Source organism: Biomphalaria glabrata, chromosome 8 (genome assembly GCF_947242115.1).
Source record: "Biomphalaria glabrata chromosome 8, xgBioGlab47.1, whole genome shotgun sequence".
NCBI classification, from domain to species: domain Eukaryota; kingdom Metazoa; phylum Mollusca; class Gastropoda; family Planorbidae; genus Biomphalaria; species Biomphalaria glabrata.
This window is the reverse complement of record NC_074718.1, coordinates 46274011-46334958: the sequence shown is the minus strand read 5'-3', so window position 1 is coordinate 46334958 and position 60948 is coordinate 46274011. Positions and strand designations below refer to the sequence as shown.

At 36.2% G+C, this 60948-nt stretch overlaps 2 protein-coding genes across 2 annotated transcripts; one reads left to right on the top strand and one right to left on the bottom strand.

Annotated features, from left to right (window-relative positions):
* Positions 1-359: 359 nt before the first annotated feature.
* Positions 360-13288, top strand: LOC129927855 (uncharacterized). The gene is made up of 7 exons (XM_056039400.1): positions 360-450; positions 1435-1463; positions 2653-2704; positions 4709-4891; positions 5906-6073; positions 11138-11284; positions 12719-13288. Exons 1-7 carry the CDS (start codon positions 360-362, stop codon positions 12910-12912), a joined length of 864 nt encoding a protein of 287 aa, XP_055895375.1. The 3' UTR covers positions 12913-13288.
* Positions 13289-16048: 2760 nt separating this feature from the next.
* Positions 16049-37290, bottom strand: LOC106065082 (uncharacterized). The gene is made up of 17 exons (XM_056037822.1): positions 37197-37290; positions 35578-35616; positions 34088-34230; positions 32973-33949; positions 32105-32235; positions 30157-30309; positions 27898-27957; positions 27681-27740; positions 25748-25871; positions 24187-24211; positions 20956-21010; positions 20381-20440; positions 19572-19676; positions 19336-19407; positions 18997-19068; positions 18708-18770; positions 16049-17226 (listed from the first exon to the last, which is right to left on the bottom strand). The coding sequence occupies exons 6-17, from the start codon at positions 30169-30171 to the stop codon at positions 17203-17205; spliced, it is 735 nt and encodes a 244-aa protein (XP_055893797.1). The 5' UTR covers positions 30172-30309; positions 32105-32235; positions 32973-33949; positions 34088-34230; positions 35578-35616; positions 37197-37290; the 3' UTR covers positions 16049-17202.
* Between the last annotated feature and the right edge of the window lie 23658 nt (positions 37291-60948).

Genomic DNA, 60948 nt, shown 5'->3' with positions numbered 1-60948 from the left:
GAAGATCATATCATGGTGTTGCATGTCGGATTTAAAAATTAAGGCCTATCTGAATAAACAAAATTAATTAGCCTGGAGATTAAAATCCAGCTTCTCAATACAATCATTGTCCCAGCGGCCCCCACGCTTCGAGGCGTGGAAGGCTGAAACGAGGCTGAGTAGATGGCTGAGAAAGATACTAGGAATAACATACTGAGATAATGTACCCAATAGAGAAATATTTTCCCCTACAGGCCGTCTAAGGAAAGTGGCGACTGAATGTCGATTGACATTTGTGAGACATATCACATTAGACAAGACGAAACACGTTTACCAAAGTCAGACTTAAAGATGAAAGCCGAAAAGAGGAACGCAAAAACATGTCTAGCATGGCCTCACACTTTTTTAGAAATCCTGAATTCCGTGGAGCCAGCTGGGAAAGGGCTGTGGATAGAGCTTGCAGCCCTATACGTCGAATGAGGCGTTTCAGTCTATGTGTTTCTGAACAGTTTAAAATAAACAATGCTAGGTTTGCCACTCAACTGGTTAGATTAGATGATTAGAGTGCCTTAATCTCACTCGTAGTGTTCCGGGACGAGCGTTTTTCTACATTTCTGAGCTTCAGAAACTCTTTTCCTGGTGTCTACAAGAAATTATTTTTCTCAAATTCAAGGTATTAATGTTTTAGTTTTAAAAGTTGCATTTTACTCACTTGGGTGTCACCCCCTGGTGGGTGTCACCAGGTGCGGACCGCACACCCCTAGTGACGCCACTGCGCTTAACCACTCACCCACCGCGTCTACTTAATTAGACTTATAAACAAATGGGCTAATAGCAAAACTAAAGGAGATGTGTTACATAGATTAGCTGATACGCCTAGCGATAGTGTTCAAAGTTTTGTTTCGTTGTGGGGAGAGGGGTGTTATGCTCTTCCGCATTGTATAGTACTTGAAAATGTAACTAAGTCCAACTGGAGGTAACACTGAACTCAATACTGGAACAGATAACACCAACGAAAGGCCAACAATCGATACATTGAGTCGACGCTGGTGTTAAAAAAGCAAACACTTTTAATACTTAAGGTGGATCTAAGGTTAGAGAATAGTAAGAAATGACCAAAATATCACTTTTTCATTCTCATCATATTTATATTGTACAACCATTTCTCTATCAAATTCAGTTTATTTGAGGCAAGTATTCCTTCTAGAAGTATTTTAAAATAATTTTTGTATTAGGTGGGGTAGTGTTTGTTTACCTTAGCAACGACCATAAGCAGGTAAATATTTTTGTTTTTGTTTTTTTGTAAATAATACTTTTTAATTATTTTCTAATGAAGTTAAAATGCGATATGCTTATAGATATAAAGGAAATAGCTAAGGGAATGTACTCTATTACTTCACTGTCCCAGTCAACAAAAGCATGTTTATTTTCTGTTGGATTTTGTGTAATTTCTAGCAACATTTTTTCGTTTTGGATTGCTGCTGGTGAAAGACTCTTTTGTGTATTTTGATATTTAGATCTATATTCATATTGCATTTTTATTTGTGTAACAATAATGGCCAATAAGCATAGCCATAATAAAAGGCAAAGTTGTGGTAGAAAAAGAAAATTTCGTGGGAATAATAAATACACCAAGGGTGACCAAGTCTGCAAAGTCTACAAGTAGTACAAGTGATGATCATGGACAAGTTGGTGAACAACAAGAGACACATCAAGCTGCTTCACCTAATGTAGATATTTCATCTGAATCAAGTTTATCAGATAATCCACTGGATTGTAATATCTTTTTAAACCTAGCATGTTTTAATAATTTCTTGGCAAGTTACTTGATATGTCCTAAATGCTTCAACTATTCTCTAAATTTGTTTTTGAATGAAAGCGCAAGAATTGGATTTTGTCAGGAAATAATTGTGAAATGCACTTCAGCTGACTGCTCATTTGAAGAAAGCTTTAGATCTTCTAAAGAAAATAGAGATGGTCAAAAAAGAGGATTTAGGGAAATAAATCTCAGAATGGTATCATTTGTAAGGCCCATAGGTCCAGGTCACAGTGCGCTCTTGAATTTTTGTCAACACACAAACAGTCCACCTCCTATTTCTGAAACATCTTATCAATCTGTAATGCATACCATAGGCCTTGTATCTAAGAAAGTTGCAGAAGAAAGTATGGAAAAGGCTGCAAGGAAAGTGAAACAAAAGGTTGGAATCAGCAACGAAGAAGGCATCACTGACTGCGGTGTGAGCTTTGATGGGACATGGCAGCGTTGAGGGCACTCGAGCCATCATGGCGTTGTTACAGCCATATCAATAGAAACAGGTAAATGTTTAGACGCAGAAATTCTTACAAATAGCTGTAGACTGTAGACTTTGCACAAAATGGTCTAGTAAGAAAGGAACAGCTACCTTTCAGACCATACGGTCTATATCTCAGATGTTGTTAAGGTAACCTGTTTCTGTGGCCTATGGTTAAGGAAGGTGTTATGTGGCCAGTACAACGACCAACTGCCTTTAATTTTATTCAACTAATGTCAGGTACTCATTAAAACTGGGTGGACTCAGAGATGCTCTTAAGCTCCCGTTCTTCTTGGTAAAATCTTGAAACAAAATAAGTAATTTATCACACAGTTTATAAAATTTTAATCATTGAATTTTTAAATACCTGTCTTTGTTTCAGGTCTGCATAAATGGACAATGTGTCAGCGACCCATACGCTCCTCAAATTGATGGTGTGTAACTATTATCTTAAATATTCTTTTTCTTATTCACCTAATCAGAACTGAATATTGATTTTTTAAAATAAACTAATTTATATTTGTACTATGTGAGGGTTGTATAGTACATTTATACGATAATAGGCCAAATGTTTTTGAAATTATGGTCGCTTTAGTTGTGTCCATTGTAAAACACATTTTTTAAAACTGCCATCAATGTACCTTTATGTACATTATAAAGCTAACTTAATTTTCCCAGCAATACTTTTCTCTTTAGAAGTAGTAAATCTTAATACTGTGCTATTGCTGCTACTCTGTGGTTAATGCAGCTCTGTTAATTAACTATTGATAATGAATTATTTTTTTAAATAAGGGAAAGAAATCATACTTAAAAGATGTGGTGGCATTAAGTTGAATTAGTCAGCTTGAGGAATCTTTTGAGCAGCTCTGTTACATTTTACTCTCTCTAGAAAACTGTGCATTTGGAGACAGACCGAGCTATTCTTGCAGTGTGTATATCAATGACTTTATGGGCAACTGTTACTCTACTCTTGGCTATCGAGCATGTTGTGACACGTGTAACACTATGTCTAGGCCCGTGAAAGGTAAACCTCAATACACACATTCAATGATCTATTACGTCATACATAATGCCATACATGTCAATCCATGTCTAGTAACGCTTAGAGTATCTTAGAGGAATGTAATCCTTCAGAATTAAGATATATGGCTAAATATGTAGGCTTTGGTCTCCTTAGATAAATGTAGATGTTATTTCTCCAACACCTATTCTTGTATCAAGTGGAAACTTGAATAATTATTCATTGTAGCTAAGAAAACATGAATCAATTAAAAATAAACCCATTAGTCAATTCATTATTGGCAATTAATTATTGTGTTTGATATCGAATAAAGGAAACTACTTCTACATTATTCAGAACTAAAACTGTAAATGCGAGGTTTTTTTCCTTCCTATTGCTAACTGAAGAAGGTGAAGATCCGGACACCTACCTGTTCGAGTTAGAGCCCGATGTAGTAGAGCTGTTGATTACTTCTAAAGAACAAATGTTGGCTGACTTTTAGAATGTGTTCAAGTGTGACTTACAGAACGAGACCTGTGCCAGGGTAGAACAGATGTACACCTCAGTGGAAGAGATGACGAGCCCTGAGCTGAAAACAATGGCCATTCTAGTGAAGATGGTGCCTTCTGTAACATCAATAGCAAGCCGTATGAAAGTAACTCCTATGACAAAAAAGTGGTGATTGCTACGATTTCCTCAATGAGTACAGAATCACTTCACTTTACCTCGCAATGTGACCAGTACGAGGCGAAGTCAGAACCAGCAAGGTGTGTGAAGTCCGGAGTAAGACTAGGTTTTTGGACATTCAGTTATTGCCAATTGTGATGTATTTGAAATTAAAATGTTACTGTTATTTTGGAGCCCTGAGGTGAGGTTCTTTAAGTTCGTCGTGTCGTGTGGTGTGGTTTGCAGAGAGCCTGGATATGGGAGATTCGTTACAATACCTATGATATGGCACTCAAAATGTTGGCCAATAGTAAGTAATGCCTGGCTGATTTTGACACTCAGTCCGCCTTTGTACCAAACGGTGATAATTATCTATACGAATCCATAATTATTAAATGGAGTTGACAATTTTCATAGTGCAATGCCAAAAAAAAAACAAACACATACATATTTTATAGTTCGTCCATTGTGGTTTTGCACTGGGGTTTTGTGCTTCCTCATCTGGTTGGTCAGACCTATGTGAGCCCGGAATGTTTGGCTGCACGCTGGGCAGGTTATTCCAGCTGGAGCTAGTGTAATTGGCCTTGCTTTTCTTCTCTGGCGTTTTTCTTCTGCCAGCGCTGTTCTATTTTTCTCAGCAATTTGTGCGCCACATATGCTCTATTAAAACACACAGCGAATCGATAGTTCATAACTTTACACACCAGAAAGACTTTTTTTAAAAGAATTCTCCATATAGGCCTAATTTAAATTTGAGATTGTACCACTTTAGGCTGTGAATACGGAGATAGAATCATCGATTGTACAAAAGATCACTGCTTGAATTCACAAGTGGATTGCTGCGGCACGTGTAACTATGGCACCCCCTTTACCCCAACGTACAGCACCAGAAGAAGCACACCTGAAAGATTAGCCACGACAGTAAATCCCCTTGTGCTATTCACTTCAATTAAAGGTAGGAAACTTTGTTGACATTTAATGGGATGTATGAACTACTAGTTTTTAACAATAAGTACTATCAGGCGTTCATATGCAATTCTTGCGAAAAGTTTATATCAGATTGTTTCTATTTAATAATTTGATTGCCAGGGGAACAAAGGATTTTTTGTGTCTGTTTGTCTTTGCTATCGGTGTTTTGTATCTCTTTAGTGATGGTAAAATCACAAAATCCTGACCCAAAGGATGACCTTTTATTTCTAGAATCTTTTTAGCTTGTAGCTGCCCGAATGGGGTTTGTTTTTTTTACCAATGATTTTACCAGCAGCATTTAGGATTCTATGCAATTCTTGATAGAAATGAGAAAGCTGGGTGAGCTTTGATGTTCTCGATTAGTGACATCCTGATATATATGCGTTTTCGTAATAGCTACTCGGATTTGCAGGCGCTCTCAATTACTCATAAGACTTCGAAGCACTTTAAAATATGTATTCACAAGGGGCAAGTGTCGATAAGTAGCCTTACATAGGCGTCCTTATCGGTACAAATTGAATTGTCTCTTCTTCTAGCTACACTTTTTAGTTTCGGGATTTGTAGTTAAATATTTCTTAATTCTACTTGATATCCTAATATTTTCTTTTTTTTAAAATCTCACTCGATGTGAGGACGTAGCTGGAGCGGTGGTTCTCACACTGTATTGTTGTGGTTACAGTACAAGAACATGAAGACATTTCCGGGCGGGGTACGGGAACAACAGGCGCCACGTATATGGGACGATTCAATCGTAGTTATGATCGCTGCCATTGTGGAACCTTCAGACAAGACTTTGGTCCATGCCTGGTCGTTGAATAAATTCGTTCCCAATGAATTGTCTGGATAATGGCGCTTACGGCGTCGATTATCTACTGGACATTTTACAAGGTGATATTGTAGGTTTGCAGCTGTATTGCCCACTAACAGGTAGCGACGCTCTTTTTTTTTTTTGGAGCATTCAAGATATAGCCTTGTAATGTATTTTTTAAATACTGTACAGATTGTGAACAAGGAGATCAAGACTTGAGACCAGAACTGTGCACTAACTTTAGCGTATGCCTAATACAGCCAACACAGTGCTGTCACTACTGCTCGTCATATTACACGTCTGCAACTACAAGTACCACGACAACGAGACCATTGATACCATCCACTTCACCCAAAACTAGTAGGCAATGTATTGGTAGTAAATGTGACGTTAAAAAATACTTTAAAAAAAAACAAAGCTTATATTAATTTCTATCAATTAGTTTGGATCAGTCATGTAATTAAATTTGTAATAGAGCTAGACTAACATTAATACATCTGCGATTAAATATATTTTATACCAAATGTTTTTGTTTAGCGCTATCTCATCCTTTTAGCGTTCTCAATACACTATGATCCTATCACTTTTATCAACCGGTTGGAAAGAAGGAGAAAGAACAGGGTATCTGGGTGATCGCTTTTAAAGTGTATTTAAAAAAAAAAAAGGTAACGACCGAACTTTGGGGCTAAAGCCTTCTCAGGCTTCTCAAGCCAACGCGGTAACCATACTAAGCCTCAGACGGCAGCCTAATATAAAGGCGCTTATACCACGACTCCAGTCACGTACTATTTATTTTCATTGTTTCAGATACCAAACAAAGTAATTAATTACCAATAGTTAATTAACAAATTTGGTTAATTAGTTTTTCGTTTTCTTTTGCACCGACGTATGTAAAACAAATTAGGCCATTTACTGCTTCGTACTGCTTCGTGCGAATGCGTGTTGAAAGGGTTAGAGAGAAGAATCCAAGATGGAATAACGTAAACCATGTTATTATTGAAATGTTATTAATGGTTTCTCAACATTAAAGTATTCATCGTCTACTATATATATGAGTTAGTTTGTACATAATTAAGAGTCTCGTCAGTTCGTAACATTTTCCTTAAATTCATGGTTGTTCATATTTGATACTGTTCCATATCTCAAGCTTAAACTCTACAGAATGTGAACCGGGAGATTTAGATTTGAGACCAGAACAATGTCTTAGCCCTAGTGTCTGCAAGACACAGCCATTACAGTGCTGTAACTATTGCTCGTTTTATTTCAAAACTGAATCAATTACCACACCAACAATACCATTTATTACACCCATTTCACCAAAACGTAAGATATTTAGAATATATTTGTAATCAATTCGACACCTAAACACTTAGACGACTTAGATCTATATTTAGGCCTAGTTGAAGTAGTCCTGAACATGACATCTGTACTCGGCATTTGTATACGTGTTTGTATTCATGTCGATACAGCGCTGGTGGCGACTTGGGTAGAGTTAACCGTGTGTGTACAACTAGCACAAGTAACAGAGGCCATCGCTAGGTGAATCAGGGCCGACCTTATGTGATTGGAAGTCATAGGCGAAGTGAATTTTGGTGAAATATAAATTTATGCCAAGTGAAAATAAAAATATATATAAGACTGAAACAAAGAAATTACGCATTTTAAATTATTAAAAAACTTACCTGTATGATGTAGAGCTTAGAGCTAGACCAGTAGACATTGAGATATAGACTTTTGTTTGAGATTTGATCTGGATGATTTAGAGCTAGACCAGTAGACATTGAGCTATAGACTTCTGTTAGTTTGAGATTTGATCTGGATGATGTAGAGCTTAGAGCTAGACCTGTAGACATTGAGATATAGACTTTTGTTTGAGATTTGATCTGGATGATGTAGAGCTAGACCAGTAGACATTGAGCTATAGACTTCTGTTTGAGATTTGATCTGGATGATGTAGAGCTTAGAGCTAGACCTGTAGACATTGAGCTATAGACTTTTGTTTGAGATTTGATCTGCATGATTTAGAGCTAGACCAGTAGACATTGAGCTATAGACTTCTGTTAGTTTGAGATTTGATCTGGATGATCTAGAGCTTAGAGCTAGACCAGTAGACATTGAGCTATAGACTTCTGTTTGAGATTTGATCTGTATGATCTAGAGCTTAGAGCTAGACCAGTAGACATTGAGCTATAGACTTCTGTTAGTTTGAGATGTGATCAGGATGATGTAGAGCTTAGAGCTAGACCAGTAGACATGGAGCTATAGACTTCTGATAGTTTGAGATTTGATCTGGATGATGTAGAGCTTAGAGCTAGACCAGTAGACATTGAGCTATAGACTTCTGTTTGAGATTTGATCTGGATGATGTAGAGCTTAGAGCTAGACCTGTAGACATTGAGCTATAGACTTTTGTTTGAGATTTGATCTGCATGATTTAGAGCTAGACCAGTAGACATTGAGCTATAGACTTCTGTTAGTTTGAGATTTGATCTGGATGATGTAGAGCTTAGAGCTAGACCAGTAGACATTGAGCTATAGACTTCTGTTTGAGATTTGATCTGTATGATCTAGAGCTTAGAGCTAGACCAGTAGACATTGAGCTATAGACTTCTGTTAGTTTGAGATGTGATCAGGATGATGTAGAGCTTAGAGCTAGACCAGTAGACATGGAGCTATAGACTTCTGATAGTTTGAGATTTGATCTGGATGATGTAGAGCTTAGAGCTAGACCAGTAGACATTGAGCTATAGACTTCTGTTTGAGATTTGATCTGGATGATGTAGAGCTTAGAGCTAGACCAGTAGACATGGAGCTTTAGACTTCTGTTTGAGATTTGATCTGTATGATCTAGAGCTTAGAGCTAGACCAGTAGACATTGAGCTATAGACTTCTTTTTGAGATTTGATCTGGATGATGTAGAGCTAGACCAGTAGACATTGAGCTATAGACTTCTGATAGTTTGAGATTTGATCAGGATGATGTAGAGCTTAGAGCTAGACCAGTAGACATTGAGCTATAGACTTCTGTTAGTTTGAGGTTTGATCTGGATGATGTAGAGCTTAGAGCTAGACCAGTAGACATTAAACTATAGACTTCTGTTAGTCTGAGATTTGATCTGGATGATTCAGAGCTAGACCAGTAGACATTGTGCTATAGACTTCTGCTAGTTTGAGATTTGATCAGGATGATGTAGAGCTTAGAGCTAGACCAGTAGACATTGAGCTATAGACTTCTGATAGTTTGAGATTTGATCTGGATGATGTAGAGCTTAGAGCTAGACCAGTAGACATTGAGCTATAGACTTCTGCTAGTTTGAGATTTGATCCAAGTTTTGCTATTTTTTCCTCCAAACATTTTTGTTGAGTCCTGTGCGAAGCTACCTTTAATCTAAGGCCGGCCCTGGACGAACTTTCAACCGTGGCGAGGGGCGATTCCTCAGTTCATATGATCATCCAGAAGGAATGGCAATGTTCTATCGCTTTCGAGAAGGCCTTCGACCACCCTATAAAAAGAGAGAAGGTCATGACAGTTCAGATTCACGAGTTACATTTAGTCCAGTACAGTCAAGTCCAGTGGGAAGTCGCCCAGTTGAATCCATTACAGTCAAGTCCAGTGGGAAGTCGCCCAGTTGAATCCATTACAGTCAAGTCCAGTGTGAAGTCGCCCAGTTGAATCCATTACAGCCAAGTCCAGTGTGAAGTCGCCCAGTTGAATCCATTACAGTCAAGTCCAGTGTGAAGTCGCCCAGTTGAATCCATTACAGTCAAGTCCAGTGTGAAGTCGCCCAGTTGAATCCATTACAGCCAAGTCCAGTGTGAAGTCGCCCAGTTGAATCCATTACAGCCAAGTCCAGTGTGAAGTCACCCAGTTGAATCCATTACAGTCAAGTCCAGTGGGAGGTCACCCAGTTGAATCCATTACAGTCAAGTCCAGTGGGAGGTCACCCAGTTGAATCCATTACAGTCAAGTCCAGTGGGAGGTCACCCAGTTGAATCCATTACAGTCAAGTCCAGTGGGAGGTCACCCAGTTGAATCCATTACAGTCAAGTCCAGTGGGAGGTCACCCAGTTGAATCTAGTACGAGTCAATCCAGAGTTTGATACAACAGTCCAGAGTTTATACATCAGTACAGAGTTTATACATCAGTACAGAGTTTATACATCAGTACAGAGTTTATACATCAGTACAGAGTTTATACATCAGTACAGTACGGTTAAGCATTTTTACAGACACTGTTTCGTGTTACCAATTGTACAGTGTTGACTAATTGACTCCTTTTTTGAAGTGACTTTATATGTTTCATAAAGATATTAGACATTAATTAAGTTTTATGGCGCCCGAATTGTCAAGTTGAGTAGGTTGTGAAGTGTTTGCATAAAGCCTGGACAGAAAGAGTGACGTTACAATATTGTAGTCTTTTGATCGTGACTGTGTCATAGTGTTATTGTGTGTGTATACGTATTCATAGCTCCTCCGTTGTGGTTGAATATGAACACGTTTCTCGTCTTCTATGAACTCGACGATGACTATAAGTCCAATCCTCGCTTTAAAAAGACAGTAGGCCTATATATTTCTGCTTCAAAGAATGTAAAATTGTAAATTATTATCAAATAGTATATCAATCTATACCAAATCTATACCAAATCTATACCATTGTGTACATTACAGACAGTGTATCATCGTGATGTGTGCATTTAAGTTTTAAGATTGTGTTAAAGAATGTGACGTGTATAATTGTAATCAAAGAATGCAAATTATTGTTTCAATTGTCTATAACAGTATAATCACAGATTGTGTAGCCTACAATTGTGTATCACAATATAGGCCTAATCACAGATTGTGTAGCCTACAATTGTGTATCACAGTATAGGCCTAATCACAGATTGTGTAGCCTACAATTGTGTATCACAGTATAGGCCTAATCACAGATTGTGTAGCCTACAATTGTATATAAAAAAAATGGGCTTTATTATTTATGAACGAGAGGGCATCAAAGGATGTCTATTATTGTATTTCAAAGTTATCAAATAATTTTCTTAAGTTGGGTTGACTAGATGACTACTTACTTTTAGAGTGACAGTTCTGGATTTTTGAATGACCACAGTCATTTATAAAGAAAAGTTGTTTTTGCTTAAAAATATTTCTGAAGCTATAATGCACGAGATTCAAGGCATTGATTCCTGTTTTAATTGCCCCCTGTCCCCACTAATCACTTCATCTAATCTTTTTCTTTAGTTGCTAAACATTGTTTTGTATGCTCCATTTAGAATTTAGATACTACAAGGCTATGCTTTATAAAATAATATATGCTCCATTAGATACAAATTTAGCTTTAAAAAAAATAATGTATGCTGCAAGCCACAAATAGAAGAGCAATGGAGGCATTCTTGGTGATATAGTATGTATTTTTTACATTGTCTACAGAATGTGAACCAGGAGATCTAGACTTGAGGCCAGAACTGTGCACTAACACTAGTGTCTGCCAGACAAAGGCATCACTGTGCTGTCACTATTGCTCGTTACATTACAAGTCTGCAACCACAAGTACCACACAAGTAACGTCCCCCAACAGTAGGAAAATTTGTAACAAAATGTGTGTAAATACATTTAACATTTTTCGAATGCTTATTCAGTTTTGAAGATGAACTACATCCTGGCCCAAACCTCCCGCAGGACGAAGGGGGAAGGCAGCGGGCAGGGTTTGCACTCATGAACATCGAGACCACCGAACGACAGCCCAGAACGCATAACAAACGATTAAGCAGCCATTCATGTTTTATTACATGTGTTTTATCTGACGTTTGAGCTTTTGGTAGTGTAAGTGATTTGCAATTTGTATCTAGGTTCTAAGCTTTAAACTATTCCTTAGTCTAATAAACGTGTTTTAGAAAAGATACATAGTCAATAAACGATCTTCTATATACGTAAAAATATTTTGAGTCAAGAGAAGTTAATTAAAAGATTGTACCTGTACTTTCATTCAATATAGACTCATATGTATCACTGGAAATAAAATAGTGTGTATCTTTATGTCTCAAAGATTGTGTATCATTATGCATTTTTATGAAAAACCGGCTTGCATAATTATTATAACAATAAAAACCGTTAACTTTCAGAAATCATAAAGTAGCCTAAGCAAATGAGATTTTCCAAGCTGTAAAATCAGATTTTCACAAGATTTTCTATAAGTGTCACAGGTTGAGGAAAGGACAGTCTGACAGACCACACAAAGCTATGGCGGCTTTCCTGCCTTTCGGTGGCCAGTAATATTGTCGAGAGAATAATAATAATCTTTTTTATCCATTAGGAAATGTGTCTTACATTTTGTGCGTTACACCAATTAAAACATTAGAACTATAAAAAACCAAAATATACAGTAGGCCTAGATATTTCGATCTTCTTAATTTGCCTAATTAGCTCTTGTAAGTGGAAACAATTATCATGATGTCAGTTATGGTAGAAACTTTGTTTACAATAAGAAATTTTAATGAGGTTTCTAATAATAATACTAAAGCTTGTCTTCGAGTCTGAAGATTAATGAGGAGTGCAGTATTTCACGTGGCTATGTAGCCCTGACTGTGACCTACATATTTTGCCACAATCAGCCATTCAGCGCAGACATAACCATTGAGTGAGGTTTCTACAAAACACGAAATGCCTCGTTTCCTGTTTTATTGAAGTAATTTTTTTCTTTATAATAACAAAAAAATATTCAACCATGTATTGGAAATGTTTATTTGTCGGTATTCTGTTCAGTCCATAGGTTTGTTGTTTCCTTATTTAAACTAATCCACTTTATCGGTTGCTTAAATTTTGTTTTGTGAGCTAGAGGTATTTGTATTTTTTGACACATCGCACAATTTAGGCCATGTCCTGCCCATAATCCATCAAAGGAACTAGAGGTCAACATATCTAACTTTGATTAAGTCGTGCAAGAAGCAGTACTGTTTACAGTAGTCGAGACATGATGAAAGTAATGTATAATTATCTGTTTACTTTCAACAGAGTGTGTACTAGGAGAACCAGATTTAAGTCCACAGCTGTGTACTAGCCGTAGTATCTGCCAGACACAGCCATTGATGTGCTGTAAATATTGTTCTTCCCGAGACAATTCTGCAAGCCATCTCTCTTTATACACTATTTGGATATATTGTTTTTGTATTGCTTTCTTTCTTTATATTAAAACAAATGTCTATTAAGTAGATAAAGTACAAATGTCTATTAGGTAGCTAAAGTACAAGACTCTTAGGTAGATCAAGTACTTACCCTTGTTCGGAATTTTTTTAAAGTTTTTGTCTATTTCTTATCTTTATACCATTTTAAGCATTGTTTACACAAGGAAATCAATTATAATGAAGCAATCTATCAATCATAATGAAGCAATCGTTGGTGTACTGTGCATGAAATAATAGACCTCTAAAACATGTGGCCAGGGCCGGCCTTAGATAATGAGCCTCCTTGTCCTTATCATTATGAGGAACATTTTGTACATCCTCTTATAATTCTGGATCTAGAGATAAATTATGTTGCTTGTTTTTATTTCTTTTATTAAACAGTTTCAAGTTCTTTATATAATGTGTTGCCTTTTCCATTTATAGTTAGTCTATAGTTTGCTGCACTAATTTGTTTTGTGTCTTTTAAAGTAAATGAGCTTTCCAATTTTATTTTTAAAATCATTGACCAGAAGTATCTAATACCTTATCACCTGATTCTGATTTGCTTTTTAATTTATTTATAATTCTATAAAGAAAACTTAACTAGACCCCACACCAGATGGCTCTGTCTGCACCAGATGTGGAAAAATATACAGGTCATGACTGGGTTCGCATTCATCTTTAATCTTGGAAATTGAAGGCATTGCCATTCATTGTATATCATTTGTTTGTCTTCAGTGAAATTATTACAGGATTGTTTCCACAGTATTTTAAAATTTGCTATGTTGTCTTCTTCATCAGTTATTTTATTTAATGTACCGTACACCTTAATAATGTTGATTCATCTATATTATATTATTTCTGTAAGCAAGTACTCTATAATTAATGTAATTACAAAACAGTGTTATGATGCTGGCGAAAACTTGTTACTGCAGATTACTAAACAGCTGTATGCTGGTATTTGAGTTTGGTGTAAACAAATACAGACAAAACTCCACAAATAAATGACAGAAGAGGGAACTGTTTCAAAATTTTAATCACAACAAATAGTTCATAACAAATAGTTCATAACAATTACATGCAGGTAATAACCTTAGTACTCAAACAGTATCCCTACAAAATAACTGTCCAGATATCATGGCTACATTAATTTTTAAAAAGTAAATGTTCGAAGTTAATATGCGAAAAAAAAAAGTTGAATACGAAGAAAACAGGCACCTTCCAAAGCTTATAAAATAATTTTATCTAGTGCAATGCAATGTTGGTAAACAAATTAACAATCAGGCCTTCAAGGGCCATAATTCTGAAATTCATCAGCAGAAGTAGAAAGACAATAGTATAAAGCCTGTGAGGCCACTGATCTTGTATCGACACTTGCTGTTCCTTTGGATCTAGATCAGTTGCTTGGAGAGATGGAAACTGCTGAGGTTTCGACCATTGCCATTGCCCAGGGATTCATTTCCATATAGTAGTTTCACAACTGAAGGATCACAATTAAATCAAGCTGGAACTTTTCTCATCTGGAGTCTTTGATCTCCCATCAAACTTTTACTCAGGTGGCAAATAGGGGAATGCTCTTCAGATATGGCAAATATCGAAGAAATAAAATACTTATGGTATACCAAAATCGAACTTGCTGCCTGTATGAAAAGGAAGGATCCACAAAGATTATGGCACCTTAACTGAAAGTTAAGGCAGCTATCCAGAGAGCTTAATAGGCCACCCCCAGCTGGTTGTGCGCAGGGTTAACAACAGTCATATAAAAAAAAATATTGTTGGGAAAGCTAAAACAAATATGAATAAAATAAAGTTAATTTTGAAAAAATGTTTAGGCTATAATAAAACGCCCTAAACGTTGAAGGAAAAAGCATTGATCACACAATAAGCCTTATATGATGGACTAGAAGAATTTATGACAAGGCAACACTGCAGGACATCAAAATAGTTCTAGGAGAATTCAATGCCAAAATTGGAAAAGAATTCACCTTCAGACCAATAATCGGCAAAGAAAACTTAAATGAAGAGGCAAATAATAATGATCTAACATTACTGGGTTTGGCCTGAGGAAAAGGAATGTCTATCTGTAGCACTAAATGCCAGCATAAGAAAATGTACAAAGCAACATGGATCTCACCTGATGGAAAAAACAAAATCCAATAGATCATAAATGGATAATCATAAGTAAAAGATGTAGATTTGATATATTTCATGTAAGAAGTTTCAGAGAAACAGATGCAGACCATCTAGTAGCCAAAGCTAAATTTAGACAAAGAGTAACAGTAAAATATACAATAACCAAAGTAGCACAGCAATATGATACTCAAAAACTCATGATAGACCCACTTGATGCAGAAACTTAAGAATTCCTAACACATCTAACAGCATTGGAAAAGGACAATTACAATCTAGACTATAATTCTAAGGGCACTTACTGATTCCCTCACCATTCACTAGTTACGGTACCCCTAGTTACGGTACCCCGATTGTGGTGAACTAAAAAAAATACAAATGTAACTTGTTATTACTTAACTTGTCTCTAGAACAGCGGTTCTCAACCTTTTAAGCTTGGTGACCCCTTTTTAGAATCCCCCACTCTGCCGCGACCCCTCCCACAGACACACACACACAGCAAAAGAATAGACAAAAACAATCCATATTTTCGATGGTCTTAGGGGACACCCAAGGGGGTCGCGACCCACAGGTTGAGAACCCCTGCTCTAGGACAACTAAGCCAGTTCACAAATGGAAACTACAGCAATTAAAACTTCCCAAAATGATGTTTCATTCCCAATTTTATCTTCAAGTTGCTATAACAAAAAGACAATTTTATACTTCTTTCTGTTTTAATCACCATTTAAAAAAAAAAACTCCTTTTGAAAGTAAATTTCAATGGCAGTATGTGGCCCCTAACTTGTTTTTGTAGACATTATATGAAAACAATATTTTTTTTTCTATCAAAGCTAGGACACAAATTTTGTTTTATGTGTGTAAAATGTTTTAAAAAGAAAAAGCAGATATAGATATTTTATTTTGTGTGTTGGGGTGGTGGTTAAAAAAAAAAAAAACGGCCAGAAGGATGTGTTTGTGTGTGGGAGATCAATATAAGTGAGCCGCTCTAATTCAAAGTAATATCTTAGAAGAGTATTGAAATTGGATGGGGGATATTGGGTCAAAATGTTACGTGAGAACAGTTCACAGGCCAGAAGTGTGTATGGGAAGGAATTTAAAGCTGGCCACTCCAATTAAATGAAGCATATACTAGAATTCACAGACCAAAAGATAAATTGTTGAAGCACAACAACAGACATAGCCTGTGGGTAATCCTAATTATAACAAATGAGCAATAAAAAAACAATAACATGCTATTAAAAGTAAAGCAGATGACATGGTTGGATTTGAGCAAAAGAAAAGGAGAGTCTGACATATAGAATGCAGGCATATTGAACAGACAAATAATGCTAAAGAAAGAAACCAGAAAGCAGTACAAAGAAGCAAGGCCAAGGGTTACAAAATCTGTCAAAAAGCATAAAAATGAGGCAATAAAAAAAAAACAAAGAGCACTCATTGAGAACCTTGATGCGAGAGGAATGGGCATGAAAATAAGGGATGACAAGAATGGATTTCAAGCAAGATCACACATGTATGAGAACAATAATGGTGTCCTCGTCACAAAAAAAACAGAAGGGTCATTGACAAATGGGCTGAATACTTTGAGGAGTTCCTAAATAAAACAAGATGGAGACAAAGGAAAATATGAACAGCCATCAACACTATAAACCTACCAACACTATAAACTCACCAACTCTAATTTAAACATCAGAAATAAAAAAATTAGAAGCACCAGGAGAGGACCAAAATTACAACAGAGCTAATAAAAATGGAGGAAAAAACCTGAATTCACAATAAGACTAACCAATATCAAGAATTTTGGAAGAAGTAATACTAACAGATTGAAAGCAGCACTCATAACATAAATACAAACTAAAAAAAATGTCAAGAAAACAATGTACTAGTACAACTTAAATCGCTTATGATGGTATCAAAAGGAAATATCTTTATGAAATACTGAACAACTTAACAAGACTTATGCATATGAAATTAAACAACTCAATTTTACAGTGATAACATATAGATCTAAAACACAAAAAAAAATTATTTTAATATTAAAAAAACACAACAATCATTCAAAAAGACCTGAATCAGACATTTTTCAAATTGTCCCAAACTTGTTTTTTTTTCCATATAATTGCCCAAAACTTGTTTTTTTTTCATTCTGAAGGAAGTTACATTTTTGTAGAATAAAATTTCAGTATATTTGAGGCTGCTCAAATTTTTTCATTTATTCCTTTCATTGACAGTCTGTGGATAGGTTGAAAACAAAATTTAGTGATATCAAAGACTCTAATAAAAGCAAGTCATTTTAATTAAAAAAAAACAAACAAACAAAAAAAACATAAAATATACTTTAAAAAAAAACAAGCTTATATTAAGTGTGATTGTATCAATTAGTTTGGATCAGTCATGTAATTATATGAAATGCCAAGACATAGTAAATCTGTGCAATTAGAAATATTTTTACCAATTGTTTTTGTTTAGCTTTCTCAATGTGCTATGATCCTATCACTTGTTTGGACCAGTTGTGAAAGGGGGAGGGACTATCTAGGTGAATGATTCCATGATTGTTATTTAATTGCATACAAATAATGTTCACTGATGTCTCAGGAGTTCTCAGGGGGACTAATTCAACTTATACCACCACATCTGTCAAGTAGGATTTCTTTTTTTTTGCTCAAGATACCCAACAAAATCATTAATTACAGTAGCAACTAATTGGTTAATTTTTTAAATTGATTCTTGCATTGTCATGTAAAAGAAATAGTTTAGCAAAATTTCAGCTTGACCAGAGATTAGGTGTACCAGAAAAAATGTGTACAAACTTTTTACCATACAGATAAAAAAAAACAACATATAAGTGACATAACGTTTAATTTTCTATAGAGTAGCAGTTAATTGGATGGGTACTTGGTCATGTGGTACACACTCTGAACAGATGTCATGATGGTCCTATGCACAAACCTGGTCCATCCCCATGTCATCCTGTAAGATTGGACTAGGATGTCGAAATAATGTTTTGATGTAGAATGCAATGTTTCTGTTTGTTTGCACTAAATTTTTTTTGTCAATGTATATTTTTTTCCACCTCATCTTGAGGAATAAATGTTTTGAGATGACAGGGCATTTTGTAAAGAACTCTTTCTATACTATAAAATCGTAGAATTGAATAGCTCTTTTTTATATATACACACACACACAATAATATGTAGTGGAACATGTAGCCGTCTAGTAACCATCATAAAAAGGGCATCAAAAATTACACTCACAACATTGCCACATTTAAAGGAACTTTTTGAACAAAAGTGTCTAAGGAAAATTGAAAAAATCTTGGAAGACAACAGCCACCCGCTCCATCAGAACTATGTCAGGTCGTCGTGAAGTGGGCGACTACTGTCAATCAAAACAAGAACAGAGGGGTACAAAAACTCGTGCGTACCTCACTCGGTCAGACTATATCAACGCCACTCTTAGATCAGGACACATGAATAGGACCAAGATGCCTGTGTGTAGTCGCTGAATGAACTTTCTATGTTGTGTCTGTTGTATTTATGTGTATGTTTCTGTTGTGTTGTCTTTATATGAGAAAAAGAGTCCTTGTAATCATAACAAATTTCCATTAGGATCAATAAAGCAGTCTTAGTATTTCTTAAGATTGTGGCATATAAAAATAGTAGCATGTTTATATAAAACTTGAAAGACTTTACAAATATTGTTAAATCACTCACAGTTTGGCAAGCCATATTAATATAAACTGGATCAGTTTCAGTTGGGCATTTGCAATCATTAAGCTGTGGAATGTTCAAACAAGAAAATCAAAGAATGGAGATTAATTCACTAAACAAACTTTAGAGAACTCTATCCTATAAAATCATAAAAAATGATAACTTCACTTTGTGCACAAACACAGTATTATGTAGGATTTTTTTTTATATTAGCCTGAGGCAAATACAATTATAAAAACAGCATGTTGATAAACTTGAAATAAGACTTTACAAAAATTGTTAAATCACTTACAGTTTGGTCAGCAACACAGGTAGAGGTTTGACTAACAGTTGCAGTTTGACTATCTGAAGTCTTGGGCTGGAACTGGAATGGTCAAATAAAAAATTTGAGATCACAAACACTCTAATAAAAAAGACAGTCATTTTAACAATAAAATAACATAAAAACTGGACAGCCATTAAGAACACTATCTATCCTATAAGATTATTAAAAAAAAAAAATAAACAACTACTTTACACAAACACACATATTACCCTATAGGAACTTTTTTTATAATAGTTTGTAGCATATAGAAATAATAAATATAGCATGTTGATAAATTTAAAATTAGGATTTTTAAACATGACTCACAATTCGGACAGCATTGTTTGTAGGTATTTTATAGATGCTTTCAATAAGGCACTCTGAAGATTTGGGCTGGATCTGGTGTTGTCAAACAAAAAAAAAAAATAGAGAGCTCAAACATTCTAATAAAAAAAAAACCAGTCATTTTAATAATAAAAAAAAAACTTGAAATATAGAAATAATAAAATAGCATGTTGATAATAAGCTTAAAATAAGACTAGAAATATTGTTAAATCACTCACAGTTTGGCAAGCCATATTAATATAAACTGGATCTGTTTCAGTTTGGTCAGCAATACGGGTGGAGGTTCTATTAATAGTTACAGTTAGGCCCTCTGAAGTCTTGGGCTGGAACAGGAATGGTCAAATAAAAAATTTGAAATCACAAACACTCTAATAAAAAAAAGACATCATTTTAACAATAAAAATACATTAAAACTGGAGCTCAAACATTCTAATAAAAAAAAACAGTCATTTTAATAATAAAAAAACAACTTTAAAACTCATTTAAGAACTCTATCCTATAAAATCATAGAAAATTATAAATCTACTTTATGCACATATTTACAGTATCAATTTTATTATACAAGTTTGTAATATATATATATATAGAAATAACAAGATTACAAAGAGAGTTTGTGTGATCCCCCATTGAAGTCACCAATGGACCAGGAATATTTAAGCCATAGTCTTGTTTTGATCGTTAAAATTAATAAAATTGTAAAAAAATAATTTGGCTTTTTTTCCACAAACAGGACAACACAGGATAAAACTCTTCTGGAATAAGTAGAGTAGAGATCCAAGTGATCACCTAAAAACAGAATGGAAACCTCCCAGACAGTGTCTGTGGCACCTGGTACGGTAGCTCAGGGTGCCATCCCTTCCCATCAACTTTCTTCAAATATGTTCCAATAAACACTATTGCTGGTTAGTTCTTTTTGTGGAACAAATACAGTGAGATGATTACCAGTATACATTTCTTTGCACCATAGAGAGATAATGAAAGCAATAAACTTGAAATAAGACTGTTCAAATACTATTTAATGACTTACGGTCTGATATCCTGTATATATTACTGAGTCATAAACATGGTTTTCTTCTGTACTGTTTGCCTATGGAATGAAAAAAAATCTAATAAAATTTTATTAAGTTAAATATAAAAACATTTTTCTTAAAAAGCCATGCATCTCAAATAGCCTCTGAAAACCAGACCTTGGACCTGGTCTAACTATTTATCACTAACAGGAGAAGGGGAAAAGGCGAGTACTGACACTTAAGCAAGTAAGATTTGGGTAGGGAGGGGCTAATTAGCCTGGCTGGCTACCCACACGGAGAGGGTGGCATCATTCCATCCAGGATTAAGGCATAAGCTTCATCTCACTTCCATAAGATGATCCATAGTCATTTCTCGATTTAAAGAGGCCACATATATGGTTGACAGAATCAATGTAGGCAATGACTAGTTGAAAATTCTTTTAATAAGAACTCTTTTTTCATCTCTAAACTTTTCACATGATGAATCTTCCCCCCCCCCCCCCTCATTGCAATTCTTATATGTTTGTGGAATACAGAAATTAAATAGTAAATAATGTGGATACACAATTTTAAATGGTATTTAAATACTTACAATCTCTATTTCTTCAGCAGCATTGGAGGTGCAGACCACAGCATTGCTTTGAATACTGAAAGAATAGAACATTTTAAAATTGTTAAAAAAAAAAAACAATAAGAAAAATGTTTAGTGTTAGTGTTGTGCTGGCCACATGACACCCTATTTGTTAAGTGTTGGCCAAAGAAACAGATGACCTTAACATCATCTGCACTATAGATTGCTAGGACTGAAAGGGAAACTTTACCTTACTCTTATTTTAAATTGCCATACAGGGTTTTCATTATACTTGTTTTCTTCAAGGGGAGATAATATGGGACATTTCAAGAAAGATGTTTGACATCCGATAAGGATGCAAACTGTGAGCAAGTAGAATTCCATTTATTGAGTATGAGTACTTATTGAGTACTTATCTTCTCTCTAAAGTAACATCTGTCTCTGGACACAAAAAAATGATCCTTATTAAATTATTTCATCTAATAAGAGAAGAGACAATTCTCCACACTTTATAATGTCTTATATTTTGATGTTATTGTTCTCACATCATTATCTATATGTAACTATAGCGGCAACTCTTGCTAAATCTAGTAAATCTAAAATAACCAAGTAAGTTAAAGCTAAAATAGCTACACATCTTAAGACTACAGAAATAAACTTTCTAAGTATTCAAAATAAATCACCAGCTTTAGGAATTTTATTATAAAACGAATGGCAGGAAACAGAAACTTTGACAAAATCAGACAATTTAAGTTAGAAAATTCTAATTGGTACTATGAAATTTTTTGTACAAAATTTGACATAATCGTAGATGAGTTCTTTTAAGCCATATAAAATATAAAAAGCACAGTAATAGCAGAAGAAATTACTTCATAATATTGAGTACACAGATCATCACACTCTAGCTTAAGAGTACATGCAAGAACTATGTAACCAATTATCAGAACTGAAATTAAACATAAAACGTTTTTTTTTTTTTAATTATGGGTGGATGCAGTCATTATGACATCAATGGGAAAATATTGACCATAGACCAACATAAAACCTTAGGATATGAATGAACTATTTTATAGAGACATTACAACATTTCAGTTCGTACCAAATTAAAAAAAAAAAACAACAGCTAGACTAAACAACATCAGAGAAAATGAAGCACTGGTTAAGTGTGTGTGTGTGTATTTCATGTTTGATATTGCTAGGTTTTTTTTAAATCTATTTTGTTATTGTAATAATACTGAGGTAGGCTATTGTAGTCAAATTGAATTTCCTTTCTCTCAGACTAACACAATTATTCTATAGAATCTTACAGACATGAACTAGTGGTAGATTATGACATTATAGAAATTAACATTAATTAGTACATGGATACACATACAATGATGTACTTATCTTCTCTATAAAGTAACACAATCTGTAATTTATAAGATAATCTCTCTGGACTATCTGACCATGATGTCAATAATACAGGGTGCGTCAAAAAAATGTATACACACTTTGAACTGTCATAGACAATTTATTTCCCCTTCTACAATCCTAAATTTCTTGACATGGAAAGCTTAATGTCTGATTGGAAAAATAAATGTGATTAATGTGAGTAATGTTCAAACTGGTGGCCTTCAGCATTGCTGAGTATGAGTCAACACTGATTGCGTACATCGTACCAAGTGTCCAACGAGATTTCTGCGCACACCGCCTGAATCTCATTCCTCAGTGTGTTCAGGTGACGTGGTTTACGTTTGTATGCCTCATCTTTAACTGTGCCTGATAAGAAGAAATCCAGAGGAGTGAGGTCTGGAGAGCATGCAGGAAACTTGATTGGTCCCCTGCATCCTATCCACTAGCCTGGCACATTGTGATCCAGGTATGCTCGTACTTCCATATGATAGTGCAGAGGGACGCCATCTTGTTGGAAACAAAACTCATCACCGTATAATGCACGAATGGAAGGGAATATGGAGTCAGCAAGCTCACGTCTCCAGTGTCTTTGAACCGCGGCTACATTCTCAAACTTTGAGTACCACATCATTATCTGCTTCCGCTCTTCAAAACTCAAACGCACGTCCGCCATGTTGCAGTTACTTCCTTGCCACTGCTGCAACTTGTTGAAGAAACATAACATTACTTTCTCACAGAAATTTAACCTTGTAGAACGGGAAATCAATTGTCTAAGACAGTTCAAAGTCTGCATACATTTTTTGACGCACCCTGTATATATTTTCAAATAAAAGCAGTTATGACTTTAAGAAATTTAAGTCATGTGAAACTCAACTAATAGGTCTTATTGATGGAGTCAGGATTTCCTGCTAGGCAGAGAACTAACTGTACTAATGGCAATGTCTTCGATTCCCAAGATTAAGGATGAGTGCCGTGTAATAATATGAAGGCTCCAAATCTACATCAATTACATTTAACTCAAGATTAGTATAAGAAACAGTCTTAGGCACACAACTGTTTCAAATGTTCTTAAATGATTTCCTTAATTATAGAACAATATAAACAACACGATATGACATGCTGAATTTTTACATTATGGAACTAGATACCTGAATCAACCAAGAAAACCAAAGTCTTATCTAGTTTAGATTAACCAAGAAAACTGAAGCCATAGCTGAGTTTAAATTAACCATACATACACATAAGATATAACTATCTTCTTTTTTGAAAAAATGTCTGTAATATATATGATGTCAAATGAAGCTCAGAAGATTATAATAATATGTGAGATGATTATTTTTTTTTACAAGGAAAAATTTATTAGATTATGCAATATTTAATTTTTGTAAACCAAATATTCTTTGAATTTACAGATGACAAAAAAAATGTTAAAAAGAAGATAATCTCGCTCAACATATCCGTCTATCTACCCACCCATTTTTATATTTGCTAATTGCATTTGACAAACAACATGAAAATAGTGCAAATAAATGTGAACATCATATAGGCCATCTGTTTCTGTGGCCTATGGTTATTGAAGGTGTCTTGTGGCCAGCACAACGACCAACCATCTCTACTTTTCCCCAACTAATGTCAGGCACCCATTATAGCTGGGTGGACTCAGAGGTGCTCGAAGATCCAGAAATTAAAAATCCCAGTCTTCACCAGGATTTGAACCCCAGACCCTGGTTCAGAAGCCAAGAGCTTTACCGCTCAGCCACGATGCCTCCAAATATGTCATTGTACATTGTTCAAATTATCCATGCATAAGTTAGGTTTGCAAAAAAGAAACATTAAAAAAATAAAGTAAATTCTTACCTAAATTGAACAGCTGTTGAGGAGCCTGAGAAATGAAAAAAAAATGAAACAATATTGAAAGAATCTGTTTTGTTGTTACAAAATTGGTTTTCAACCACAATAAAAGTGAAAATATATTGTGAATTTGATTACTTAAAGGGGGTTCCAAAGGACTGTCAATGCCGGGGGAGAAAGTGGAGATAAGCACCCACTTTCCAAGAAATGCTCCCATGGCTTGCGTCTCTAAATTTGTTGAATTTGTGAATTTGTTTACTTAAAGTTTATTTATAACAATTAATTTTTTTAACGAACAGTAACTAATAAAAATCAAACAAATCTTACATTACTAAAACAGTTAGAGACAAAAGGGCTGCCACAAAGTTTTAAAAGTTATGTAAAAATATAGGTAATGCATATATATATATATATGTAAGTGCATCTCCTGGGGAGATAGCGTCTCCAATCAGGAGTTTTGAATTTGGCCTAAATATATAGCGTTTTTGCTTTATAGACACTTGAAACAGAACATTATGCTAGTTTAGACAATGTCACATTTCACCTAGATGCATGTTTAATATTTAAAGAAAAGGAACAGACTAAAAGCAGCTGTCACATCTTTTTTTTAAGCACATTTAAGGCCATGGTGAAATAAGTTTTTCTATAGTATTTCTAGTTTTTGAGACATAAGCATGACAATAAGCACAAAAGGCAGCTTTTCAATATTGGTGCTGTTAAAAAAGTACATGAATGGCTGACTTAGGAAAAAGATGGTATTGATATACAAAAATTTGTGAATGATTTAGCGAACTTAAACAATGCTAGGATGATTCTATCAGCTTTGAAGATATAGGATGATGAATATGTTGTATTTAAGCAAAAAAAAACTTCAAATTTCCTTTTGCTTTTATTTTAGTTTTAGTAGAACAAAAAGGAATTATATTTTATTAATATCAAACTTCCGCGAGTGATATCTTAAACAGCTAAAACCCTTTCCTTCAAACGTCCTGGTGAAGAATAAGTGGATGGACGTAGGGCTTATATTTGACAAGTGGCTTCCTTAAATAATAAAAACACACACTAGGTAAGTTGGACAAATTTAACCCAAAATCAGACATGATTTTCCATTGCGCACATAAAAAAAAGTTTATGGTGAGTAAAACATTTAGCATCATTGTGAGAAATAGGAACTAAAAATACAGAGGACTGCTCTGCGTCGCTCTAGTTTTTCCAGCCAGCTTTTTGCCCTGAGCTCTTTTGCTGTCTGTACCAAGGAAGAATAGCATAATTTGTTGTTTTTTTCAGCTGGTTATGCTGGGTTAATGTGGTAACAGGATTTGTGAATTAATTAGGGGCATTTAAAGACTAAGAGGGCCTGGTTTAGAGTTTTATAAAGATGGGAGTAGTGTCTACAAAGGGGTGGGTTTATTTATGCCCAAATAGCAATCATCTTCTTTTTTGAAGTACCGTCTGTATTCTATTATTAAAGTACCAAACATGGGAAACATAAAAAGGATGAGAAAGTTGATTTAAAAATCAAAACAAATGTAGCTTATAATCCTTTAAATATAAAAAATAATTTCACCTGAACCGACATTGAATACTCTTTTCCAAATGTAAATTAAAATGCCAGTACAAACCAATGCGACAGCAATCAAGAAAGTTGAGCAAATTGAAATGACCATTAGTTTTTTTTTTTTCCATTGAGCCTAAGAGAAAAAAAAACAATATTATAATTATGAAAAACATTTAGAAATAAGTAAAGTAAAAAAATAATAATTCCGAAATCACAATATTTGTCTTTAAAATCTCAACAAATCTATAATACTCTTCTAAAAACCAATTGTCAGAGAAGTACTACACTGTTGCTATTAATGACTGTGGTGTGTCAGTGGTGTGTACTTATATTATTCTGGCACCAAGTCTTTTTGTGTGCTGACTCCTAAAACACAATTTTGCTGCTGTATTGCTTTTAGTTATAGACCCTTGTTCTCACTATGATGAATGTTGGTTTGATGGCTCTATAATGCTACCTTACACACTTTTGCTGCTGTATTGCTTTTTGTTATAGACCCTTATTCTCACTATGATGAATGTTGGTTTTGTGGCTCTGTAATGCTATCTTACAGTTCTGTTGGTTTTGTGGCTCTATAATGCTATCAGTGATACAAATTGGAAATCACACTTACGGTGGCGCAGGAATTCACATATTTGGGAACAACAATAGCCAGCAACCTAGATTTAGACACAGAGCTGACAAAAAGAATAGGAAAGGCTTCTGCAGCAATGGCAAAACTCTCCAAGCATGTGTGGGAAAATACCAAATTGACCACGGTAACAAAAATCCTTGTCTACAATGCCTGCATTCTGAGCACACTTCTCTATGGCAGTGAGAGCTGGGCAACTTACATGCCTCAAGAACACAGATTAAATAGCTTCCACCTACGCTGCCTGCGACGCATAATGTGCATCTTCTGGAGGGATCATGTCACCAACCAGGAAGTTTTGACACAGGCCAACATGAATAGCATCTATGCTCTCCTTAAACAGAGAAGACTATGCTGGCTCGGTCATGTCACTCGTATCATCGTATGTCAGATGGAAGAATTCCTAAAGACATGTTACACGCTGAGCTTGCAGAGGGAGCCAGACCCATGCTGCATCAGCCAAGAGAAAGAAAAAGAAATCTGCCCTGTCAGCTAGCCCTAGGACAGATGTATATACATGCATGAACTGTGGAAAACTCTGCTGCTCTAGAATTGGCTTGATCAGTCACTCCAGATTCCGCACCATCTCAAGACATAACTAAAGCCAGTAACTCATCTGGGCACATCCATTGTCTCCTGAGACAGAAAGAGCTATATATATAATGCTATCTTGCAATACTGTTGGTTTTGTGGCTCTATAATGCTATCTTGCAGTACTGTTGGTTTTGTGGCTCTATAGTGCTATCTTGCAGTACTGTTGGCTTACCCTTGTTTAATGTGAGTATGCAAACTGTTACTACAATCTTGCAGCAGTTTTGATGCCATAGTTCTGTACAATAGTATTGCAAGGATATTGCCTTTTGCCTCTCTAAAGGGACTGAACTTTAGGCTTGTATTGGAACTAGAGGTGGCTCATGTTTGTTATTTTTATTATTATGTTACTATCTAAAAAAGGAATGTGAGTCCGTATCATCCTTACTACTTCTGTGAAGAATGCTGTGAAAGGTACACCCATTGTTTTAAGAGCATTTTATATAGTGATTCATTGTTAATACACTTTTACATATAGTGTGATACATTTGCATCACACATGAAAGTCACCACATGAAATATTACAATGAATTTGCTATCACCTTGTCCATGATTCATTATGAAGCATGAATGTGTACTAGAATTTCCGGGGTCTAAGAAAATAAGGTAAGGCTTAAAAATAAAAAGATCACTGTCAAAATTAGAACATTAGATTAAACATTGCACATTTTATTTTTCTGGTTTACTACATAGATTTTGTAGATAAAAAGTAAAACATACCATCAGCATTAGTTGAATAGGTTGGGTCAGTGGTCTCGTTAAGTCTGGTTGTGTTTGAGGCTATGAACAAAGAAATTGAATAATTGTGTGTTATTTTAAATGAAATATTAATTAATTATTTTTTTTTATAAGTTTGCATCATTACAAAGTTGAAACATTATGGCTTTCATTTTTCTAGCTTACTACAAAGACTTTGTAGATAAAAAGTAAAACATACCATCAGCATTAGTTGAATAAATTGGATTTGTAGTCTTGATAAGTCTAGTAGTTTTTGAGGCTATAAATAAAGAAATTGCATGTTTCTTAATCAATTTTTTTAACTATAAAAAATGTATTCCAAAAATAACACTATTGGTGCAAATATCTTTTCAATAGTTTGCTACTGTTTTTATAATTTAGAGAAAAAGAATATAAGGTTCCAGTTTGTTAAAGGTTCTAATGTTTCAAATGCTTTTTTGCTATTGCCAGTTTTCAAGCAACTATCGCTTATACTTCGCTGGTCAAAGATTAATTTTTCTTTTGTTGACTTCATTTTCATGCATATTTCTTTGTTGGTTGAACTGCATTCTTCTGCCAGAAAGGGATTCACTTTTTGTGTGTGTTTTTAGTTCTCTACTTCCATTACATAAATCAAGGATGTTTGTGTAACCCATGGCTTAAGTTTCCTTTGCTTTGTTCCTAGGATCTCAGAGGCTGACTTGGGCAATATTTTTCTGATAGTATCCATGAGTTAATATCCTCATGTACGGTTTAAGGTTGAGAGTTCAAATTTACTAATGCTAGGTCTGGGTGGACTCAGAGGCGCCCCGAAGATCCAGAAATTAAAAACCAAAGTCTTCACCAGCATTTAAGCTACAGGACCTGCGGTTCAGAAGCCAAGCGCTCTATCACTCAGCCGCCACACTTCCATGGTCAAGCCAAGTCACCAATTCAAAAATCATAAAAAAAAGATGTTGGATTTCTTTTCTTTCTAAATATCTTTGTGTTTGATGCTGTAGACCAAGGTAATCCATGTTTCTGTTTCAAGGGCCAACCTGTGAATGTTTGTATGTGGCTTGGACAGGAATAGATTCAGAGGTAGAGCAGAGAGGCAAGTTGGGGTTTTAGTGTGAGTTTTGTTTTGGACGTTTTCAATGTTTGTAAATAATGTGATCAATGAGACTTGATACGTTACATGTATGTATGTGTTGACCTGTACTATTTCAAGAGCATCACACACAAGTATTGAATTTTTTATTTCAGCTAACAATGAATTAAAGTATTTCCCTTGTTGTACTAATATATTAACAAATGTTTTTACTTTTCAATAAAAAACAAGGGTGAAATTTGTATAATTGTATATCTATTTTTAAGTGTCACTGTATTCTTAAGTCTATTTACTTTACCATAAATAAAAACTTATTGGTGTGATTAATATCTCAGCCAACCCATACCCTCATGTGTTGTTGTTTTAAACTTTTTATAAAAAGCCAGTCAAGGAATGTATTTTATAGAAAGCTAACTTAAGTCTGTTTTAGAGAATACTTCCAGTTGGCCCCCTTCAGTTGTAGAGTGACTATGGTTCATCTCAAACACTTTTTCATGTAGCTGTGGAGCCCTATTTTGGAGAGACATTCCTGTCCACAAATATTGCAGGTTAAGGTGACTTTCAATTAGGTGGTAGAGGAGCCGGCCATTTTTCACATGGCATGCTTTTCTTCCAGAGCTGAGACCCATGTATTTTTGCTGTCCCTAGTGAAGGCTAAGGCTATGTCAATGGTCAGTATCAATGTTTGCTGATTTTAGGTCCCATTTTGTTACATCCATGTAAAGGAGGTGGGAGCGACCAGTTTTTAAACTCAAGTGGCCAACAGAGAATAATTTTCAGGATGCGATTGTCTTCCATCCGGCGAACATGTCCAAGCCAGCGCAGGTGGTGTTGTCTGAGGACTGTAAAGATACTGGGAATACCTGTTCGTGCAAGAAGGATCTCTTTCTTTCCATGTGATTTTCAAGATTCTTCGGAGAGAGCGCAAATGGAATGAGTTTAGTTTTTTCTCTTGCTTTGCATAGGTGGTCCACGACTCACTGCTGTACAATAGCTTACTCAGAACGCATGCCTTGTAGACCTCCATTTTAGTCGCTGTAGTGAGCTTCTAGTTTTCCCAAACTCTTGACTTGAGTCTAGCGAATGTTGAGGCAGTCTTCTGTAACCATTTCTCCTCTTCTAGAGACAGGTCATCCTAAATTGTGGATCCAAGATAGCAGAATTCATTTACAGCATCCAGTTTGTTATCGTCTATGAGGATGGAGGGTGATGTTGTAGCAGGTGGTCCCATAAAGTTTTTTTTCTTCATGCTAATTGTTAAGTCATACTCTTTACAGAGAATACTATATATATATGTATATAATCACACACACAAAACCTCAAGTAAATGTACAAAACTAAACTACATGAGTAATAAGATATTCACATAAAGACTGTACACAAAAATACCTTGGTCCTCCACATTTAGTTTGTTTTCTTCATTCACCGGAAAATTCACAAAGTAACATCGCAAGAAAGGTAAGAGCTTTGAGAATGTGTCCAGGTCCAGACTTGTGTTAACTGTAATCACTTCCTTGGTCTTAACGAAGGTCTTTCTTGATTCTGCAATGAAAACTTTTTTTTTATAGATGTCTAATTAATACATTAATATGTGCATAAAATGGTATTAATGTTTTCCTGGCTGAAGAATGAGCACTTATTGAATTCATCCTATCAAATAGAATCAGAATTGTGCTTATCTCTTTGTCTTTCTTAGTGTTATATAAGTTTCCTTTTTTTTTTTTTTTTTGTATTTGAAGACTTTGGTTCAGTGTTTTATGTATAATTGCTACTTTAGTCTTCTATCCTGAAGGGTCTCTAAATTTAATGATTCTACTAATGGTGCTATTCTGACTAAATGTGAATATTGATTTGTTATGAATCTCACTGCACTATTTTGTGTCTCTTCTTGTTTCTAAATGTTTTTTTTCTTAAGTTGAGGGGTCCCAAACAGAGGATGCATATTCTTTTAACCATAATCAAGGATAAATAACATTTTAGTTTGTCTTTATTGGATTTGTAAAAAAAAAAAAATTTTAATAAAAACTTATTGTTTTGTTTGATTTTTTAAAATTTCCTCAATATGGGGTTCCATGATAATTTTTCATTTATTATAACACCTAGGTATTTGGAGTTTTTAGTCCATGTAACTGATTTACCATGACGATGATATTTGGTATTTATTTGTTTTAAATTTTTTATTACTCTTAATAACTGACATTTTTCTGGGTGGAAAGACATGCTCCAATTTGATTTCCATCTCTATAATTCATCTGCAAATAATCTGACAAATGCAACTAATGCAAATTGGTAATTCATTTATGTAAATTATACTAAGACTGTTCCTTGATGTACACATGAGTTGACTGTTAATGTTGGTTTAGAGCCATTTTAATATTACAGGAAATATTCAGGAAATCCTGAATCCATTGATGTAATGAACCAGTGATGTTTTATTTTAAAGGCTAGTTTCACTGATTTTGAGTTCCTAGCCATAGGGGATAGGATGAATAGAGCTGTTAAGAGTAAATCAGATAAGTGGAGGTGGAAATAAAACCTCTTAACATAATAAAACACAAGAATTAAAGAGGAGCTGAATCTAAAAAGTAGATTGTGTTGATAGCAAGAGGAAAGTAGTGATTCTAATTGGCCACTAGTCAGTCAGTGGCAGTAACCAATAAAAAAAAAATAGTTCACAGTGAAATAGCAAAGAATACCTATCTTATATGTCTATGAAGACACTTACAATTAATTCTGCAAGAAAATTCTCAATGTTACAAAAAATGTCTAGACTTTTTTTTCTAGACTATGTTGCTCTAAAGATGTTCAGGATGGGACTACATTCATTTCTGGTATTACATCTCCCGAGTACGCTATTCTGCCTCAACGTGGTACCTGAGTGGAAACGATCATTTGAGGAAGTGATCAGGATAAATGAATAGCAAAACAAACCTCCTGTGGGAGTGTTCAAGGGAATGCAAGAGCTTTCCCATTGCACTGAGTGGAGTAGAAAGAGAGCTCACACGTCCATGTCAATAATCCATGCGCTGCTCCTCAAGGGAACGTTACACCAATGGCGAGTCCTGCACGGTTAGCTTGGCACAACAAAGGAAAGTGGTGGCGGTTTCTGGTGTACTCGGCCTTCGGCCAGATAAATTGGAAATAGCAATGCTTTACATAGGCATTGACTTGGATCTCTTCCAGACAGAATGGTTGTTCAAGCAGGCTTACAAGCCTAGAGCTTGAAGAGCCTTCAGCTAAGCTCTTTTGACAATCAAACAGTATTACATGTACCTACTATAAAGATGTTATTCATTGACCAAAACCTAGGCTAAAATGTCAATCAAAGTGTACTCACCATAACATTTTTCACTTTGGCTGCAACTAGATTTGGATTCAGTGATTTCAATACCAGATTCTCTGTCAGGTCCAGTGAACAGTGGAGAGATAGCTTACTTTTGGCATTTCCGCTAAGGGAAATCTGAAAAACTAAAAAATGTTATATACAGTTAGGATACATATTTAGTAGAATAAAGAAATAATTTTGTGAATAGAAATCTCAAAACCAAAAGTGTAGCTAGAATGAAACTGTTATAACATGTTATAACAAACATAGGTTAGCCAAGAATAGTGTAGTGACACTTGAGACACTTAATCTTGGAGACTTAATGACATATTCCCCTGGTAAATAAATGTTTTAAAGTACTTTGAAGTCTTATCTAGAATGCATAGTTGAGAACTTGCATGTGTGTTAAGCAGTCTTCATTTAAAGCACAATAAAACATGGTAAGAAACTAGTTGTTTGAAATAAAACTAAATAATGAAAGTAACGAGGAGTGAAATAGTGATTCTATTCATCTGGGATTTCTTTGTATGTAGATAAGTCTGAAAAATAATGTATTTTTTAAATTTTAAAATATCCAGCTTAGGGTCTAAAATTCTTGGTGACTAATATAAAAAAAATTAATTTACCATAGTTTATATACTACAATGTATCTTAGTCATCAATAGCACTAAGAGTACTAAGTTTGTGCAGGAGCTCATTTCCAGCTCTGGCTGGATAACTGGCCATGTTTTACTCCAGCAAAGCATCATTGAAGGATAGTTGCCTAATTTAGGTATAGGATGGATTCCTTTACTGTCTAAAGCTACAGAATGTAGTAATATTATCAACACACACAGCCTTGCATCACATCATTCTCTACAGAGAAATAAGCTGATATAACCTTTCGACCCACATGCAGTAGCTTCAGAATAGCAATGAATCTTGAAGGGCATCCAAGCTGAGATAGAATTCACCACCAGCCATCGTGACTCACTATATCTCACTGGTGAGATCGATAAAGTCAGCATACAAATCAGCTACCTGCATTTTTCCTGCATTTGATGCTATTATAAGTATTGTACTAAAAGGAAAAAAAAAAGTCCTATCTTAAAGGAAAAAAGTACATTTAAATATTTTTTTTAGCAAAATAGTTTATGTTAGTTTTAGAAACCAGTTACACAGAGACGCAGTACTTGTTACAATATACTGATAAATCACACTTCATTGAAATACACGAGACAGCACAATTTTTTATTTTAACATTTTAACCATGTATTTTGCAATGTTTCGGCTGTCAGAAAGTGTTGAATAGTGTTAGATACTTATAAATGTTCTCAGATCCAAATAAAAAATTATGTTGGCTTGCAAACTGTATGTATTACAATGGTGCTGAATCTTGTTTGCTCTAGGGGCCACAAGTGTGCAATATGTGTGTCACAGGTCACACAAAATTGTGGTGTTCAATGAATTAAGTCTTTTCTGCTTCATTCTGCATAGCGAGAATTTCAAGTGACCAGTTAAGACCTGTCACTCGCTGGATATGGCCTATGGATCATAGTTTGAATATCAGTGATACATTTGATTCCACACTGAATGATTCAAAACATTACCATCAAGTCCCTAAAATATTCAGTAGACAATTGTCTACTGAATTGTACAGGCCTGGTAGTTATTTAGCATTAAAAAAGTCTGGTTCTGTTTGTTTTTCTTAGATATAAAGTTTAAGACCACAACTGGAGGACAGGGAAGATGATGGTGGTCATTGTTCAAACTTGGCACCATCCTGACAACAGTCTTTATTAGTTTCTATTTCTTTTGAAAAAATGTATTATCCTTTTGCAGGAGCATATTGCTGATTTATCTTGGCTAAGGATTGACCTGAAGATATAAATTAAACTTTGAAAAAATAAAACACATTACAACAAATTATACTTTAGATTTGAAATTACTTCACTTAATAAATAATTATTAAATGTAGAAATTCATTTAATCCAAACTCTTTACTATTTTTCTTACCTAAGTTAAAGCAGAGGTCTTTATTATCAAAGTTAGTCTCCTGTACACTATTTGACAGCTTATTGTTATGTAGGTAAGTTGGAATAGCTCAAAGAGTTACATTTTAGCTTTTATTATTGAGCCATAAAACCCTGGCTTCAGATCTGAAAATTATAAATATAAATATTGATTAGATCAACAAATTATTTATTTTTTAATTTTCTAATTTCTAACACACAAAAACAGTCATAAATCAGATCTAGATAATGCTGTAATGAAGGAAATCAACATTTAAAGCTAAAATGTAAAAACAGTGTACCGGTAACAAATCAGATCAATCAGTCTATGTGCAGACTAATATTGTAATGAAAGAAACCAGCAGTTAAAGCTCAATCAAAATATAATCAAAAATATTTATACATCATTGGCATCCTTCAGTCGTAGAACGACTATGGTTCATCTCAGAGCACACTTCCTCATGTGGCTGTGGAGCCCTATTTTGGAGAGACACTACTGTCCACAGATAGTGCAGGTTAAGGTAGCTTTTGCTTCGGTGGTAGAGGAGCTGGCCATTTTTCGGATTGTGCGTTTTTCTTCCTTATACAAGTAAGTAAGTAATAACATGTTTTCTAAATATCTGAAATCTCAGAGTTAGAAAAGTTAAAGTTCCCCTTTTAGACCTTGCTATCTATAAGGCAGATGATGTTAAGGTCATCTGTTTTTTTTGGCCAATAGTTTACAAGCAGTGTGTCATGTGGCCAGCACAACGACCAACTTTCTCTAATAAAAATCAGGTACCCATTAGAGTTGGGTGGATTCAAGAACGCCCTAAAAATCCCAAAATTCAAAATCCCAGTCTTCAAATCCAGTACCCCAGGTTCAGAAGCTAAGTGCTTAACCACTCCACCACCGTGCCCCCTAATAAAATCTCAGACATGCCTAACTAGAATATGGAATACTCAAATTCAGAAATAATTTAATTATAAATTAAAACTGTAGATGAAAACCTGCCATTTAAGTACGACCTATCAAAATTGTCCTCTTATTTAGTTTTTATAGATGCTTGAATATAGAAAAGATCTAGATCAAAGATCCGTGGGCTATAAACTTTTTGTTTACCGACCTATCTTCTTTTATTTTATTTTGTCTATAAAATAGTAATTGTAGTGCCACCTTCTTTCCTGGACACATATAGGTCCAGAAAGGTTGTCATTGCCAGAAGTGGTAATGGATATTATATTTAATAGCACCTATAAAATGTCGAAAACTAGTCCAAGAAGTGTGGCTTAGATGTTGAGCCAAGGGAAACTATTTTCAATAAAAGGTGAAGGACGAAGGCAGGTAACTGGGTCTGAACCAGTAAGATTCAGAGAGGAGGGGCTCATTAACAATGGCTAGCTACCACCTAGGAGAAGAAAAACTTCTGCAGCCTTGTAGCTATTTCAAAACATGAAAAAGCTGCCTGGCCATGTGGTATGTGTGCTGGATTGCCATTGGTCCAGGATTCATACCTGTTCACTGCCATCCCCGTCATCTTGCAGAGGTTTCGCCTAGGAAGTAGATTATCTTCATTTATTTCAACTCTGAAGGAACATTTGAAACATGTAAAACAAAGGCTTTAGGAACCAACCATGAAAAAAAATATCAGTGGATGATGACATCATCCCGACCATTGCTAAAGCCCAGGTAGAAGCTTCACACCATGACAAATGAAGGGGGAAGTATAATTTAAATAGATATAATTCTAGACCTATGATTAGTGAAGAAACAGTATATGGCAGATCCAAACTAGTCTTGATCTAAGAATCTATAATTAAGTTCATCCACTGAAGTTCAATGATGTCTTTTGTCATCCAGGGGGCTGAGGGCTTTGCACTGGGGTTTTGAGCCTCCACATGTGGCTGGTGAGACCTTAGATGGCTGCCTGGTCATGCGGTTTGCGCTTTGGACTGTTGTTCCGATTTATCGATCGTCCAGGGTTCAAACCCTGCCCGCTCCCATCCCCCGTTGTCCTGTGGGAGGTTTGGAATCTTCAACTCTGAAGGAACACCCAAAACATGTAAACATTTTACAAACATGTGAGCCCGGAAAGTTCGGCTGCACACTGGGGAGGTTATTCCAGCTGGAGCTAGTGTCATTGGCCTTTGATTTTTTTCTCTGACGCTATTCTTCTCCCAGCGATGTTCTAGTGCCCCCTGCAATATGTGCGCCGGTTTTATGTGCTTCTGTCTCCCTGGTGCCTGAGTCAAGGCTGAATGCTTTCAGAGAAGCTTTGAGGGTGTCACTGAAGCATTTTCTTTGTCCACCTTGTGAGGGCTTTCCTTCCCTTAATTGGCCTTACAGGAGTCGTTTAGAGATGCTGCGGTCCTCTACTGCGCAGATGTGGCCTTCTCATCACAGCTGGGACTGCATCAGGATTGTGTGCATGCTTTGCAGGCCCGCTCTTTGAAGGACTTCAGTATCTGGTATCTTTTCTTGCCATTTAACATTCAGTATTTTTCTGAGATGGGTCATGTGGAAGTATATATATATATATACTGTCCAGGTTTTTTAGGCATAGAGAACTGTCGGGAGGATGACAGCTCAATAAATCCCTAGCTTTGTGTATGTGGAGATAACCGTCTATTCCAAACATTTTAGACATTCTGAAATAGGATGCACTAGCATTGGCGATACATAGTTACTAATGATCTTTTGCAGATAATTTTCAGAGCAGGCATTTAGGGCACAGTTGTCAGCAAATAGCAAGTCCCTGATTACTGCTGATTTTTTTTTTACTTTGCTTTGAGCCGCTTTGGGTTGTATAGGCCACCATCAAATCTGTATGTTGTATTTATCCCACTTGTATCTCTATTTGTGAATGTATCTGTCAGCATAGCAGAAAACATAATATTGAACAGTGTGGGTGCTAGAAAACAACCTTGTTTTACCCCATATGATACTTTAAAGGGTTCTCCACTTTCCTGAACACAAGCCTTCATGCCATGAAGGCATGAATAATTAAGTAAATCTATATAGATCTACATCTTATCTAGACTATGTATACAAAATCTATAGATAGAGACACATTTCATATAAATTCCATATATATATGCTAGAACTAATTCATACAAGAGGTGCCTTTTCTTACCTAGTGACTATAATAGTGCCATTGATTAGAGAATGGAATGGGTTGCCTGAATCAGCCAGGAAAACCAAAGAGTTAGCAGAGTTTAAATTTAAGTCAATAATAATATAGCATGTATGACTGTCAGACCTGTCACTATGACTAGTATGACTAGATTCTATCTAGACTGTACAAATGAAATGTGTAGGTTTTGAAGGTTTTTGAAGATGCCACTGAATGTAAGAAATGATCATGTCATTTATGATTTATGATGTCAATGACGATGAGTCATTGAGTGAATCATGATTGCATGAATGACAGTTCCAATGATTTTGAATTATTATATATTATATACTATTCAACTAGACATAGATTCTAGATCTATTTCTACAGAGTCATTAGAGACTAGACCTCTACATTAAATTTAAATGTAATAAAAAAGTAATACCTTACATCAGTGGACATCACTAATATTTAATATGTATGTAGATAATATTAATAATTAGATCTATATTGACTATATAAAGTATATAGACATATAGTAGATCTATTACTAGACTATTATAAATTATATTTTATATATTTAATATTACCTTTAGGCTTGGCTTATGCCGGCTAACAAGTTAGTTATGCCTATGTCGCCTATGAGCAGCCTATGCTTATTAAATTCATTTATTTTTTATATCTAGATCTATATTCTTATATAATAAATCATATTATATAAATTATATAATATATAGGGTAATTTCCTCCGCTTTTAGCAGCGGAGTCTAGACTATAATCACTATATATTTGAAAAAAAAAATTAACTTACCTGCTATGGCTATGTCACTATGTGTTGGTGTTGATATTCTATAGCCAGACAATCGCACAAGGTGCATTCAATGTTTCGATAAGCAATCACCGGGCAAACGGAAGCTGTCCAGGTTAGCAGTAACTGAGTAAGCACCAAGAACACTTACTAAACACGAGCTTCGATGCTAATTTGTTAATTAGCTAAATCTAAACGGGATAAATATGCAGTGGCAGTGGTTATCAAACTGTTATAGTAACTTCGTAGACCAAAAAAATAAATGTTTTCCCCATAATAGTCAGAAGTTTTCCGTCAGAAAGTCATTCTCATGTATGAACATGTGAGAGGAGGGGCTGTAAATGTAGGCACAAGCTATAATATTGTCATAAATACGACCATTCTCTTGGGTAGAAATTCGTATAACTATAGAAATCAAACTTTTCCGGCTTCAAACTTGTATTAAAAGGCTAATGTTAATTTAATAGATGATAGGCTATATATATATATATATAATCACGTTAGGCTTTATTGGTGAAGAGAATAATGGAGTAACGTTATTTTATATTAATCCCATTTAGCCTCTTTTATTTGACATGCATATATTTTGTTAAAAAGTTTAAATTGAATTAAAGGTGAGGGTATAGGCCTATAGTGCGCGGGTCTTGCATTTTCGTAAACCCGTCATAAATATAAATATATGGTCTACAAGGGTGGCTGCCTTGTCGTGCGTTATGCGCGCTGGACTGTCGTTAGGACTTGTCGAAGGTCCCGGGTTGATACCCTGCCCACTGCCATCCCCGTCGTCCTGCGGGAGGTTTGGATTAGGTAGTAAATCAAAATTTTCTTTAACTCTGAAGTAACATCAGGAACATTTTTTTTTAAAATTACAAACAATCTCATCTGCATACCTACTATATAATTTTATACAAATGATGTCACCTACGTACATTAACACATTTTAACAGCGTAGCCTACTTCAATTTATGGAAGAAGTCTACAATTTTACAATGCTACAACTTATAATGTAACCTACATTGTAGTCCAACTTATGGGAGTAGCATACGAATATTCGATGTTAGGATATAATTTAAGGAAGTAGCCTACATAGGCTTATATACAATGTTAGGCCCTCACCTCACGGAGGTAGCCGACAAAGATAGGGCTACATTATTAGGCCTACAATTTACGGAGGCAGCCAACAAAAATAGGGCTACAATGTTAAGCCCACAACTTACCAAGGTAGCCGACAAAGATAGGGCTACATTATTAGGCCTACAACTTACGGAGGTAGCCAACAAAAATAGGTCTACAATGTTAAGTCCACAACTTAGGGAGGTAGCCCACAAAGATAGGGCTACATTATTAGGCCTACAATTTACGGAGGTAGCCAACAAAAATAGGGCTACAATGTTAAGTCCACAACTTACGGAGGTAGCCCACAAAGATAGGGCTACATTATTAGGCCTACAATTTACGGAGGTAGCCAACAAAAATAGGGCTACAATGTTTAGCCCACAACTTACGGAGGTAGCCCACAAAGATAGGGCTACAATGTTACAGCCTTATCAGCCTTTCACTTCAAATTTTCTCTCCCAATATGCCCATATTACTTAATGCGGCGACCCCCAACCGTAAAAATCATAAGCCTAAGTAGCTGTGCTTTTGATAATGTTCTAAAACAGTTCATTTGATGTAAATATTTGATATGCGTTGCCATGTTTTAGGTTTCAACATGAAACAATTGTCATTGTAGTCTTGAAATAAATAGTTCTGATTATGATTAAATTATAAATAAATAAAATTGCATCTTTGTGACATGCATTTATTTAAATTCTATTTCTTATTCGGGAGACTCGGTGGCTGAGCGGTAAGGCGGTAATCCTGTGTTTGAATCCCGATGAAGACTAGGATTTTTAACTCGGGGATCTTTGGGCGCCTCTAAGTCCACCCAGCTCTAATGTGTAGGGCCCACCTGATATTAGTTGGGGAAAGTAAATGCGGTTGGTCGTTGTGCTAGCCACATGACACCCTCGTTAACCGTGGGTCACATAATCAAATACTCTCCACAGACCGCAACGGAAACTTTTACTTTTTAACTTATTTCGTATTCACCATTTTTGTGGTGCAGACTTATGTGATTATTTTTTTAAGCATGACGTAGCATTTGCAGTATTAGAATCTATATTTTCAATGGTCTTTGACGACCCCTGGCGAATCGTTAATCGACCCCCAAGGGGGTCGTGACCCACAGGTTGAGTGTCACAGTCTCGGTTGATTTTGCCTGCTATATGTTCACCTCGGGTCAAGAAGGTGAAAGACACGTGAAACCTCTGATATTGAAAGAAGAAGTAAGAATGACTAAATTAACTTTTAGTCAGTAGTAACCTTAAGTCAGTTGAGTAGGGCAGTCACTTGAAGACAGTAGTAACTTTTAGTCAGTTGAGTCGTTTATGGGACTTGAGACAGTACACGTATTTTGATAGTTATTTTCTGTACTTAGAGCTGAGTTATTTTCTCTACTTAGAGCTGAGTTATTTTCTGTACTTAGAGCTGGATACATATTATTGAAGTTAATTGTTACCCGCTGTGATGCGGACGTGATTTGTTAGTAAAGTATAATATATACACCTGCTCTTGAGGACTTAGTATATTGGATATATTTGGTACCGCTGTTACGCAGACGTAACTAGGCCTATATTTCTATGCATTTGATCATTTTTGTAACTACTATGAAGTGCATAATATTGTCATTGGATAAACGTTATGTCTCGTCTGCTACAATTCGGATTCTAGTCAATCCACGGAACTATACCATTTGTGTTTGTTACGTGTCAAGTGTGACTCCAGGCAGCACGAACCCAGCATTCTACAGCATTCGCGACACATTGATTGTGTGATACAAGTTTCTACATCTTAATGACCAGTCTTTTGTGTAATACTAATACCACGTCAAAAGACCAGTTACATTGAGAACCTCGGCTCTAGATGGAAAACAAAAAGTATGTTGGCGCTGCCCTTTGTCACTTTTTAGTGGGCTTGGGGGGGGGGACACTGCTTCTGAGTTGTAAAGAGCTTTCTCCTGGCGACGGTAGAGCAAGTTAAAATAAGCCAGAAGTAGGAGGAGACACTGACCGATAATGTGAAGAACAATCGAGGCTGCATATTAATTTGTATGTGGGGGTGGGGGATCATCGTTTTGACTGTTGCAACGCAATAAATACTAAGACTAAGACTGCTTCATTGATCCATATGGAAATTTGGACTCTTTTCTCATATATAGACAACACAACAGAAACATACTCATAAATAAATAGAACAGACACAACATAAAGAGTTCATTCAGCGATTACACACAGGCATTTTGGTCCTATTCATGTTTCCTGATCAACGACTGGCGTTGATATAGTCTTACCGAGTAAGGTACGGACGAGTTTTTGTACCGCTCTGTTCTTGTCATGATTGACAGTAGTAGCCCACTTCGCGACCACTTCTGATGGAGCGGGTGGCTTCCAAGATTTTTCCGATTTTTCTTAGACTTTTCTGTTCATGAAGTTCATTCAAATATGGTCATGTAGGCGGGGTAGAAATGGCCATGGCGGCTATGTTGAAATGCTTTCTTGAAAAGAATGTTTTGAATTGATTTTGTTGCTGGTCCTATTTAGAAGATGAAGGGACGTCTCTTAATTTTCTGTTTTTAAATTTCAGATTTTAATTTACACTCTTTGTTCTTTTTTTTTAAATTCACAAATATGTCCCCCCTTCCCCAATCTTTATATTTTATTATTTATATTTATTTTATATTTATTAATTATTAATTTTCAGATCAATAGATATCGCTAATAATATAATATCGAATCTATATTTCTAAAACATAACAAAACATTGACCATTCTTTAAAAAGTAAAATAAGATGATTTTTGACAGATAGCCTACTTAAGGAACTGCAGTCCATATAATGTAAAATATGGATAGCTGCCTGCCAGTGCCTGGTCTTATGGTATGCGCCTCGGACTGTCGTTACGATGGTTCGTGTTTGAACCCTTCCGCCGTACAGTAAATTTGACTATGGTGTAATTATTTCTGAAAAAAATAAAAATAATCCGAAACTCGAAAGACAAAAAAGAAATTACAGTTTCTCCTATTGTTGTGTTTTGGACTTTGATTATATACCAGTAGGCTACAATACAAAAAAAAAGTAATCGGATGGACTCTCTAAAATGAACACACAATGAACATTAAAAGCAGACCTAATTGATTTGATAAAATGTTACTTACACGTAGATAGCAAAATCACTGAACCCAGAAAGGTCTTCATTTTCCAAATCATTTTGTTGAGTCTGCTGCTCTTATAGTCCTAAATGTGAAAATGCGAAATAGGCTTGTAGACTTTCTTTCACGATATAAAGCTTGATATTTTCCAATACAGTAGACTGCCTTTACGAAAGTTTTATTGCAATTTTCTGCCACAAACTGATATTAAATTAGAAACTAGACAGTTTGTAGTTGCGTCCTTTGAAAAAGAAAAAAGGAATGTCCCAAAAGAAAACAAAATAGAATCGTCAATTTCACACATTAAATTCACGTAAGCTGCTTCCGAGATTCTTTTGTTTGGTAATCCTATGCGAATCAGATTAAAGAACCTATTTTTTTTTATTCGCCACATCACCCGTGAGACAAAAGTCAAAGGTCAGTATGATGAAGATGATCACTATGAGCTTGATGGTGAAATAAGACTCCGACAGAACTTTTCAATAAATCCCTATACTAATGACAAAATGAAAGCAAATCAGTGTTACAAAACAAAGTCACGAAACTGTCACTAAAGAATATATAAAGCAACACAATTTGATTCTCTGCGATCACATCGACTGCAAGTTCCGTGAGTGCCCTCCTTTTTTTTTTGTCACCTGCCTGGCGCACGCTGAACAGTGCGAGTAGACCTAATTAAATCACAAATTTAATGCAGTAAGTCCCTGTCTCTCTCCCCCCCCCCCTTTCTCTCTCTCTCTCTTTATATAGATAGATAGATAGATAGATATAGATATAGATAGATATAGATATAGATAGATATAGGAAAGATAGATAGATAGATAGATAGATAGATAGATAGATAGATAGAATGATATATAGATAGATAGAATGATAGATAGATAGATAGATAGATAGATAGATAGATAGATAGATAGATAGATAGATAGCATGAGGCCTCGAAATGATAAGGTCCAATGTTTGTCTTCCTAGAAGTGAACAAAATCTGCTGTTTAACCAGTAACTGGCGTTCAACTAGTAACTCTGACGTTTAACCAGTAACTGGCGTTCAACTAGTAACTCTGACGTTTAACCAGTAACTGGCGTTCAACTAGTAACTGACGTTTAACCAGTAACTGGAGTTCAACTAGTAACTAACGTTTAACGAGTAACTGGCGTTCAACTAGTAACTGACGTTTAACCAGTAACTGGAGTTCAACTAGTAACTAACGTTTAACGAGTAACTGGCGTTCAACTAGTAACTGACGTTTATCCAGTAACTGGCGTTCAACTAGTAACTCTGACGTTTAACCAGTAACTGGCGTTCAACTAGTAACTGACGTTTATCCAGTAACTGGCGTTCAACTAGTAACTCTGCTGTTTAACCAGTAACTGGCGTTCAACTAGTAACTGACGTTTATCCAGTAACTGGCGTTCAACTAGTAACTCTGACGTTTAACCAGTAACTGGCGTTCAACTAGTAACTCTGCTGTTTAACCAGTAACTGGCGTTCAACTAGTAACTGACGTTTATCCAGTAACTGGCGTTCAACTAGTAACTCTGACGTTTAACCAGTAACTGGCGTTCAACTAGTAACTCTGCTGTTTAACCAGTAACTGGCGTTCAACTAGTAACTGACGTTTATCCAGTAACTGGCGTTCAACTAGTAACTCTGACGTTTAACCAGTAACTGGCGTTCAACTAGTAACTCTGCTGTTTAACCAGTAACTGGCGTTCAACTAGTAACTCTGACGTTTAACCAGTAACTGGCGTTCAACTAGTAACTCTGCTGTTTAACCAGTAACTGGCGTTCAACTAGTAACTGACGTTTATCCAGTAACTGGCGTTCAACTAGTAACTGACGTTTATCCAGTAACTGGCGTTCAACTTGTAACTAACGTTTATCCAGTAACTGGCGTTCAACTAGTAACTTACGTTTATCCAGTAACTGGCGTTCAACTAGTAACTCTGACGTTTAACCAGTAACTGGCGTTCAACTTGTAACTGACGTTTAACCAGTAACTGGCGTTCAACTTGTAACTGACGTTTATCCAGTAACTGGCGTTCAACTAGTAACTGACGTTTATCCAGTAACTGGCGTTCAACTAGTAACTCTGACGTTTAACCAGTAACTGGCGTTCAACTAGTAACTGACGTTTATCCAGTAACTGGCGTTCAACTAGTAACTCTGACGTTTAACCAGTAACTGGCGTTCAACTAGTAACTCTGACGTTTAACCAGTAACACTCATCAAAGAACAACGTTTACCTACAAGATTTGTGTTCTGTCCAATTTGTTGACGTTTTTAATTCAACTTAAAATTGTCCTATCTAACGAATTCTAAAGTAATTATTACTTATATGGTTATCTTTCTCTTGTTAAAGGCTGACTCGGAACTTATGCTCTCAGCGAGAGCATCAAAGATTATGTGATGATATATATATACAAGAGAAATTAGCTGCATTACTGTAACACTTCACTGTCTCTCGTGTTGTTATGTTTTGTAGTTTTCTCTAATAGAAAGCCCTTTGTGTACATTATCCTCGTCATCCCCTGGCAATCAAATCATTAAATAAGAACAATCTGGTATAAACTTGTTACATGTAAATTATGAGTGAGTCTGGTGTGAATGTACACTTTGGTTTCTTATAGTTATTTATTTTTTGTTTGGTGTAATGCACAAATTGTAAGACAAATTTCCATACGGACAATAAAGATTATTATTATGTTAGAAATGAACGAGTAGTCATTCCCTGGCGCTGCCAGGGTCGAGTTTCGCTAAAGAGAAACAAAATTCATCGTAGTCCCTTTAACAGTTTCCACCGAGGAATTTTTTGGTGATGTGGCAGGTCTGCAGAAGTACCGCCCTCTGACAGGCAACGAGAATGTTATTATTATTATTATTATTGATATGCCAATAGATCGTAGACAGGTAAGGACTGTGGTTCTGCACAAAGTAAACTAATTGACCTCGATTTTGAATAAGCTTCTTGCTGCAAGATATATTTCAGTCTTTTCCATTTTTTACGAATTTTCGTTTACACTACAGCCGTGTCTCATTATAGTCCTGCAGGAGTGTTAAGCATGCTCTCTATCATTTCGTATTAGTTCAACGGAGACAACCCTGTTTCATCCTATTGTCTCTCTATTCGTGAGTTGTCCACCTTATTAAGTCATAAATCGTTTTCTTCCGCTGGATGTCTCCTGTCCCCTGTGGCGTAGCTAGAGTGGGATGAGAAGGAGGGGGGAGAATTTGAAAATTCCCCCGGGCCTCACTTGAGGGGGCCCCCAAATTAGTGGGTTTTTTTACATTAAAAAATAAATATTACGCAAAATGAAGGGGCCCCCAAAGAGGCCAAGCCCCCCGGAACCCCAAACAATGGAAAATTCCTAGCTACGCCTCTGACTGTCCTGATTGAATGCATTGATATTTGTTATTATGTCATTCACACTAAATTTTTGTTGGTTTTCAACACGTCCACCTTGTTAAATGTTGCCTCATTTATAGATAGATTGTTTCGTTTGCCTAAAGCTCTCGGGTTATCTTTTTAAGGCGCTTTCACCAGTTTGGCCGGTGCATCTCCGGGTTTTCGTCAGTGAGTCTTCCAAGGGCTTTTCACTTCAAGAACTGAACAATTATAGACCTACACTTTTTAAACTAAAATATACATATTAATTATTGTTTAAAGGGAAAGTGAGATTAAATTTATAAGAACTGTTTCTTTCTTCTAAAATATAACATGCTTTTAGATATAATCATTCATAAGTGGATCTTAAAGCTTTTGAAAAATTGTAGGGGGCTTCCACAAAATCTTGCCCTGGGGCCTCCACGTACTTAAATCCGGCCCTGGCTCCACCCGGTGCAGACAAAGACTTAATTTGAACTGGGGTCTATGTAGGCCTAAGTTATTTTTTCGTCCTCCGTGCATGCCTTTGGAAGGGGCTTTTCTTTGGGACTCTAATTTCTCTCCAGCGGCCTGTTCCCTGCTTTCATCTAAGCTAGTGAAGGCGAACATCATCATGGCACCCGATAGGCCTTTACAGCGCTTCAGCTCCCCTAGGGTTACGTCTAAAAGAGGACGGAAAGAAGGCCGAATATAAATATATATATTGTTGTAAACCTGGTGGTGACACAGATGGGGGTAGTGCTGTGTGTTTTTAGCCTAACCAAATCGCCCCAGTCCAGCGCAGGACGATCGGTCAACTGTGACCAGTGACAGTACACGCCAGTTCGGCAACGACCTGTGTGTAAATATTACGCACGCAAGTCTCGGCTATTGTGATCATTCTGAGTGGTCAAGAACGTTCCATTCGATTCTAGAAGGCCAGTAGAGACATTATATAGGAGCGAGTGTGTCAGAAAGACGAGACTTCACGTTACCTCGCTATGTGACCAGTACGAGGCGAGAACCAGCACGGTGTGTGAAGTCAGGCGGAGCAAGACTAGGTTTTTGTAAAGACAGTGTTAATGTTGTTGCCAACTGTACAGTGTTTGTAATGTATTTGCAATTAAACCGACTGATACTTTGGAGCCCTGAGTTGTGAGGTTCTTTAAGTTCGTTGTGTCGTGTGGTGCAGTTAGAAGAGAGCCTGGATAGTAGGAGAGATACGTAACAATATATAAATTGAAATTGTATTGATGAAACATGACTATCATTGGCTGTAAAAATAAAATTGTATAGCTCTTAACTCTTTCTCTCCGTAATTATTTTTCTCGTTCCGATAGTAGGCCTATTATTCTTTTCCCTCATTTGTAATTCACTATCCTGCTATGATTAAACTTCAATATTTGTTTGTATGTTATGTATCAGTAATGAATCAGTCATTTTATAAAAATCAAACGGGAGTTGTAACTATAGCTATGCACGTTTCATAAGATCTCTAGATTCATTTTACGTATTTCAATGTAATATCAATATATTGCAACCTTTCCAGACCTTGCGACAAATAGTCGTCTGTTTCTGTGACTGACAATTAATGAACGATGATGTCATGTGGTCAGCACAACGACCAACTGCCTTTACTTTACCCATCTACTTTAAGTATCACATAATTCTAAATCATTTTTCATTGAGATTCGAACCCGATACCCCTCGGTTCAGAAATCAAGCGCTTTACTACTTGGCCACATCAACCCTAACCCCAACCCCTTAGATCAATAGGCTATATCTAAATTGAAATCTACTTAGTAGGCCTATCTAATAATAGTTGTGATTATTTTAAGGTCTTATTTTTAAAAAAGCAATAATTAAAAACCTTTATGCCCATTATGGCAATGAATTTGTCAGGGATTAATCATTTATTTAAAAAAAAAACGAGAGTTAATCGCTTGCCCGGTAAGCATGCTACGAACCATCCCAAATATATGCCCATGAATGCTTATAGTTCAACGGCTACAATGGGCGATGCATATATTATCTTGTATATTACAGAAGTTAACTTTAAAAAAAAAGAAGATAATTATATCCTACGCATCTCTTGTGTCAATCTAGTCATGCATGTTAATCAATGACTTAAACTCTGCCAAGTCGTTGGTTTTCTGGCTGATTCAGGTAACCCATTCTATTCTTTAATGGCACAAGGAAAGAAGGAGCACTTGTACAAATTTGTTCTAGCGTACGGAATAAGAAATGTGCCTCTATCTTTGTGTCTTTCTGAGTATTTATATCAGGTTTTCTTTTTCTATGTGTAAGTTCCGGTTTAGTGTTTTATGTATTATAGATACTTTACGTTTTATTCTTCTGTCCTGAAGTGTCCCTAAGTTTAGTGATTTTACTAATGGTGTTACTCTAATCAAACTAGAAGGGACGCAATACCAACTCATTCTCAAGGATGACCATTCTTTGTAATCCGTTTTTGGTGGTCGGTGTTGATAGGTTGTCTGCTGTACAGGAGAAATTCAGAGGAATACTAGAGGTTGATCTCAGAAAGCTCCAGTACGATGATTCATTTAGTAACTGAAGCCAGATAAAAATGATACCCCAGGATGTGACAGCCAAACCCAATAGAGACTGGTTTGATGAGAACAAGGTGGAAATTTAAGAGTTGCTAAAGAAAGAGCACAACTGCTATCGTTCTGTTCTTGCAAACCCTAATGACAATGCAGCCATATCTCTTAATAAAGCTTCTTGTAACACAGCAGTTAAAGTTAAAGGCTAACATTATCGACAGATGACCAACTCCACTAGATGACTTCCTTCTGCATATTTTCAACACACTCGTCACTTCCCGCAAGTCCCCTAACTCTCCGATACCCAACACTTGACCGTGTGTCACGGTTGACCACACATAGTAACCGTGTCACAACACTACTTCAGATGGTGCATTACTTTTCATTAGAAAACGTTTGAATATGACGTAACGCCAAAAAATCACCTTTCTTAACCCTTATGCCCCCTTTGTAAGAAATCGTAACAAGACTCAATCCCCCAATCCCCCCGGTAGAGTAACAAGAAAATTTTAATTTTACAAAAGGCATATTTATTATCATTTTTCCAATCAAATTTTTCATCATTGTATGGATAGAAATGATGGAAAAAGTATCGACTTTTGGCACTTTGATGACGTATTCAGTTTTATTTTACTGTAAATTTACATCGGGCGTCCGACGAAAACCCCTGAAGTATTTTTGTCATTAATGTTGTTTTGAAACAAGTAATATTGGCTTTCCACGACAGTCGAACGTATGAAAACTAGGACCCGCGAAAGATAAGGGGCCTGTTATTTCATTTAAATATTTTTTTTGTTTTGTTACGTTACAAATCTTCAAACTCCTCCCTCCCTTGTAGCAAATCTTCAAACTCCTCCTCCCTCCCTTGTAACAAATCTTCAAACTCATCCACTCTCCCTTGTAACAAATCTTCAAACTCATCCACTCTCCATTGTAACAAATCTTCAAACTTCTCTCTCCCTTGTAACAAATTTTCAAACTCCTCCCTCCCTCCCTCCCTTGTAACAAATCTTCAAACTTCTCCTCTCTCCCTTGTAACAAATCTTCAACTCCTCCCACCCTTCCTTGTAACAAATCTTCAAACTCCTTCCTCTCTCCCTACCTTGTAACAAATCTTCAAACTCATCCACTCTCCATTGTAACAAATCTTCAAACTTCTCTCTCCCTTGTAACAAATTTTCAAACTCCTCCCTCCCTCCCTCCCTTGTAGCAAATCTTCAAACTCCTCCTCCCTCCCTTGTAACAAATCTTCAAACTCATCCACTCTCCCTTGTAACAAATCTTCAAACTCATCCACTCTCCATTGTAACAAATCTTCAAACTTCTCTCTCCCTTGTAACAAATTTTCAAACTCCTCCCTCCCTCCCTCCCTTGTAACAAATCTTCAAAATCCTCCTCTCTCCCTTGTAACAAATTTTCAAACTCCTCCCTCCCTCCCTCCCTTGTAAAAAATCTTCAAAATCCTCCTCTCTCCCTTGTAACAAATCTTCAAACTTCTCCTCTCTCCCTTGTAACAAATCTTCAAACTTCTCTCTCCCTTGTAACAAATTTTCAAACTCCTCCCTCCCTCCCTCCCTTGTAACAAATCTTCAAAATCCTCCTCTCTCCCTTGTAACAAATTTTCAAACTCCTCCCTCCCTCCCTCCCTTGTAACAAATCTTCAAAATCCTCCTCTCTCCCTTGTAACAAATCTTCAAACTTCTCCTCTCTCCCTTGTAACAAATCTTCAACTCATCCCACCCTTCCTTGTAACAAATCTTCAAACTCCTTCCTCTCTCCCTACCTTGTAACAAATCTTCAAACTCATCCACTCTCCCTTGTAACAAATCTTCAAACTTCTCTTTCCCTTGTAACAAATTTTCAAACTCCTCCCTCCCTCCCTCCCTTCTAACAAATCTTCAAACTCTTTATTCAGTATTTACTTTCACTTAGAATAACACACAAGACAAGCAGGCTAACGCATCCAGGTCCAGACTATATAATACTGTTGAGCAGTCAAGGTTTTTGAGAAGTTATATATAGTTCATGATCATTTACACTGTTCATTATAATATACCCGCTGGAGTTCATCGATTATTAAGTCATAGTCACAGATATAGGAGCATAAGCGAGTAGTCAAAACAACACCAGTTTTTGATGTTCATTACAAAGATAGAAGATATCAAATTTTTCTTAGTTAATGACTTGTTGGTGCGTTTACCCTAAATTAATGCGGTAAACTGGCCCAGGTTTTAAGAGAGTTTGACTCTTACCGGCTGGACATCCTTGGGATCTGCGAGATGCGGTGGACATCAAGTGGACAAATAATCACTGACTGCAAGGAACACACTGGTGGTGTAGGAATCATCTTGTCTACAAAAGCTGCTTCAGCGTTGATTGCTTGGAAGCCAGTCAGTGACCGCATCATTACAGCTTGACTCCAAACAAACCAAATTAAAATCACTATCATCCAAGCTTATGCCTCTACAGAGGATGCAGAAGATACCATCAAAGATGATTTCTATAATAAACTTCAAACCACACTTGAAACACCCACTCATGACCTAATTCTACTGATGGGAGACTTTAACGCCAAAATCAATCCCAACTTAGAATACAGCAGTTTTTAAAATCATTTTAATAGATGCAACGCCATGACTCTGTTTCGTAATGGTGGCAATATCCACAAAATATAAAGTAATAATTGTAAGTTCTGACCTAGGGAAGACATATGCACTCTGGATATTGCTATTTAGTGCATGATATTAATTAGTCAAATCATAATATTATTATAGTAATTTTATACTTGTGGTTGAGGGACACGTGCTGATAGATGGGAATCCAGTTCGAATCCAATGGAGACTAGTAATTTAATTAGATTTTTAAAACTCGATCTAAGTTGTGTTGCCTTATTCTTTTTACAATAATGGTTATAATGGATATGTAGCCGAACATTAGAGTCAATAAGTGGATCAAGTTCAAAACCCGATGTAGCCCAAGTATTTAATAAGTAAAAAGAAAGTTCTCTTTTCAGATCTTGCGGTTGATGGTCATCTGTTTATGTGGCCCATGGTTAACGAGCGTATCATGTGGCCAGCACAACGACCAACCGCCTTTACTTTTCCTCAACTAATCTCAGGTACCTATTAGAGCTGGGTGGACTCAGAGGCGCCCAATGATCCCGAAATAAAAAAATTCCCAGTCTACACCAAGATTCGAACTCGGGACCCCTGGTTCGGAGACCAAGCGCTTTACCAGTCTATTTAAATACTTAAATAGTATTTAAAAAACACTTATAATATGTTGTCATGATAACATTGACGTCAACAGCATTTCAGCTTCCCAGCACAGGACAAAGATTCATCTCTGTAACAGGTTCAGTTCAACTTCATATAACAACGTTCAGGTTAACACAATGATCTTTTAACCAAGAAGAATGGTCACCATCAACGAGGATAACAATGTTCAGGGCGTTCAGGGCAGCACCAGAACCCACAGTATCAAAATATAACGCCAAAACTGAAACCCTATAGAAAACAAATAACAGGGAACCTTGAAAGTAACTTCTCATCTAAAACTACAAATACAAATACGAACGATACCATATTAAATAATATTTATAATAAGAAATAAAACTCACCCTAAACAGGGGTCACAGAGTCCTATCAAGAATAACTTCAAGCAGTGGCGTAGCTGGGGGGGGGGGGGGAGGGGGGAGAAGAATAGCTTACAGATCAAGCATAAGATGGCGTATCAGCACCAAATGCCAATGAAGAAAAAGTCCACCCAATGTTCAGAACCGCTGATCTATAAAGACATATATCTATTTGTTTCTTTATAATGGGATGTTGTTTGCATACTTTTTATATGTCCTTTTATTTACACACTATCAGAAAGTTGAAGGTCCAAGCAAGTACACCATCAATGTAAGAAAGAAATGTAAATATCTGATCATAAATCTAGTTCTGTCAATGAAAAGGACATCAAGGGCGTATCGGTAAACAAAGTCTGTCAATGAAAAGGGCATCAAGGGCGTATCGGTAAACAAGGTCTGTCAATGAAAAGGGCATGAAGGGCGTATCGGTAAACAAGGTCTGTCAATGAAAAGGACATCAAGGGCGTATCGGTAAACAAGGTCTGTCAATGAAAAGGGCATCAAGGGCGTATCGGTAAACAAGGTCTGTCAATGAAAAGGGCATGAAGGGCGTATCGGTAAACAAGGTCTGTCAATGAAAAGGGCATGAAGGGCGTATCGGTAAACAAGGTCTGTCAATGAAAAGGGCATGAAGGGCGTATCGGTAAACAAGGTCTGTCAATGAAAAGGACATCAAGGGCGTATCGGTAAACAAGGTCTGTCAATGAAAAGGGCATCAAGGGCGTATCGGTAAACAAGGTCTGTCAATGAAAAGGGCATGAAGGGCGTATCGGTAAACAAGGTCTGTCAATGAAAAGAGCATGAAGGGCGTATCGGTAAACAAGGTCTGTCAATGAAAAGGGCATCAAGGGCGTATCGGTAAACAAGGTCTGTCAATGAAAAGGGCATGAAGGGCGTATCGGTAAACAAGGTCTGTCAATGAAAAGGGCATGAAGGGCGTATCGGTAAACAAGGTCTGTCAATGAAAAGGGCATCAAGGGCGTATCGGTAAACAAGGTCTGTCAATGAAAAGGGCATGAAAGGCGTATCGATAAACAAGGTCTGTCAATGAAAAGGGCATGAAGGGCGTATCGGTAAACAAGGTCTGTCAATGAAAAGAGCATGAAGGGCGTATCGGTAAACAAGGTCTGTCAATGAAAAGGACATCAAGGCCGTATCGGTAAACAAGGTCTGTCAATGAAAAGGGCATGAATGGCGTATCGATAAACAAGGTCTGTCAATGAAAAGGGCATGAAGGGCGTATCGGTAAACAAACAGTTGTAACCCAGTCCCAGGCATGCCCATGGTGTGTCGTGTGAAATGCGAAATGTCCTATCTCGATGGTACCGAGTTGTCACTCTGCCCGCGACCAGAAATAGGAGTGAATAATGTATACTATAAAGCAGAAAGTGAAGCGTATGTATGTATGTATGTATGTATGTATGTATGTATGTATGTATGTATGTATGTGTGTATGTGTGTATGTATGTATGTATGTATGTATGTATGTTTTATTTATGTATTAGGTATGTATTTATGTGTGTCCCGAATAAAAATCAAAACCTTTGACCAAGCTTGATAAAACTTGGCATAAATGTTCCTTAGAGCATGGCGGAGACAGTAATGCATATTTAATGTCCCCCCCCCCCCTCACAACCGGAGTGCCCTAAAAGTAGACAAAAAGTACCTAATTGTATTTCTATCAAAAGAGCGAAACTTTTTAACCAATCGGGTAAACCCGTTTTGACCTTTATTTATATTGGATATAAATATGTTGGCTGATTTGATCACTCTACTTCTATTTCTATGGCAAAATTAAAAAAAAAATGGGAACGCAACATTTTCCAGGATAGACATAGATCTATATTCAGTCCAGTAGATTAGTAATACCCAAACTAAGGCCCGCAGGCCGCGGGTCATATCCGGCTAGTGCTCATGTAAGACGAAACGTCTTAAACTTATAAGACGTTGAGACGTTCGATTATAATCTCTATAAATGTGTGTATAGTCTTGTGTAGTGTTGGCTTCAAATCTAAAAATTAAGCACTTGAGTATTTAGAATGTGCGTGGGGTAAATAACGTATTCAATTATCTAAAGGGACGTAACCCTTCGATGCCGTATCTGTGAATACTGATATTACTAATATTAATGAGGGATTCAATACTAATAATATAATAATATATTATTAAAATATTATGTATGTTATGTATATTATATATAATATATAATAATACCAGTACCTCAGAAAATGACATTGAAACTAATAGTAGTTGTAGCCATACAAACAACACTAACATTTCACATGACAACAACCATTGTATGGCTGCCTGGTCGTGCGGTTTGCACGCTGGACTATCGTTCGGACTTATCGATGGTCCCGGGTTCAAACCCTGCCCGCTCCCATCCCCCGTCGTCCTGCGGGAGGTTTGGACTAGGAAGTAATTATCTTCAGCTCTGAAGGAACATCCGAAATAAGTAAAACAAACATTTTACATTGGGTGAGAAAAAAAACTACAATCATGTCAGGAGGCTAGAGATTGTATTTCAGACTACCTAAAGAGATATGAAATTAAAATGGTTAATTACAACATAAGGGAGGATGAGTGGTCTCAAATTTGTCAAAATCACAATCATACTGTACACAATGGCTACCAAATTTAAAAAAAAGGAATTGCTGAATGCATATGGACACAATGCCAGCACATTTAGAAAAAAATATTTTGAAAACACGCGGTCCAACCAAACAGAACCACAAACCACTATAAGCTAGGAAGAAGACTATTTTAATAAATGGATAGGATTTGAGAAGATTGACAGTACCTTTGAGATAAGATAAGATAAGATGAAAATTCAGTTTGACTACAATAGACAACCTCAGCGTAACTACTTTACAAAAAAAAATATAGATGCGAATACGAACAACATTCACACACGAAAAACATACACACTCACAATCAGTGCTTTATGAGTTTACTTATATGTACTTCTCGATGACGACAGCTGATCGTGTAACATTCTGACCGACAGTGGGATAAAGGAGTTTTTAAATCATACTGTTGTAGTCCTAATGGAAAGGAGACGACCACTTCGTTCAAGGATTAAAATTTTTTATATTGGTTGACAACTTTATAGCTAAATGTGACCCTCAATTACAATCATTTATCAAAGATGATATTACTGAGATAATAAGAACATATAAAAATGCATATCCCAGTAACCCTTTTTCTGTTAAAGATAAAAACAATATTGATTTAGTGGGATACACACAGGAAAATAGCGGAGGCAATGGGAATAGAAGTAGGGATAGCCAACATTTTAGATATAGCAATAATAGAGATAAGTCAAACAACAGGGAAAAAAACATGTTATAGATGTGGGGAAAAAGGACATATGGCTATGAGATGCAGGGGAACACAAAACAGGTCAAACAGTAGGAATAATTATAATAGATCAAGTAGTACACATAATTACAATAGGGCAGATAGTAGAAATAATTACAGAGCAGACAGTAGGAATAGGTACAACAATTACAATAATAACACATACAATAGGAGTAAAAGCAGGGAATTTAAAAATAGAGATTCTGACAGAGTATTTTTTGTTAGGGAAAACAAAATAGCCTTCTACCCAGCTTTTATAAATAATGTGCTAAATTAAAGCAATCCGAGATAGTGGCTGTAACACACTCGTGGTTCGTGCTGATTCGATTGAGCCTCAGTATTATAAAGGATACACCAGGAAAGTGGAGTTAGCAGATGGCAGTGTGAAGGAAGTATTTAAAGTGTTCATTGGGACACCCTTTTACACTGGTCATTGTGAGGGAGTAGCCATGCCTAACATGAGACATGATATGCTAATTGGAAACTTAACAGGCTTGAAGGAATCCTCAAGACAAGAAATTAAATCATGGGAAAAGAAATATGAAAGACTAAAGCAATACAGTAAGGCTGAAACAGAAAATGACATAAGTAATATGGTAGTAACTAGGTCTAGGGACAAGCCAAAAGAAGAAATACAGGAGTCTATAGTTATAACTGAGGAAACAGTTAATTGCAAAGAGGACAATGAGAATGAAGAAGAAATAATAGAAGTTAAAATACAAAATCAAGAACAGGATGTAACACAAGAAGGACAACAGAAAGATGGAACTAAAGAAATGAAAACAGAAGAATTAAAAGGAATAAATAAATTGGCCCAAGAACAAAGGCAGGGTAACATATTTGGCAAAAATTTATGATAGAATTACTGACAGAAGAAATAATAATCCTATTGAGAAATTTGTCATAGAAGAAGAAATACTGTTAAGGAAAACAAAATAAATGGTAGAGAAATAAAACAATTAGTCTTACCACAAAAGTATTGGAAGGATGTCATGATTTTGTCACATGATAGCAATTTAAGTGACCATAGGAGTGTATCAAGAAATGTTTTAGAAATATAGCAACACAAAGTGTTTTGGCCTAAAATGAAAGTAACTCTATCAAAATACATAAGATCATTTGATATGTGTCATAGAAGAGGACTTAAGGGTAAAGCTCCATTACAGTCAATGGATGAACCAAATAAACCATTTCAAAAGATAGCAATAGTTTGCCTTTTATCATCTTTCTCAAAAAAAAAAAAAAAAAAGGAAAGATAGTTCACTTTTCCAGGTAGCTTCTACATTAACAGCCCAGTTTATAAACGTTGAAGGTCATGGTACCAATCCACCAGAGAAAATATAAGAGCCCTAAAGTAGGTAATGATACATTTTTAACCCCCTTTTTTTTTGGAAGGGATGATTTTCTCCACTTTGTACTGACGTTTTGGCGGGCCGAATGGAAACACATCGCGGGCCGTATCTAGCCCGCTGGTCGTATTTTGGGCATCACTGATCTATATTATCATGACGATTTTATCATCAACATCATTATTGAAAATGCTTGAGTTGCGTCCATGTATAACTTTCGATCATGATAGTGACCTAAAGCTTAAAAGAATTCTCTCTCTCTCACACACACACACAAGCACACAGGGGCGTAGCTAGGAATTTTCCATCATTTGGGGGGGGGCGGGAGCATGACCTCTTTGGGGCCCCCCTGCATTTTGCGCAATATTCAATATTTAATGTAAAAAAAACAATCATTTGGGGGCCACCTCATGTGGTGGGGCCCGAGGGGATTTTGGCTACCAATGAAAGGGGCTAGAGGTTCAACACCAAATTCAAACAGAGTTGTTTTTACTGAGCGCCTACAGGCAGCACGGTAAAAGATTCTCCCAGATACCCCCTCCCACTGGTCTGAGCATGCTATAAGCATGAAGGTAGCGCTATATAAAAGCTATAATTATTATTATTATTATTTTTACAGGCGTAACTTCAAAAAATAAGATAATAACGTCCTACGCATTTTATTAGTCAAATGTAGTCATGTTAAAAATCGTAAAATTTTAAAGTCGCTAAGTTGTTGGTTTTCTTGGCTGATTCAGGCAACCCATTCCATTATCTAATGACACAAGGGAGGAAGGAGCACTTGTAAGAAATAGCCTCTATCTTTGTGTCTTTCTTGGTATTTCCTTAATTTTTAAAAAATTCATCACATGGAATGTAGACCAAGAATTTTGCATACACAATCTTCGCATTTCTGTGGTAATTAGCGAATAACAAAATAGTGAATTACCCTACCATATTATAGATCTTTAACGCGGTTTATGTCATTATGCATAATTTTTATTTCAACGCACAGACTTCTTAATTGTTGCAAGACACTTGGAACTCTCTGGCTCACGGAAGTTCGCGTCATGGCTCCTTCTGCCTGTCTGAAAAAAACTGTTCAGTCTGAAAAAAGATCCATTTTTTTAAAACCCTTCTCCTTCTTATAAAATACAGTCGTTACTTCAAAAAAGATGATTACGCCCTACGCGCTATGCATCTAATCATGCATCTTAACCAATGACTTAAATAACCAAACGATTTAACTCTTTCCCTCCTTCATTATTTTCTACGTTCCAGTGGACTTCTTCATTTCGCTCAATTGTGTTTCACTCCCCTGTTATGCTTAAACTTCAATAACTGTTTTTGTAAGTAGTCAGGAAATGTTATATTAGGAATATAGTTATTATATTTATAGTTATAGTTATAGTTATATATAGTTATATTATAGAAGAATGCATGCTCTTTTTATATAACACAAATTAAAGTTTATAAAACCAAAAATTAATTTAATTTAATGAGTCAAATCAACGTTGGTATCGTCAGTTAGGAAAGAAAGAGTTAAATGTTTCAGTCTGTGCAATGCTTCTCAGCCTTAAAATGGCGCTCGGGTGGAAACGGTCGTTTGAAAAGGAAATAAGGTGAATAGGGAAATAAAACAGAACTCCCGTAGGGGAGTCCATTGCACTGGCGGGGATGGAAGAAAACCATAAGAAACATTTTATTACCCACACACCGTTCCTCATGTGGCCTTTTTTTATGAACAACTGTTGAGGTACAGATAAGGAATATGGGGGGATCCCCGGTGTGCTCGGCCTTCATCCTTGCATCTAAACCCAAGCTTCTTGGGATAAGATATTAAGAACCATCGGTTATTTAAGTCATCTTATCTTGTCTTATATAATACAGACGTTACTTCAAAAAAGAAGATGATTACGTCCTACGCGTCATGCATTTAGTCATGCATATTAACCAATGACTTAAATTCTGCCAAGTCACTGGTTTTCCTGGCTAGCTCAGGCAAGCCATTCCATGCTCTAATAGCACTAGGGAAGAAGGAGTATTTGTACAAGTCATTGGTTAAGAGGCATGACCAGATGCATGGCGCGTAGGACGTAATCATCTTCGTTTTTGAAGTAACGTCTGTATTTTATAAGAAGAAGGCGGGTTTAAAAATATGACATCTCCTTGGATCTTTCCTAGACTGAACAGTTTGTTCAGACAGGCAGAAGGAGCCATTGAGGCGAAATTCCGTGTGCCAGAGAGTTCCAAGTGTCTTCGACTTAATTCCTACAATAATTAAGACGTAAAAATAAAAATTATGCATAATGACATAAACCGCGATAAAGATCTTTGCACTTAGAACAATATAGTATAGTGATTCATTATTATTTTTACCGTTCCACTATTTGTGCATCCTTTTAATTGTGTAGACAAAATTCTTGATCTACATTCCATGTGATGAATTAAAAAAAAAGCATCTTGATCTGACAACTTGTAAGGTCCATATTTACAATGATTATAAAATTACAGAACAGTGCAAATGATCTTGAACTATGTATGTACAACCTCTCGATAACTATGATCGACAGTGTTATATAGTCTGGACTAGGAGCTGATAACATATTTCGCCACGGCCGCTGGTACCACAATTGAGATCCAAAGAAGTCCAAACAGGCGAAGTAGATGAAGGTTACAAAATAAAGTTGTTGCAGACGGCTGGGGGTGGCGGAAGGCAGGTTTCAAGGCCTGTAGACATGCCACCTAATTTCAAGAACCCTCTAGACCAGTTACTAACCACTGCTCTGCTCCTTCCAGCACCCAGCTTCGTTACCCCCCCCCCCCCATGCACGAAACACATCAACCAAAATGTCAACACGTCCAACTGCCGGATGTTTTTCTCGTGTAGCAGGCATGCGCGCGCACACTTAACTTTTGGTAGTTGTTTATATTAGTTGTTTCGTTGTTTCCTTAACAAAACATTGGAAAAAAAGTGATGTAGCGAAATGGTGTGTGTGTGTGCTTATATTTTATAAGCAGTCTAATGGGGTAGTAGCGAGATCATTCGTTATTGAAGGTGTCAACACTGACCACTGACTGACGTCACTGCCTGTAGACAGTTTAGACCAGGTTTTTACGACATGTCAACGAGCTATTGGTCTAAACTGCCCAAAGATTTTTTTTAAACGTTAATCCCTTTTATATTTACAAGAAACCTCTCAAGGGTGCCAGCTAATGTCAGGTTTTAAATGCCTTAACGCTAATGTCAGAAGGTCATGTTATAAACAACATCTTGAGGTCAGACGGTTAGGTTATGAACAACTTTCGAGGGCGCCAGTGCTAATGTCAGAAGGTCATGTTATAAACAACATCTTGAAGTCAGACGGTTAGGTTATGAACAACTTTCGAAGGCGCCAGTGCTAATGTCAGAAGGTCATGTTATAAACAACATCTTGAAGTCAGACGGTTAGGTTATGAACAACTTTCGAGGGCGCCAGTGCTAATGTCAGAAGGTCATGTTATAAACAACATCTTGAGGTCAGACGGTTAGGTTATGAACAACTTTCGAGGGCGCCAGTGCTAATGTCTGAAGGTCATGTTATAAACAACAGCTTGAGGTCAGACGGTTAGGTTATGAACAACTATCGAGGGCGCCACGTGCTAATGTCAGAAGGTCATGTTGTGAAAAATCTTTCGATTCAATAAAAAAATCATCGAATTTTTTGATCATTTAGTTTGAATAAATTTATTTTGCGGTTATTCCCTTTAGACAAGCATTGTTTTTAAAATGTATTTATCTTCTTATCTTATATAATACACACGTTACTTCAAAAAAAGAAGATGATTACGTCCTACGCGTCGTGCATTTAGTCATGCATATTAACCAATGACTTAAATTCTGCCAAGTCACTGGTTTTACTGGCTAGCTCAGGCAACCCATTCCATGCTCTAATAGCACTAGGGAAGAAGGAGTATTTGTACAAATTTGTCCTAGCTTATGTGACGAGGAATGTGCCTTGATCTCTGTGTCTTTCAGAGTATTTTATTAAATTTTGTTTTTGTATTTGAAGATTATGGTTCAGTGTTTTATGTATGATTGCTACTTTACTTTTGAGTCTTCTGTCCTGAAGGCGATCTCTAAATTTAGTGATGTTACTAAAGGTGTTACTCTGGTTAAGTGTGAATATTCGTTTGTTATGAATCTCACTGCTTTATTTTTTCTGTTTCGCATGTTTAAAATTAAATTTGAAACAGATTTGGGGCATATATTTCATTTTCTACAAATGGCGCGAGTCACGGACCGCCTTATTAAAAAGAAAATAATAATTGAATTCATAGCACCGAGAAATTGCATCTTTATTACTATGGTCTGAAGTCTCCTTGAGCTGTATAGCACCGCGTTACGGGCTGAATATGTCCCACAGGCCGAAGATTGTGCATCAGTGCACTCTAGCATTAGGTGCGTGCACAACATGACGACA

Bases quoted from the DNA above. Each gene is read 5' to 3' on its own strand.
- LOC129927855 (XM_056039400.1), top strand. From the start codon at position 360: ATGTCTAGCATGGCCTCACACTTTTTTAGAAATCCTGAATTCCGTGGA. The intron at 2,705-4,708 runs GTGTGTAACTAT...GTACCACTTTAG, and splicing joins ATACGCTCCTCAAATTGATG to GCTGTGAATACGGAGATAGA. The intron at 4,892-5,905 runs GTAGGAAACTTT...AATACTGTACAG, and splicing joins GCTATTCACTTCAATTAAAG to ATTGTGAACAAGGAGATCAA.
- LOC106065082 (XM_056037822.1), bottom strand. The intron at 20,441-20,955 runs GTAAGTATTTAA...TTCATTCCATAG, and splicing joins CTGCTGAAGAAATAGAGATT to GCAAACAGTACAGAAGAAAA. The intron at 19,677-20,380 runs GTAAGTCATTAA...TTCCTGTTCCAG, and splicing joins TATATACAGGATATCAGACC to CCCAAGACTTCAGAGGGCCT.